This window comes from Amphiura filiformis, chromosome 10 (genome assembly GCF_039555335.1).
Source record: "Amphiura filiformis chromosome 10, Afil_fr2py, whole genome shotgun sequence".
NCBI lineage: Eukaryota > Metazoa > Echinodermata > Ophiuroidea > Amphilepidida > Amphiuridae > Amphiura > Amphiura filiformis.
Genome location: NC_092637.1, coordinates 18,681,051 through 18,749,619, shown reverse-complemented (window position 1 = coordinate 18,749,619; position 68,569 = coordinate 18,681,051). Strand labels below are relative to the sequence as shown.

The 68,569-nt window shown below is 37.4% G+C and overlaps 1 protein-coding gene across 2 annotated transcripts; it reads right to left on the bottom strand.

Annotated features, from left to right (window-relative positions):
- Positions 1–7,957: 7,957 nt before the first annotated feature.
- On the bottom strand, positions 7,958–39,981 carry LOC140162605 (inositol hexakisphosphate kinase 3-like). 2 transcript variants are annotated; one of them, XM_072185872.1, is made up of 6 exons: positions 39,775–39,981; positions 20,636–21,196; positions 12,644–12,872; positions 11,549–11,718; positions 8,818–8,993; positions 7,958–8,598 (listed from the first exon to the last, which is right to left on the bottom strand). In XM_072185872.1, the coding sequence occupies exons 2-6, from the start codon at positions 20,814–20,816 to the stop codon at positions 8,080–8,082; spliced, it is 1,275 nt and encodes a 424-aa protein (XP_072041973.1). In that variant the 5' UTR covers positions 20,817–21,196; positions 39,775–39,981; the 3' UTR covers positions 7,958–8,079. The 2 variants fall into 2 exon arrangements, with proteins under 2 accessions (XP_072041973.1, XP_072041974.1); XM_072185873.1 differs by lacking the exon at positions 39,775–39,981 and adding an exon at positions 25,145–25,209.
- Positions 39,982–68,569: the final 28,588 nt, after the last annotated feature.

The following is a 68,569-nucleotide window of genomic DNA, read 5'->3' as shown; positions in this document are numbered from 1 at the left end:
TTGGCAGTTACACACTAGTAGCTCCACTCACTTTCCATATAAGGAATCTGGCATTCAGTGTCATGTGATCAAAGCCAGTAATTGGAAGTTACACACTAGTAGTTCCACTCACTTTCCATAAGGAAATCTGTCATTCAGTGTCATGTGATCAAAGCCAGTGATTGGCAGTTACACACTAGTAGCTCCACTCACTTTCCATATAAGGGAATCTGGCATTCAGTATCATGTGGTCAAAGCCAGTGATTGGCAGTTACACACTAGTAGCTCCACTCACTTTCCATATAAGGGAATCTGGCATTCAGTATCATGTGATCAAAGCCAGTGATTGGCAGTTACACACTAGTAGCTCCACTCACTTTCCATATAAGGGAATCTGGCATTCAGTATCATGTGGTCAAAGCCAGTAATTGGAAGTTACACACTAGTAGCTCCACTCACTTTCCATATAAGGGAATCTGGCATTCAGTGTCATGTGATCAAAGCCAGTGATTGGCAGTTACACACTAGTAGCTCCACTCACTTTCCATATAAGGGAATCTGTCATTCAGTGTCATGTGATCAAAGCCAGTGATTGGCAGTTACACACTAGTAGCTCCACTCACTTTCCATATAAGGGAATCTGGCATTCAGTGTCATGTGATCAAAGCCAGTAATTGGAAGTTACACACTAGTAGCTCCACTCACTTTCCATATAAGGGAATCTGGCATTCAGTGTCATGTGATCAAAGCCAGTGATTGGCAGTTACACACTAGTAGCTCCACTCACTTTCCATAAGGGAATCTGGCATTCAGTATCATGTGATCAAAGCCAGTGATTGGCAGTTACACACTAGTAGTTCCACTCACTTTCCATATAAGGGAATCTGGCATTCAGTGTCATGTGATCAAAGCCAGTAATTGGAAGTTACACACTAGTAGTTCCACTCACTTTCCATATAAGGGAATCTGGCATTCAGTGTCATGTGATCAAAGCCAGTGATTGGCAGTTACACACTAGTAGCTCCACTCACTTTCCATATAAGGAAATCTGGCATTCAGTGTCATGTGATCAAAGCCAGTGATTGGCAGTTACACACTAGTAGCTCCACTCACTTTCCATATAAGGTAATCTGACATTCAGTGTCATGTGATCAAAGCCAGTAATTGGAAGTTACACACTAGTAGTTCCACTCACTTTCCATAAGGAAATCTGTCATTCAGTGTCATGTGGTCAAAGCCAGTGATTGGCAGTTACACACTAGTAGCTCCACTCACTTTCCATATAAGGAAATCTGGCATTCAGTGTCATGTGATCAAAGCCAGTGATTGGCAGTTACACACTAGTAGCTCCACTCACTTTCCATATAAGGCAATCTGGCATTCAGTGTCATGTGATCAAAGCCAGTAATTGGAAGTTACACACTAGTAGTTCCACTCACTTTCCATATAAGGGAATCTGGCATTCAGTGTCATGTGATCAAAGCCAGTAATTGGAAGTTACACACTAGTAGCTCCACTCACTTTCCATATAAGGGAATCTGGCATTCAGTATCATGTGATCAAAGCCAGTGATTGGCAGTTACACACTAGTAGCTCCACTCACTTTCCATATAAGGGAATCTGGCATTCAGTATCATGTGGTCAAAGCCAGTGATTGGCAGTTACACACTAGTAGCTCCACTCACTTTCCATATAAGGGAATCTGACATTCAGTCAGAAGCCTGTGATCAAGGCTACTACCCAACTTGCATTATTTATTTACATTTCATAATAATAAGAAAAACCGTAGAAACAAACTATATTACATTGTGGGTATTATTTGATGTAAATAAAGTGTGACTTTTATTTGGTAAATGAAGGTCCTCTAATCATGCTATTATTACTATCATACTTGACCTATAGCACCCTGGCACTTGCAATTTAGTGTCGTCTGAAGGGGGGCACTTAATAATTACTGTATTTTTGAAATGCAATGTTTGTATGTAGTTCAAGAAACTAGTAACAATAATCATAAAATGTCACTTCTATTGAAACACTAGGGATTAGTGCAAGGAGGTCCTAAATCTACAATAGCTGCCCTAATGACATTTCACAATTTTTGCATTCTATATTGTACAAATCTAAATTTATGACAGCTACTGCGATGATGCCGCCTTTATTGCACTAACCCCTTGACAATATACACAATGAATTTGCTGGGATTCGACTAGCAAATTTGAGGTAACAGGCAAAAGGTTCCAATAATCATTTCAAGAGTACTACTACTAGTACCACTATCAGTTTTACAAGTATAGATTAAAGAGATACAGACCATTTTTTATTGCCTTACTACACTATGGACCACAATCGCCTCATCCTAATGGCATAGTTCAAGAACCTCAATTAACAATCATAGTGCAAAATTTGACCTCAAGTTGCAGAGTATGAGTTTTTGTACCTAAATGATCAAAGTTCATTCAATGAATGTGCAAAATGTATTGGGGTTAAAGAACTGTGCCTGATAGATGAGCATGTTGTGGATCCTAGAGCTAGTGCAACATTCTTAATTCTTACGGTATTGTACCCTTCAACTTCATATCAAAGTTCTGGACACCGGCTTGGTAAGTAACCAAAGGTCAAGGATAAAGACCCGGCTATTACTACTGGTGTTTGGACAAGGACAATGGTCAATTCCCGGGGGGTCACTCCCATTGTGGCCTGTACACCATCCGCGATAATAAAAACGCGTAAAAAGGGCAGTTTTTAGTGGGTAGGCACGCTACGCGCATATCGTGTTTAGGGTGTCAAAACATGAAAAATCAGAAAAAGGGTAGCAAAATTGCAATGGCTAATATGCGGAAATGAAATTTAGGGTATGAAATTTGATGCAAAGAATAAAATCCTTGTTTAGGGTGCTTTTCAAAAGTTGATTATCGCGGATGGTGTACAGGCCAATGGGAGCAATGCCCAAAGATCTATTTGATGTTGCTTGTACACACCATCCCCATAATGTAAATTGACCAAAGGTCCGTGTCACAGACGTCTGAAAATGTCCAATTTATTAGAACCCAAGATCCACTTAGGGTGTGTATCAAAACAGTGGCGTAGCGTCATAGGGGCACAGGGGCAGGTGCCCCTCCCCAATTGGTCTGAAAATTTTAAAATCCCATAGGAAAATTGCCAAAAAACAGCTTGTGCCCCCTCAATCAGGTCCGGTTACCCCCAATCATGGTCGGTGCCCCCCCAATGTGATGACCCACCCTACGCCACTGTATCAAAACGAACAACCCAAGTCTCGACTTACACTGAAGTACAATTACAGTGTTCTAATTTGAATGACACTTTGTGCATATTGTCCCAGGCCTGGATGTTCACTGGAAGGGCATGAAAACTAGCACAGCCCTGGTATATGTTGATTTATATTGAGAAAAATGCTTATACCCGTTTCAATACATCCAAAGGTCCAGGAGATTAATGATGTGTCACTCACTATTGAATATTTTGGCTGGAATGTGTAAATTAGCACATTAATATATATGCGAAAATTATAGCACAGAAACCGTACAAAACTTTTTATTTGAACCTTATGGGAACTGCTACCTTCAGCCCAACTGACTATTCTTACCATATCTCTGATTGGCTCAATACATGATACAGCCCTCATTGTAACCAATCAAAACAGTTTTTAGAGGCTGATATAGTGTCCATTGGAATAGTCAACCTATTAACAAGTAAAAGTTGAAGCACTTTCAATTGACTACACATGCTTGACAGACTACTGATAGTAGCCTTCCAGACTTTACCCACCTCTTGCGGACAGACAATATTTGCTAAGTCGGGTTTTATCGGTAAAAAGTTGAGATAAAAAAATCAACACAGCACATCAATTGCTGCTTATCACTTCTTATCTTTCCCTGATATACACTAGTCATGTCCAAACGGTAGATGATAAGTTCTTGATTACGTCGTAGTTATAGCTTGAAGTAAAGTGCCTGTGTGGATGCAGTCATGGTCAAGTTATCAACGAGTTAACTTCAAGGTTTTAACCATCAGACGTAAACTACCAGTTATTGTCGTTGATAACAGTGCCTGTGTGAACAAGCTTATCTTCGAAGTTGTAGTTTAAACAGCCTTAATATATATATGTGTGACATGATCTGGTCCATGGGGACCAAAGGCGGCAAATTTGAAATTGAGATAAAGGCAAAAATATGGAGTAAAAAACAACAATTTATACATAAGAAAGTAGACCTCACAAAATGCCAGAACTTTAGAACGAAGTATGCTAGACCTTTGGTGTTTTCAGTATATGATAGCCTAATGTTTGTGTAAGGTAATAATGATTGTATATCACTTATCAAAAATGCCTCCTTTGGCCCCCATGGAGCAGATCATGTCACATATACAATATCAATGAAATTTGAATTTGGTTATCCTTTGTCAAATATCAGAGAGTAGGGAGATAAAGCAACTTTCAAGAGGGACAAATTTGGCCAAAACTGTCAAAAATGGGCTAAAAAGGCCAAAAACTGGAAAAGTCAAAAGACTCAATCAATTAAACATACCAAAATGTTCTCCTGATCACGTATACAAATTGTCCCAATCACATTAAGAAATTGTCTTGATCATGTCCAAACCAGCGTGGTATATTTCGGACCTCGGGTTACCGTTTACCTACCAAAATCGCTATAACTTACAAATTTGTGATTTTTTAATATAAAAAATTCCGGAAAATCCGAAAACTTGCATCTCTGTCCCAAGATTTGTACAGTGCTGACCCTGGCATGGTGAATTGGTGAATTTAATTTTATATTTTCAATCTTTGCTTGTGTATTTGTATATAGCTCTGCTGTCCAGTATATAGAGAACAAACAAGTTTGAGACGGAATTCCTTTACTTTTTCTTTCCACTTTTCACTGAGGATTGTTGGGAGATCCAACTTCTTTTAGAGGGCTAGTAGCTAGATAACAGGCCTCACTCATTATCCAACAACAAAGAAAACACATAAACTGAAACCTTCATTAGAACTTCATGTGACAAAATCATCATTTTTTCAATATATATATATATATGCTCTACTCTTTCTAAAAAAATTGTAACTAAAAAATCAAAACACTCTATCCTATCAACTAAAATTAACCACTCATATTATTCAATTACTATACAACATAAATCAACAAGTTAGGCTCCACAGGTACACTGGTGTAAGAATTGTGATGGAAATCGGCAAATTTAATTAATGACCATATTTGGAATCAGCATGAAAAATGCATTAAAATGAGTACAAACAAGCCTAGTATTGGTTTAGTGGTTCTTAGGATAGCTCTTGATTTTTGAGGAAATATCTCAAAACTTTTTATATTGAAGCCTAGGACTAGCATGCAGAGCACTTTAGCTATTGCACCGGTAAGGCATTAGACTCAGATGCACTGGTGTGTGGCGACAACAGTTTGAGCCTCTCAACAGTGTATTGAAATTCTGGCTCTTTATTAGTATAATTTTTTTATTGTTCCTCAAATACTTGTGGCATTCAAAAATGCATGCATTTTGCTAAACAATAAAACCTACAGCCTTTTGCAAAGATCCTTTAGTTTTTATCCCACCTTGTACGATTGCGTAAATTCACGCCTGCGTCACACGATTGATCGGCGAATGAGGTGCTGATGTGTTTATGACATGGTTTCAACTAGCCAATCAAAACCTGACTTCATGTTTACGCCATAAACTGCGCCAAAATAAAAACTGCTAAGGAATTCTGCAAACGATAGCAGATTAAAATTAGTGTACCAAAACCAACCATTTAGCACCAACAAAATTATTTTTTAATTTAACTTCAAGGACAAATTCTTTTTTAAAAATATTTACAACATGTAATGGTCAGAACCCGGGGGTCAGAAACAAAAAATTGCACCTTGATGATATAAATTGGATATTGGTTTGAATAGTTGGTCCAACGTATATCACAAATCATTAAGGTGGTACTACACCCCATGATAAATTTTGTGACTAATTTTGTATTTTTCTCAAAAAATAACTACACACTGGTAACAAAAGTTAAATGTATTATAGCAGCAATGAATGGGGAAATATCTCAAATATCTGTTAAAAGCGCTCGATAGTAAGCACATATGCTAACTATTGAGATTTTACAGTATACATCAACAGAGATAAAATAAGATTTGAAAAAGTTTGGGTGAAAAAAAAAAGAAGAAAATATTGTATTTCCTATTCTTTCACACAGAGCAGAAAAGTATGTGATATTACTTGTGATAAAACCCAATAATCTCATATTCCGATACACTGAAAAAAGTACAAGAGAGTTGTAGAAGTACCGCGAGGTGTTTGCTAAATCACATAAATAATCCTGACAAAAAAGATCTCACGATGATCACATGAATGCCACTCATCTTGACATGGACATAGAGCATGAATACCAATACTCTATCCACATGTCCACCACATGATGAAATGTACTAACAGAATTATAGCGATGTCACAAAAATTAATGGTCATGTGATCATCACATTATAATCATGTGATCATCACATTATAATAATGTGATCATTGTATAATAATCATGTGATCACTATAAACTGACCACATGATTGCCACAAGATCATTACGAGTATATACATATTTAAGGAGTACCGTAGCAGTAGTACACTGTATTTGACAAAAAAGATCAAGAGCAGACAAAATTAGCAAAGTTTGAACAATTTTAAAAACAAGCTCCACCATCTGGCTCAAAACAGGCCAACATTCAAAAAACTATTTCAGACCTGTAAATGTCTGTGTACGATTATATACACATCACTAAATATCAAACATGGATTTAGCCCCCGTGAGCACTAACCTGCTAATCTAACATTGCCTCTTATTGGTCAATTACATGATATCTTCATTTTAATCACCAATCAGAATGGTGCTGGCAAATAATTCAACCCCAATTTTCTTGGGTGGTGTAATTATTCTAACAATGTTGCTGATTGGTCCAATTGATAATGAAAACTTCTTTTTGACCAATAGGCAGGTAGTTCTCATAGGGTTAAAATTTGAAACTAGAACAATATTGGACACAAGTCCTAGGCCAAAGTAGGAAAAGGCACAAAGTTAGAAGAGATTAGCCTGTTGCCTTTGAACCTGGCTTATTTTGAGCCTTGCTTAACCCATGGGCCAACATTACCGCCTTTCTTACAGTGCCTCCAATTGGTTAATTACATGATATAATCATCTGAGTAAGCAATCAAAATAGTTCTTGGAGGTCTCTTGGATAATTTAGCCAGTAGTGCCCAAGGGGTCAGCAATGTGGTGTAAAGCTCTCTTTGGAATTTTAGAATACTGAACTGTGTTGATTACTATTTTACATAAAGGCATACCGTAAAAACTTGATAGTTAGCATAATATGTGCTTACTATTGAGCGCTTTTAAAACATGGAGAGCCCCATCCACAAAAGTGAAAAGGATTTTGAGCAAATCATCAATACACATAGTTATACGAACAAGTAAACCTGCAAATTTGTGTCTCAACCCCATTAGCTCAGTTGGTAAAGTTCCAGACTTTGGTACAATTTCATGTTTTCAAAAGCGCTCGATAGTAAGCACATTATTATGCTAACTCTCGAGGTTTTCATGGTCTGTATATTCCTAGTTGTAATAACCTGTGTAACAAAAGAAATCAATTCTCTGAACCATAAATCTGAAACAAAAGAATAAACACAAATATAAAAACAACTTGGGCTATTCCAGTTGAAATCCATACACCCCTATGGAAGACATAACCTTAATCTCCCACACTGGGAGACTGAATTGCAATTGAAAGATTTTTAAATCTTTTAAAGACATGTGTCATCCATACAGGGTGTACAAAAAAAAATGTATGGATTTGAACTGGTATAGCCCATTGTGCTATGTCGACCTTCATCATAATACTGTTAAGATTCCGTCATGAAGAACCAGTAATATCTTTGAGTTCTGCCATTTTCCACATTCATTGAAACTGGTTACATAACCACTTCACTGGGTCAAGAGACAAACTCTACTCTGTTCAACAAAATTTGTTTTTCTGACCTATCGTAGGAAATCCCATACTGCTTCGTCTTGGCATGCATATGTAAACGGACTTTATACACTGTGCGCCATTGCTTGCCCTGAGCTTGAACTACCACTACTACTGCTACTACCGACGTCTTTTAATCGTTCCGATTTCACAGTCAGTTTCTCCAACATTTGAACTAAGTTCTCCAGTCCGTACATATAGCCAGTATCAGGTCCATTGTGCACTGCTGTATTACTGCTGTTTTTACATCCTTTGTGATACGTATTGGCGAAGTCGATCATTTTGATGTCCACAGACGGATCTCTTTTCAAGTCCATACTGTCCCCGTTATTATCTCCGCTCAATCCTGTGTGACCTTCGTACATGATCAGCAACGAGCTGCTGTAAAATCGCAGACAGTTCTGCTGTGACACAAGATGAATAAGTTCCTGAAGTTTATGTATGATGTGTGGAATAAGTTCGGTGCGTACCCTGTGTCCGTTGTGCAAGAAATCCCGCAGGCCTTTCATGAGGCCGTCTTTGCTGAGACGACGACCGTAGTACTTGTTGCGACACATAAATTTCCCTGTTTCCGAATTATAAACCTGCACGGGAGAGTCAAAATAATAAAACATATTACATGAAGATATATGTATATTGCAAAATTTTAATAATACAATATATTATCAACAAGGTTCATCAATCATCCAAAGCTTTCCCAATCGGTGACATAGCTAGGACTTTTGTCAGGAGGACCAACATTTAAACATTTTCTGGTTGACCACAGTCAAAGTTACGTAATGAATCCTGCTCCATATACCTACCTGCATACCACATATTCGCATGCCTAATGTGGCCGAAGTTGTGGCCTCCGCCTTAGCAATGTGTGCTTTACGTTTTTCTACTGAAAAGTCATCGCTGTATGTACGACTCCCCATTTTCAGGTCCATGATACATGGATATTGTAATTGTGACGTCACATTCTCGAGCAGGATGAATTCTGTACATTGGGTTAAGGCTATAACTTGTCAATATATATATCAAGAGTTCAAGCACAACACACAATATATGCCATTGCTCACAATAATTAGTGGCACCTAATTAGCAAATAAAATTTGAGGCATTTTGGAAGTTCTCTTTATTAATTGAGCAGAACAAAGCTCACTTATCAATATGCCTTTTGTTTGAAGCAAATCGGACACACGGTTCATTACTGTCAATCAAACTCCATCATTAACCAGAGCTGCCAACATTAACATCTAAAAAATAAGGAGGATTCAAACAAAAAATTGGGAGGTATTCAAAATTACATGCAACTTCAATGGCACATAACTTGTTAGAAATAGGGAGGTTGCCAAATTTGGGTGTCAAAATGGACAAAAATGTTTCCAAAAAAAGGGAGCCTCCCTCTAAAATAGAGAGGGTTGGCATCTCTGCATTAAACCATTGTTGCTATAAACAAATTTTGTAGTATTACCAAAAAATCAAAAGAATATAAAGATCCATCATGGCAGAACTGAACTGCTCACCCATAATTAATATTATGTACATTCATAAATAATCATTAAACCATTGTTGTTATATAATACTAGATTTCGCGGTTCTCGGGTCGAGCGGTTCTCGTGATAGGCCTATACTAATTACCCAACACCCGTTACCCATATACCTGGCCTGACCTTTTAAACTACTATGAAATGCATCTCAATGATCAAGACCCAACTTGACACAACAACTCTGTTTGGTCCGATGAGATGCACCTGTTAGTCACACTGTAATGCTTTCCGATGCGTGCACTGTACTCCGCGCCCGTTGATACTCCGCGATAGCACACCGCGAACACGCGATGGTGCACCGCCCGCGCGAACGCAACCGCGCGAATGCAATAGCGCGCGGACAGAGGGACGGACGGACACGCCATAATTAGTATTATGATATTTAAACACATTTTGTAATATTACCAAAAATCAAAAGAATATAAAGAGCCATTGAACTGCTCACCCGTAAATATTGTGATCTTTGATAGTTTAATTATTACCAGGAATTGGAGACTAATGACCGAATATGATTGTTGTACATGTAGCGCAAGTGAAAAAAATCAATGCATGCGACCTTTAATTTTTTCACCAGGACAATGCGTGACCCTGACCTGAAGGGAGTGCTTTGTGATGGGATAAAATTAAAGAGCAAGTGCATTGGTTTTTGTCATTTGCACGTCAACAAAATTATTTCAGTCATTAACCTCATTCATAAATCATCATTAAACAGAGCTGCTAACGTAAACATCCAGAAAATAAGGAGGATTCAAACAAAAAATTGGGAGGTATTCAAAATTACATGCAACTTCAATGGCACATAACTTGTTAGAAATAGGAAGGTTGCCAAATTTGGGTGTCAAAATGGACAAAAATGTTTCCAAAAAAAAGGGAGCCTCCCTCTAAAATAGAGAGGGTTGGCATCTCTGCATTAAACCATTGTTGCTATTAACAAATTTTGTAGTATTACCAAAAAATCGGAAGAATATAAAGATCCATCATGGCAGAACTGAACTGCTCACCCATAATTAATATTATGTAAATTCATAAATCATCATTAAACCATTGTTGTTATATAATATAAACAAATTTTGTAATATTACCAAAAATCAAAAGAATATAAAGAGCCATTGAACTGCTCACCCGTAAATATTGTGATCTTTGATAGTTTAATTATTACCAGGAATTGGAGGCTAAAGACCGAATATGATTTTGTTGTACAAGTAGCGCAAATGAAAAAAATCAATGCATGCGACCTTTAATTTTGTCACCAGAATAATGCACAACCCAGAAGGGAGTGCTGCTTTGTGATGGGATAAATTAAAAAGTAAGTGCACTGGTTTTTGTCATTTGCATCATCAACAAAATTATATCAGTCATTAAATTAACCTCATTCATAAGCATCATAAAACCACTCTTGTTATAAACAAATTTTGTGATAAATTTATTAAGATATTACCAAAATCAAAACAACATAAAGATCCATCATGGCAGCCTAGAACTGGTCACTCATAATTAAACTGACCACTGTTTTCCATGCAGTAATACACAATTAAAATTTTATGTCCACTCATTGACAAAAATCAATACATAAAACACACTTTATCATAGGTCGGCTACTATTGGTTCATTCCCTAATGAATATTTTAATATTAACAAATGGTATTAAAATACTGTTAGGTCCTGCGCTATGAGTTGGGACACCTTTCGGTAACACATGGAAATTTTGAAAATTACAATGACTTTCATCTTGCAGCTAAGTAACATCTTACTTGATGAGGCTTGTTTTCCTGAGCATTTTGACACCTTTTTAGTGAAAATCGGCCAAGAAATGCTATATTTGTAATAAAATGATGTTAATTTTTTATTTTAAAGCTTTTTATTTCATTTTGGTGTCTATTTATATGTATTTGGGGTCTGTTAATCCAGAAAAAGTGTTACTCCACAGCCAAATTAGGTATCCCAACTCGTGGCGCAGGACCGTTTATGAATATTAATGAAATAGCAATTGGTAAAAGGATACTGTGATTCTTCTGGTCTCGTCTCATCTTTGTGACCTGTCTGTGATGACAATGCAACCCCCAGGGATTGCACGACATTGATAGTCCGCTTCCAGTGGAATGATCTTCAAACAAACCATCTGATTCTGTGCTCTCATTCAGGCACACACTGCCATTACGAGACACTAGTACCCTAGTAATAAAGATACAAAAAGCAATGGTAAAATCAGATCAATTAAAACCAAAGAGTTGTTAAACTAGAACACCCTAAAACTCATTCCATTTAGAGCAAACTTAAAGCACACACACACTCCCACCCTGTGTGCACTACTAATATTTATGAGGACCTTTATTTATGACGAAATTTTTGCATATCCAAATGTCCTTGATATGTTGTCATATCAAGTCCTCAAAAAGCTGGTAATACTAAACAAGTGTTAAAATAGTTAATGCTTCGAGGATGTGAGCTATAGGGAGGGTATGTAGTACACATACATACATGTACATACATACATTGTACACGTACAGCTGCTTTTAAGAAAACTTACACTACTACTAAAGACTACAAGAAAACAAAAAACATGCGAAAGAAACAATATCAGTGATGGTATCATCAGATGGGTTTTCAGACTACGTTTGAAAGTAGTAACTTTGGTAGTAGTAAGTAGTAGGGTATGAGACCTCATTTTTCCATATTTTTGCAGAGGGTGTACATACATTGTAGCAGTAACACATGAAGAACCACTACTACATCGTACATTGTTAAGGTGATATCTTGGGTTCGCTTGGTGGCCATCAGGAAATTAATACAGAACATCAACAATTTACAATGAAGAGGTTGTGCTGCAAACATGGTGTTTTACATAAGGCAGCTATACTGTGTCTCGTCTCAAGTTAAGAGTATTGTGTGCGTTACGACTTAATCCCACAGGGCGTATACAAACACGTAGAAGGGCAATTTGTTCGTACCCTAGTGAAACAACCGCATTTAAACGCACTGATTCAAGTCTGCCTCTACAAAATCCAACATAGCGTTACTCTCAACTTGAGACGAGACACAGTGTATTACACTGTACTGCACTTCCTAGTGTTGCCCTGCTCCCACACACATTACTTACATGCAGGAGCTTTTCCTCTTGCTATGATATAGAGACTTGTGATGATGTTTTCTCGATGTCTGTGGACTATTGCTACAACAAGACGCATCTTCCGCCGATTCATCTGAATCTACCCCTTCGCCGCTACTGTTTGGGGAGCAGCTCCCTCGTGTGACCATTTGGAAACATGGATAAGCCCTGAGATAAAGTGACCCATCATGCTGCTCTTCCACACACACGTCTATGGTGCCTGGAATTGAGGAGCAAAATTCAAGAATTAAAATTTAATTTTAAATAAAGTCTTACATGTAGAAACACAAAGTGAAAAACTGCATGACCTAGAATTAAGAAATCTCATTTGTATGTATTCCTTTATTAAACTTCACAATGGATAAATGTAGTAGTTCCATCGTTTTATATATAATGTTTTGTTATTTGTATGTTTTAATTTTGATGGAAATAAATTTGATTGATTGATTGATTGATTGATTAGTAGTGGCATAACAGCATATGATACTGGTTCAAAATGTGTGTGTACCGGGTATCACGTCGACACGCACATGCTGAACTGTATTATCATGTCAAATATGCAATATGCAAATAAACTCATTAATATTCATAAATATGCAAATAACATGACAGAAAACTATACAGCACATCAGGCCAGCATATCCAATCACCAAACCAAGTTTGTTATAATATTGGATGGCTGAGCATGATACCATAACATATCGGATGAGTCATAAAAATATCGGACGAGCCAACGGCGAGTTCGATATTTGTATGACTTAATCCGATATGTTATGGTATCATCATGAAAATAAGCCATCAATATTATCATTATTAGGTTTTCTTAACTCCTAATAACCCTGAAAACATAATAATGAAGTTGATCGCTTATTGCGTTTAACCTGCAGAGTGAATTAAAGAATTTGCTTCCGCCCGGACAGCCAAACAAATAAAGAAAGAAAGAAAGAAAGAACCAGGCAACCATTAATGACAATGTAGGCAAAATATGCAAATAAGCTCATTAATATTCATAAATATGCAAATAACATGTCACAAAACTATACGGCACATCAGGCTACCATATCCTATGACCGTACCAAGTTTGAAGTTGATCCGTTATTGCGTTCGGGCTGCACAGTGGTTAAAAAGAATTTGCTTCCGCCCGGACAGCCAAACAAACAACAACAACAAAAAGTCTAAAGAAGAAACAAAGAACCAGGCAACCATCTGGATGATAACATACATGTAAGCCCCACACATGTGTGGGGGCCAAAAAGGACTATAAAGTAGAATAGGGTTGCTAAAAAGTTTCAGCCTAAATTACAGGGTGAAATTATCAACTTTTTCTCTATACTAAAACGTGCAGGCCAAGGTAAAAACAATCGGCCCAATTTTGGTTCTTAGCCAATGAAAGTAAAGTTTTCAAGGAGACCGAGCTTCACTGTGGTAGAGCCTTTACTTGGAAAGACAAATTGATTTGTGTGATGATCAAGCAAATAAAGACAAACAAGAAAACTATAAAAACTGGGTCGGGTAAGTGGAAGCCTGTCAGTTGCGTGACTCCAGATTAATGACATTTTATATCCACAACTAATGAGCACATGAATGAATGAATGCAACATGACGCTGCATGTTGCTACGTAAAGAATGTGAAACATGTGACAACATTGAGATATAGATTGGATGTTTTGATCAGTGCTGCCTGTATACATTTGTACATTGTAGGATTCAGTGGCGTAGCATGGGTCATCACACTGGGGGGCACGGGTCTGATGGGGGGGCATTATTTGGCACTTTTCCTATGGGATTTTTTTAATTTTCAGATTGATTGGGGGGCACGTGCACCCCATCTCCCCGTGCCACTATGACGCCACGCCACTGATAGGATTCTATGCTATGATACAACTGCTTTCGTCACAAGTTGAAGCATTTTGCTGGGTACACATGACCTTTCTTGTAGGTAAAACATGGTTTATCTCTTAATTGTTCTCTATATAGGGAAGCGCCAAGTCTAAAATATCTAGATAGTATTCTGCAAAGTCCTTCAGCGGTGTCCAACTGCTCTTTCTTGGGATCTTGGGATGATAACATGATTTAATTAGTCAATCAGAACCCCACTGCGACCGTGTTTATGTCATAAACAGCTAAATCGGCAGACAATTTTGATTTATCATTAAGTACAGCTTTGTGTATGAATTTGAATTGAAATTGTAAAGGAAGATTGCACACACACCCCCACATAAAAAATTACAAATTGCCAGATGGGAAGAACCCCAGCCCCCAATGACAAAAGACATCCTAGTTAGGCTGGTTTGATGACATGTAACCAGCTTGCGTGTCTTCTAAGAAGTGCATACTTGTTTTACATCATGAACTGTCGGCCACAGGAATGTATATAAATATTCATGAATGAATGGATGAAGTCCAAGTTGGTGACATAGACTTTATACTACTACATGTAGATATAGCTAGATATATTTGCGGTTCAATTTTTTGTTTTTTGCAAATATAATTGATGAATAGTTTGCTGTTTCTTTCATATTTGAGGTTCAATTTTTTGTTTTTTTTGCAAATATAATTGATGAATAGTTTGCTGTTTCTTTAAAAACCAGCTGTCGCATTTATATGCCTACATTGTAAACAGCCTTTGGATAAAAATATTTTCATTGGCTTTTTAAATTCGCTGACATACATTGTACCGGTATTGAAATTCATACTGCAAATCAGTGTTATTTTAAGTACCGTAAAAACTTGATAGTTAGCATACATGTACTTACTAATTACTATCGAGCGCTTTTGAAAACATGAAATTGTACCAAAGTCCGGCACTTTACCAACTGAGCTAATGGGGTTGAGACACACATTTGCAGGTTTACTTGTTCGTATTTAACTATGTGTATCGATGATTTGCTCAAAACCATTTACACTTTTGTGGATGGGGCTATTCATGTTTGCATGTTTTAAAAGCGCTCAATAGTAAGGCCTAAAAAAATTGTTTGATTGGCGTAACCCGACCGAGCCTAAATATAGATCCGACCCTAGACTTTTTTTTCTTATTTTTTGCAATTAAAAAAAAAAGCCTTTATCATACGATTTACAGCTTAAAATGTGTGTAAGAAAAAAAAGAAAAAAAAAAAAGAAAATTGTTACGCCAATCAATGTTTTTTTCTAGGCCTAAGCACATATGCTAACTAGCAAGTTTTTATGGTACATGTACATGTATGTTTACTCTGTTGAATGGGATGATATAGGCCTACAGGTAACGTTCCATACAATAAATTATATCTGCTTGCAAGTTCCATCAGATGGACTTGCGTAGTATTTGCTGTGCATACATTGTAGCATATGATTTAAATGTTGTCTGGGCTAAAGACTGAAAATAGATACACTGACTACTGTCTCACACGTAAATGATGCAATGAACGTGACAGTGTGTGCTATGCATAATGACACCTAATAAACTCTCCTGTTATAGTACATTTGTATATGGTCATTTTCACGGTAAAGGGTGTAACTTTGGATTTTTAACATTTTGATCCGTAGTGTTCTAATAAAGCCACAGAATTCCATGATTTTTGGCCACATAAGTCATCTAGTTAGCAGCTACCTTGGGTAGCATAATCATCTTCGGGAGTTACTGCGTTCAGTTTTAGCAGGCTTAAATGTACCTAATATTGCCATTTTGAAAAACTATAAAAAACAGTAACATTTTTGTAAAACCCTGTGTTTTCTTCAGTTAGTTCATGGATAATTTTTCTTATCCTGAAAGTACGGTCATATGTTCAGTAAACACTGCCACATTAGATTTAATTGTGAACAGCCCTGTATTTTTGAGAACCGGACTTGAGATTTGTCGTTCGAGGCTTCATTTTCCGTTAACAATTGTTAACAAACTTTGTGGGTATAGCTTTGGTTCATAATTCTTGGTTATTTCTTCACTTCTTCTTGATTCATAACAGTTGATATCTTAACTTGAAATGGGTAACAAAAATTAGTCGATTTGCAAGCTTTTAAAATTTTTATAAAATCTTGACTTCAAAGAGCCATTTTTCCGTTAACTTTTTTGAAGCCTCCGAAACAAACTGTTCAGCAAGCTTGGGCAAATATAAATAAAAGAGCTCATCCAATCTATTTATCAAAATGTAGCAAAGTAGATCCTCAAGTCACTTGTTTTTAAATCATGGAGATATATATCACCGTTTGAAAATGGGACCCAATACAAACTTTCCGTTAACAATTGAAGCCTCCGAAACAAATGAAGCCTCTGAAACAACAATTAGGTTAATTATCATCTATGCATATCTAAATTGGTGTGTTCCATATTGATATCTGCATTGTAATTGTTACATGATATGTGCAGAATGTCATAAATTTAAAAAAAAATTGATATTATGGCTAATGTTTGAAAAATATACTGATACCCAAGAAAGTCCGTTTCGGAGGCTTCACATGCAAATAACACCATACTTAACAAATGGGTGAAAAAATTACCATGTTATAAATCTACAATATCTGCCGCATAGAATCATTGATTCAATACACACAAGAAAATAACAGCTTAGATGATCCCAACAGTGTTGTTTTCAAAAAAACTACTTCTGCAATGTTTACCCATTGTTAACATGAAGCCTCCGAAACAAAAAAAATGACTTGCTGTGATAATTTAAGTTTTGTCACAACTGAAACTCAATACTTAGAAGCAATGCATGAAAATTGGTAATTGTGATATTTTTTACCTATTTTTTCATGTCAACTTGTAGTAGTTAGCCAAATATTTTACTTTTATGATCACCTGTGTTGTTAACTGAAGCCTCCGAAACACAGATCGCTTGAATTGCCAATTCTAGAAAATAACTCCAATTTCTGTGAAACTTGGCTGGGAGGTTCCTTTCATCAAGTAGTATTTGTACATGAAGTTAGACATTCAAATTATTTTAGGAACCCAATTAAAACTTAAAAATATGTTTAAGGTTGGGAAATTTCCATTGCAAATGACCATTGATGTTAAAAATTTTCAAAATTGCAATTACAAACATAGCAAAACATGGTATAAAATTTAACTTATATCTGTTGACTTACTTTGGAATGGGATTTCACATGTATTCCAGCTTTCATGTCATAATTTTCTGAGCTTATGTAAAATACATTTTTTCTTAGATTTTAACCAAAATGTTATGGAAATGTCAAATTTTTTATCACAAATCAAAAGGTTTAAGCCTTGAAACATTATTTTACTGGAATTTAAGTTGCTTCTATGCATGATTACAGTAAACAGAAACATATATAAGTGGTTTGAAATTTTTTGACTGTGAAAATGACCATATGTAGACAATAATCATTCAGGCTTTGTTTACATATTCAGGTCTACCAATTAACCTACCGAAGTCAGAATGAGGGACATTGAGACCAAAACCGTATACATGTACACAAACCAGGTACCGACAAATTCAAAGACTTGAGGTGTGCAATACTTTCAGAATTCAGAGAAGGTTTTACAGGTCTGAATTTATCACAATAGACTAAAGAAAATGCTATATCAAATTTTAAAGTGACATTTTCATCATTTTCTGCTGTTTATTTGCCATCACTGAAATTTTCAGAAAACAGGGCTGTCCTCATTTTCACTTTAGTAAACCCCAAATGAATGAGGGACAGTCCCTCAAAATGAGGGACAGTTGGCAGGTCTGCATATTCCCCAAACTCAATCTTTATCTTTGCATTTCAGAATGTCAACTTCAACATTAAAGGAAGTCTCCGGCAATCACAACATTATGCCTATGTAAGAAAAATAATTATCAAGCACGAACCACATGGTTTTATTTAAACTCATAGTGACCATAAAAATCCTTCTTTCAACATGCGATATTCAAATTCCCAGGTGCCAAAATTGTCAAGTGCAATGACGTCCCAGTAATACAATGAAGGCTGACAACAATTGAGCACAAATAACCATTACGTCATTGCACTTGAATTTTGAATATCGTGTGTTGAAAGCTGACTGTTTTTATTAGTTTTTATGGTCAAGATGAATTTGTTTTAAAAATAAAACCATGTGATTTGTGCTCGATAATTATTTTTCTAACATATAAGGCATAATGTTGTGATTGCCAGACAGCATTTAATTCATAATGATAAGATGATGTGGTGTGTGTTCCCAATAATATTGATCAAATTTCTACTTTCTTTCAGCCCTTCAATGTAGGCCTAATTCTTCTAACAAAAATCTAATCAAAAAATCAAAAACAAATTTCCATCTTAAAATTTTATTTTTATGAATTGTTCGCTCAAAAGGCTGCATCAAAATGATTGTTAATTTTTTGTACCCACTGGTTGAGTGGTTGTGCTGTTTATTGACAAACCTGCCTCTCCTGTGTGCAACATTATAACCAGATTGTACTGTTTATTAGTCGTGTTCACATTTTGAGTTACACCCGGCGTAAACTTACGCTAACATTGATAAAAATTCCACAAATATTTTCGCTACTCCTACCGCATGTCCACACCTAGCCTACTCCTAGCACTACGCCGACCAGTTCCACCAAGCATTCACTTCTGGTCGGCGTAAACATCGGCTACCACTTCCGGTGTTTCCGTGACCTTTTTCATGCGATATGTAATGTCTTAGTTCCAACCAATAAAAGGTCAAACTTACACCTGGTGCCAGGAGTAGCAGCGTTCACATTGCAACTTACGCCTGGCGGAGGTTACACCCAGCTCGCTACTCCTCAGGAGTAAATCGTCGGACGTACGCCTTGTGGAACTTACGCTGACCATCGTTCACACTGCCACTACTCCTGGCAGCGCCTACAGCTACTCCTAGCAACTTGCGCCGATCAAGTTCCGCCAGGCGTACGTCCGACAATGTGAACACAACTTATGACATGTCAATTTGTCAAAGCATTTACCTGAAATTAAGCATGTTGGACCTTGTGTTGTATTTGGATGGATGAAATTACTGTAGGCTATACCATGCATTTAATTACAAGCACATACAATAAATGCACTGTATAAATTTGGATGAATGAAATTACTGTAGGCTATACCATGCCTTTAATTACAAGCACATACAATAAACTTGCTCTGTATAAATACAATGTAGGTGTAAAAGTGGTAAACATATGGATGAAACACTGTGTACAACCAGCTAAAATACTCTTAGAAACAGGCTGTTGAAAATAAATAGGCTACAGGCCTTGTACTTGCCTACTATAGCCCATTGAGAAAAAAAACCAATCACATTACCTTGTCCTGAACCAGAGTCAGTCACATACTCAGGAAACAGGAAATGGTGAACCAAAATGGGGTTTCTCTGATACAATACTAAATTGAATGAGACCACCAGTATGACTAAAAATACTTACGGTACTTAAAAAATTAATTCTGGTCCCAACTAAATTCAGGAGAACCAGGAATCGCACATTTCCCAAACTGAGTCATGGTAGAAAAACCCTTTTTTTAACCATTGAATCAATATATCAGCTCTTATTTTCACCCTTGAATCATTTCAATGTTATTTGAACTATGACTTTTGGTATATTCCAGGGATATAATTTTGCTGCAGAGTGCAACTATCAACTCAGATGTGCAAATTGTTGGACAAGAACCTTTGCATAAACCCAGTTGCAGATTTTGCCAAATTTGTAACTCTGGACAGGATAAGAGTATATTGTATGCGGACCAGGGACTGCCTTTTGAGGAGAGCGAGAGCATGCGGTCTCTACTGCTCACCTTCAATCTGATATGTAGGAGAGTGATTTTTAGCTCTCCTTAGCCATTCTATTGTAAATGCTCTAAACAGCTCTCCTTGAAGGCTCCCAAGAGCTATTTAATGCTCTCCTGCAAATTCCAAAAACAGTTCCTGGTGGACACGGTACATTATGTATCATCAAATTGATGTCACTTCAACCACAATGACCAGAAGGAACTCTTAAATCACATCAAATTGACGTTCCATGCGTCCCCGATACAAAATTTCAATCCTGTCTCTTCGTTCTGTTCCCTTACCTCTGTACTCGGGCATAAAATGCACCATGTCTTCAGGCAACGACTGATAGAACAACAACTCTCTCGGATTCAATGGTTTGCAGACGGTGGCGTCGTTGTATTTCAGCATCCCCGCATGACCACCCACCTGGTGCGAAAATGGCATGAGTATGACGCCATCTTTGCAGCTCCTACAGGCCATAACCTTTGACCCCAGCCTCCTGCAGCGTTGAGATTTCTGTTCAGGAGCCACTAGAGCATCTGAGTGTATGTTCTGTAAAGCTCAGCTGTGCAGTCTATCAATTATTAGGCCTGTTGGCTGGTTTAAAGTAATTACAAACAAAAATCAATAAATTATCTTTGCGCATTAAGATTTCATTTATTAAATGAGCTGCTTATTTTTCGTCTTCCAATTTAGAGCATAATCCCTTGGCTTCCTGGTTATTAGTAGTATTGTTTGTCCATTGTTATTAAACTGGTATCCACTGAATTTATACTGTATGGTAGAAATTGTGACTGGTATGCCTATTGTATTCTATATCCATGATGATGGAATAATCCCAAATTCACATGCGCACACACCTGAAAAAATAAAACAGGGAAAAAAAAAAGGTTAAAATGATGGGGAAAGAATAACCACGGATCACACACTAGCACAATTTTAACATGAAATTACAATGGAAACATAGCATGCATCTAGGCAGATAAACCAGAGACAAAAACTCCGGACATACCTGCCTGTGCGGGGACTTGAACCCCAGAAGTTCCGCTTGTCGGGCGGAATATCAATCAGCAAATTGATTCATCAATTACGTGTACACCAAAATTCAATGTAGGTATGCATGATCTGTTTCAACAAATTTGGCAGGTGTTTTAACAATTTCAGGACAAGCTATTAATACCCTCTTGGCAAGTCAATTAAGGCGATATAACACCCTGATTTTCATCAATACCCATCTTCTTTTTTTTGTTGCAAATTTATGAAGTATATAAATATGTTCATCATCTCATGTCCTGAAATATCTCTACATACAAAGTGGTTTTAAACCATTTTAGAAAATCATTTTAGCCCTATATATTTTTTTTTGTTTACTGTATCCTGGTAACTGAGATGTGTGTTTCATAACAAACCATAATTTATTCTATTGAACATGTCCAAGTAGAATACATGAATAGAATACATTAAATCCTTTGTTATACTATCTATAGAAATGTACTCACTGATTATAACACTGAATAAATTAAATAGGCCTAATCTCTTCCACATAGACAATTTAATACTATACCATGCATGTATCTTATATAATGTGTTGTTAGGAAAAGAGATTAAAATAGGCTATAAGGTCATCAAAGGTCAGGTTATAGGTCAATTGATTCAGGTCAAATTCAGGCATAAATTTGGAATACATGTGATAGTCGATATCATACAGATTCAGATTCAGATTCAACTTTATTTAGCCACGGTGGGCCCACTTCAACCCTACATGTAGGTTGTTCTTCCTTGGGGCCGTGGATACAAATTACAGTACTAACAAATATTTAACAAAACATGTTTACAAGAGATATGTTATACAAAATATCAAAAGAATTGTTAAGAGATACAAAAGATCATATAAACTTATATTAGGTTACCTTGTAAAACTGTTTACAAGCAATACTTCATAAAAATATCAAATGAATTGTTAAGAGATACAAAACATCATAAAACTTATAACATACAAGGGGAAATGAAAGAATTTATAAACTTATAAACAAAAACTGAAAAGAATTAAAATGAAACATCTTTCAGCATATTTTTGAAAGTAAATAAATTAGGTGAATCTGTGACCCTATCATCAAGACTATTCCATAAGATTGCACCTCTATATGATAAGCTACGTTTTTTGAAATCAGTTTTAGGCTGTGGGATGAAAACATTATTTTTACTTTGCCGAAAATTGTATTTATAATGAGGCATCAATTTTGATATTTTGTCTGTTACTGGATATATAATGGAAATGTGTGAGGTGGATATACTAAAATACCTTGGGATGTAAATGGTGAGTACAATTTAGATTGCCTAGTTGAGATGGATTGGGCAAATAAATATAAAATAGTTACCAAAATCACAAAAATGAAGCTTACGGAAAACTACCTAATATGGTGGTATAGGTGACAAAAATACAATCTTTTTTCAACATTGCTGTAGTGTGGTTGTGGTAACCTGTTACCTATGGCTTAATTAAGTTTCAGTGACATAGTGTCGCAAGTTCAAAATACAAAATATAGCTCAACATTGAAAATAGAAGCATTTTAACCGGTTCGCTTTTTTTGATAGTTGTGGAGCACCAAGTTCATAAAGTCATAAAAGAAATCATGGACCACTTATTCCCATTTTACATATCAACATTATTTCCCTAAAGCTTTCCAAAATGAAGTGAATTTAAATCATCAGTGATGTACCTCCTTTTGGCTTCTATCTTCAAAAGCATGTAAGCTACATTGATACCGATGCCACCAATAAAACGAGAAGATTTGCCCCTTCATTTTGCATACCACTTTGCCCAATTTTTTTTTTGTAATTTCTTCACAAAATGCAAAAAAAATGCAAAAAAAAATAAAATCAATGGGTGTAGTACCCCCTTAAGTCATAGAACTGGTTTAGTTCTGATCATGATGGCCTTGAATAGGGGAAGCAGCCACTGAACCCACCAAGGTGAGAGGAGTGCAATTGATTATTGCCAGTAGGGTTGTAGAGAAGTGGGCGGTGGTGGGTGGCAGAGCCCACCACTCGGTTTTGGAGGCCACCACTCAGTTGCAAATTTAGTACTGGAGCCCACCACTTGAGAGTCCAAAATCGCATAATTTGATGGAATTAGTCAAGAATATGGTAAATTTTGACAACAAATATCACAATTTTCATCAAATGCCACCTGGCACTAAAACTATCCTAGCTACAACCCTGATTGCCAGAGAAGGTTGGTCACATCCAGCCCTACATGTAAACCCCGGTGGGTTCAGTTAGTATTTAAAGGTAGGACGTATGACCGTTCCAGGATTTGAAAATGACCCCCTATTTCACGGGGAATCGAGGACATTTGGCGCATAATTTCCCTATTTTGCACTAAATCAAGGAAAATTTCCCCCAAATACGCTCCCTATTTTTATCAATTTGAGGACGCATTTTCATTTCACCCCCTTATCACAGAGAATCGAGGAGATTTTTTCCGAAAAAATACCCCTATTTTTACCATTTCAAGGACGCTTTTGAATTTTGCCCCCTATTTCACGGGGAAATGAGGACAATTTTTTTCAGAAAAATACCCTATTAATTTTTGTGTGGAACTACTAAAAAAATGGGACAGAAAAAACACAAAAAACTAAAACTGTAGCGGTAAAACGCGGACGAAAGTCTTAGAAATACACCCTATTTTTCATTTCAAGGACAATTTTGCCCCAAAACACCCCTAATTTGGACAATCGCAAACAATTTTGTCCTCGAAAATTCCGCGGATATTTCTTGAAAAGTACCCCTAATTGGAACCATCATGCGTACCCATCGTCCGTGAAGACTGAACCCACCGGACATGTAAACCAGTGCTATATAACATCAATGAGTTAACTTCCGTTTCGGTGTATGGGTACCCTGCGGTTGGAGCAAACCACCATAATTTGCAGAGCTCTGCACCCAATGAAATGCGCACTGATGTAACCGACTCGTTGAGGTAAAAATGGTATCGGCAGCTTATAGTACGTACTCCAAACAGGGTTGTAGCTACGGTGGTTGGTGTTCCAGTGTGTGGGTACCCTGCGGTTGGAGCAAACCACCATAATTTGCAGAGCTCTGCACCCAATGAAATGCGAACTGATGTAACCGACTTGTTGAGGTAAAAATGGTATCGGCAGCTTATACGTACTCCAAACAGGGTTGTAGCTACGGTGAGTTGTGGACCGAACCCACCCACCACTATGGTTTTTTTTTTAATTTCTAAATTTAAAAAGAGCATGAGTATTTTACTGAATTTGTGTCCCTGGAAGAGCTTGGAAGTGTCCAATTCAAGAAAGAGTTCATTTAAACTGAGTATTACATAGCTAAAAAAAAGGGTAAACTTTCTGCTCATTATAAAAAGTGGAGATTTGACCTTTAATTTTGTTTTTGTGTATGTACATGTACTGGGCTGTGTTGAAGACAATGTTAAATTACATGTATTTGGTAAAGTAGACTTTTATATGATGTAACATTTTTATATTGATGCTGCATTTGTGATTTTTCTTGTGTGATTTTTATTGATTCTTGTGATTTTGAAAATATATAATGAAAATAAAAGCACAGGGCACTTTGTGTCTTGTGGGAAAGATAAAAAAGAAAGAGTTCATTTTCATTGATAAAATCTTGCTAAAACACTTAGTTTCTGTAAATTGCTACCCACCCAGCACTCAAACCTCCTCAATTGTGACCAATTTTCGATCTGATGACATACTATTCCCCTGGGATCTATTCGCGGAATTTACGAAAATAACCACATACTAAATTTTAAGCTCATACTGTACCTTAGCATCTTGGAAAGAAAAATTCTACACTCAGTTTAAGCAGATGCATATATACACACTGTCAGAAGGACTATTAAAAACCTTGATTGATCTTCATACATCACAAGCACAATATATAATATGTTCACATGTATAATGTTCCAACTTATTCCTAACAAAAACAAACTGGGTATGGTTGACTTACTTTTTTGAATCATGTTCTCTATAAATCATTAATCAATTCAAGATATATACTATTATTCTCTGTGTACTGAAAAGATCAACAATGCACAAATCTATGCACATGCAGGGTTGCTAGTTTTTCAGTCCAAAGTTTTTCAGGCTGTGCATGAATTCCAAGTCAAAGGAAAAAGTATTAAAACTGGTTTAGAGTCCAGAAAATTATTGATACTTGACTGGCTTTTTAAGGATAAAATGCCACTCGCTTGATATAACAAGGCGGTTCTCGAACCACGAGTCTCGCCTGCTTTTGCGACCGCCTGCTTTTTCAATTACTTTTGGTAGCGGTAAATGAATTTGGCGGTTATCGGCTGGGCACGATTATCTGGCTGATGGTGACTGTTCGCATCATGTTGCATGCTCGTGTAGGTTTTCACTATTTCGACCTCAGATGACCCCTGCTGATCTTAAAATGACCTTCCAGAAATTTGGCTTCAAATATTGAATGTACCCACCAAGTTTCATGCCCATACGACAGTTTTTACTAATTTGACCTCAGATGACCTCTGGTGACCCCAAAATGACCTTCCAAAAATTTGGCTTCAAATGTTGACTGCACCCACCAAGTTTCATGCCCATCGACAGTTGTTACTAATTTGACCTCAGATGACCTCGAAATGACCTTCCAAAAATTTGGCTTTAAATGTTGACTGTATCCACCAAGTTTCATGCCCACCTGACAGTTTTTACTAATTTGATCTCAGATGACCCCTGGTGACCTCGAAATGACCTTCCAAAAATTTGGCTTAAAATGTTGACTGTACCCACCAAGTTTCATGCCCATACGACTGTTTTTACTAATTCGACCTCAAATGACCCCTGGTGACCTCGAAATGACCTTCCAAAAATTTGGCTTTAAATGTTGACTGGACCCACCAAGTTTCATGCCCATCCGACAGTTTTTACTAATTTGACCTCAGATGACCCCTGGTGACCTCGAAATGACCTTCCAAAAATTTGGCTTCAAATGTTGACTGTACCCACCAAGTTTCATGCCCATCCGACACTTTTTACTAATTTGACCTCAGATGACCCCTGGTGACCTCGAAATGACCTTCCAAAAATTTGGCTTTAAATGTTGACTGTACCCACCAAGTTTCATGCCCATACGACAGTTTTTACTAATTTGACCTCAGATGACCTCTGGTGACCTTGAAATGACCTTCCAAAAATTTGGCTTTAAATGTTGACTGGACCCACCAAGTTTCATGGCCATACGACAGTTTTTACTAATTTGACCTCAGATGACCCCTAGATGACCTCAGTGACCTTGACCCACTAACCAATAAGAACCGGTTCTGTCTCGGGTCAAGATGCACTCACCCACCAAGTTTGAGGAACGTATGCGACTCATAGTCTCCGAATAAATAGGCGGAAAGCAAACTTTAACCAAAACTTTAACCAAATTTGTCACATACACACATACACACAAAACACATACACACATACATACGGAAAAGTGATTATATAGTCTCCTGCCTTATCAGGCGAGACAAAAATGACACTTGCCATAACTGGGGGTTCAAATTGTTGGTGACTTTTTCTGAGGGGGAGACAGTCAGACACTGGCAAGTTATCTGAAAGTAGCCCAATTGTGCGTATGACACCTTTTGGCAACTCTGTTTATGTGAATCAGCTGATGCCACCACTCACCAAGTGCTCATTGTAATCAAGGAAGCTCATGGCCAAAATCACATGATCACTGCAAAGGTGTCACATGATCACCTACCAAGTCTGATTGGGTGGATGGGTGGATTGTTCATGGGATTCATTTTATTCGACACCTGTGACTCATACGGAACGGAAAAAGGAAGTACTATGGACCACAATAGCCTCATCTCAATGGCATAGTCCAATAACCTTAATTACATACTCATAGTGCAAAATTTGACCTAAAGTTGCAGAGTATGAGTTTTTGTACCAAATTTTTCAAAGGTCATTCAATGAATGTGCAAATGTATTGGGGATTAAGAACTGTGTCCCTGATAGATGAGCATGTTGTGGATCCTAGTGTACAAACCAAGTCCGTGGCATCAGGGGTCTGATGCTTTGCATCACACGTACTGCGTGTTAAGGCCAGAGTAATGGGAGAGAACATGGACCTTTTCGAGCATCATTATTTCTGAATTGTATGTCCAAAGTATTTAAAACTATACATTTTTGGAAAGGAAATGAGTCAAGAAATCCCATGGTGATGTCAGATTTTTTCAAAAATCTCGAGTTTTTGAAAAAAATCACAAAAATCACTTTTTATCTCAATTTTTGTGACAACTTAAAAACAATCCGCTCGGAGTAAAAAAAAATTCAGTTAGCTTAATATGAAGAAGAGACATGAACTTAGGGAAGGTTTTTTATTTTTTGAAATTTGTCTGTTTTGAAATATTGAAAAAAACATGTGAAAAAAGCAATTTTGTCACTCGATTCAGTTAAAAATTGCACATAATGGTGTATATTTTTGGTTGAAACAAATATTTTGAAAAAATGAGAAAACCTTCCCTAGACTTTGATGTACTCTAAACGATAGTGCAAAAAGTTTACCTTTTGCTTGCATATTTTTCGAGTTATCTTGTCACAAAAATCATGCAATATTGTCAAAAGTGAAATATGAGAAATCGATGTTTTAGTAAAAAAATGTCAAAATTATGCACAAAATGTCCTTATATTTTAAAACGGCAAGACTTTCACGCTTGTAAAAGCTGTATCTGGTGCATGGTCTAAATATGCATCTTTTTGCACCAATGAATTTTTAATGTATACTTTCAGTGCGCCAAAATTCAAAATAATTACAAAATCTAAGTGGCATTTTGACTGCAAATTTTTGTTTTGTTTACACCGCATCTGCCAGCGTTAATAACATACCGAATGCGCCTTGACTGCGTTGGACATACGCGCAGAGAGTTGCGCTACATCACGCTGGCGCGAATCGCACGCTTATAATCACAACATTTCGTGATTCAAGCACATTTCTGATTTTACTAAGCTGTCTTGAGCCATGTGACTTTTTAGAGTTGAAAAGAGTGAAATAGATCAAGCAAGAATACGTGTAAATATTAGAAAGTTGTATTTTATCAGTTTCAAGTGAAAGGATATATCTTAGTGTTGATAAATATCAAGAAATCTCAAATTCGGGTGTGGACGAATGTGTCTTCAATTACTCTGGCTTTAAAAAACGTGATGAATACAGAGTGTAGTACGCTCGGCAAGCTTCGCACAGCAGTTGGCACACCAGAGAAGCATACACACGCATTCCGCTGAAATAATTATTCTCATACCTCCGGTTTCCAAGGTCTATTTACTTTGTACTTCTGAGTTGACAGAATATTATGTAGCGCGATTACTACCATATTGGACAGCTGACTTGAACAGTGAAGTAAATACTCACAGGTGTAGGGGATGGGGGGATTTAAGTATTAAGGTGGATGGTCTACAGACTGTACATGTATGTACAAATGTATGTAATCCAATCATCCCCACCCCAAATGTTTACACAAAATAACACAATGTTTGTTTTTGATCAAATAAACCTCATATTAATTTAAATTTGTATTTGACAATTATAGCTTTCAAACTGGCAAGCTCATTTTTGCCAGTGGCAACACCAAAAACAAAGGGAGAGCGTGGCGCAATAGTTAGGGTACATGCCTGTAGTGCATGAGGTCCCGGGTTCAATTCCCAACAGTGGTGATTTGCTGGGATATTTGACTCGGAAAAAAGTCTGAAATTAATTGGCAACCTCTGCAGATTAAATTCAGACTTCCGCTCTCCCCATGGTTCATTTAGAATTGGGTAAATGAATCATGAAAGTACTCCATCCTTCGGAGGGGACGTTAAGCCGTCGGTCACGTGTGCAGAGAGCCATACCTGTACTTGTATCTCGCAGCCAGTTTCGAAAAGAGTAGGGCATTAACCCCTGACTGTTCCCAATCCGTCCCAGTGTTCAAATGGACCCCAATGGAAATAAGCTTCAATAGAGGCTTTCTTGGGTTATCCAGGACTGTCAAAACCCAAACAAATCAAATCAATTCATCAAATTTTAAACTTTTTTCATTTTAAGGACTTGATGAGACAAAAAATATGTTGAATAATTCATTAAAAGTTGTGTGGTACTGTTTATGAGCTTTCTGTGTTATATTTGAGTGATGTTAGTTTTTGCCAGTGTTTGCCGGTTTAAACCAGCTTTTGCCACTTTGCCGGCAAAAACCGCACCCTGTTTCTATGTGTAATCATGTTGAGCATACAGTGGTAACTTTCGGGAGGTTTATTCATGATTAACAGTGTGTCTAAATCCAAAGCTTCATATAGGCCCTACTGAGTTCTGAGACTGTGCGATCATAATGTAAACATAAGTCGTCACATGTGCAAATCTGTGGTAACATTAGTATCGGGAATTGCGATACATGTTAAAAATAAATTCTTAGTCACAATTACTGTGAACGACCATTCAGCATGCGCGGTGCACAGATGGTCAGACTTAACACAAACACAGACATGCTTGAACTTTCTAGGGTCCATGGCTTGATGTGGGAACTTACATATCATACACACATGTTGGCAATCCTTTTTGACTAAATGATAAACATGTACATTAGGGGTTAGGGCTTATGTTTACAGAATTCTTAAATGAATAACATGAAAAAAACTGATGAGTACCAATCATTTAATACAGCCTGTACATGTACCACAAAATACAGACAACCAGACAGCCAGACAGACAAAATACAGACAACCAGACAGCATTGGTGATCATTCTGGAGCAAATTTATAAATAAAACACATATCTGCCTATCAAATTGAACCCTGGAATTGATTATATTGACTCTTATTATTATCACCAATCCATGAAAATATTTTACAAAATGCCGATCAGAACCTGCCGGTATTAAAGTATCATGGAAAGCATGAACAGATTTTGTTTATATTTACATATATGTAACTACACAAAAAGGCAAACTTTGCCACTTTGTCAAGGCTTGTCATGCGTCGTGATAGCTGGTATAACAGTTTTCTACACAAACCAGCATGTGCAGCACTGTTGCGTGAATGCAATACAAATTGCTACATCGTATTGCATGTTTGCTTTGCAAAAATGTGAGTCTAAAATACTATATAATGTAGGCCTAAATTTTCTGTCCAACTAAATTTACTTGCCAGTTGCCACATAAGAAACGTAAACAACCTAAGAGTGCACACCAGTAATTTAATACTTAGTCTCCTACACCCTGGGAGGAACAAATCAGTGTTTCAAACGAGGAAACGTGCATTAAAATTAAATTAAATACCGGTACATTAGAAAAGGCTTAAAACCCAACTATTAGGCCCTGTTTCGCATTTAATCCTCATTTAGGCCTGGGAAATAGATTGTCTGTGAAAAATGAGCAGGATCCAACTTTTTATGACGATTTGGCTAAACTTTCAAAAATGTGTTACATTTCAGAAACACCAAGCTATTCGTAAGGTGGCGTAGGCTGCATGGGCTATAGGGTGATCTAGTCGGCATTTTTCTGGACAAAAATGCTGGACTCCATATAATTTCTACAATGGATGTCTTCATCTGACCTTCAACTTGCAGACAGGGTAAGTTTTGAAGTACTGAGTCGCTCTGGAGTCAAGAAAATGATGTTTTCCCGGACCCTGTTTGTACACAAAGTCAATGGAGGCTATTTACTTGTGGCATTGGCAACACTGTGCTGTTTGAAAGGCTAATTCGTTTATTTTCCCGTTGTTCCGTTACCATTGTATCTATAGGCACTGTTTTAATTTTAAATTCTGTGAAAAGAAATTATAAAAAAAAAATATATATCCACGCTCTAGCTTGTTTAATTGTCTACTTCAGTCATCAAAGAAGCTAGATGATGGAAAAATGATATTGGGATCTTGTTGGCTCATCTTGTTAGCTCACATTGTGCTGCGCGTCATTGTTCAAGGGAATTGAGGTCAAATTGACCTCCAAAATGAGGCTAAAGTCAATTTTCAAAAAAATCATCAAAATATGAAGATAAAGAGATCCCAAGCTAATTTTTTCATTAATTGACATAAAATTATGTCTTCTTTGATGAGTTGCTATCCTGAGAGTCAGATGACGTTGGCGCGCAGAAATACAGGCATGTAAAAATGTACGGAAATAAAAAATTTGACCTCGGTTAACTCGGTGCGCCAACAAAATCCCAAAAACTTTTTGCTGAAATATGAAAATTACAATTGAGGTCTTCAATTTAAAACTTGTTTGGACTTGGGATCTTGATGGCGCAGCCCGTTATGATGCTTTGAAGTTGCACGAGGGCGCTTTTCATCAAAACATTGGATTTGCTGATTTTGTGCGCCATCGATATCCCAAATTTTTTCCTTGGTTTTTGTGATGTAACCATTATTTGGTACTTCAAAAAAAAATGCAAAATGCAGGTTGGGATAATGATGGCGCAAGATGTTATGAACCTCCAAAGTTCATCAGTAGGGCTCAGAGAGGCTGAAATTTCGAGAATTTTTTCAGCCGAACGAGGGCGCTGTGCACGCTTATATTGTGCATGCGAGTTGTTGGTGCCAATATGTACCAATATAATTTTTTAGAAAATTTAATTTTTTTTTGTATCACAACCCCCTGATTTGGGTACATAATAAAGGAGACAGGCTTAAGCATCGAGAACGCTGACTGGCTTACATGTAGCAATAATATTGTCCAAGTAGTTTTGTAAACCAATCAGGTTAGACGTACTTGGCTGGCGGGGTTACCAGGGAATAAATAAAGATTGGGAAGCGTCACTGGAAGATAAATGTAATAAAACTATGGATGCCGCCATTACCCTGCCATCGCGTAGACCTGGAACACTACCGCGATTTCTACCGCTGCATCGCGCCCGTGCTCGCGTTCACGGCTTGCTGCAACCAAGGTTAGACCTTTTCAAGCCTGCAACAGCATATTTTTTCAAATGTTGAATAGCTGTTTTAATACTTTTAATAATATTTTTAGCGCATCCATTAACTTAATTTATTAAATACATCAAATCGACCAAAAATCCCACTCTCCAGACCAAGATTTATACAAGAAAAATACTGTTTCAATCACAAAAATTAACCTTAATTTCGCGCCTACACGTAAGACTTGGCGGTAGTCTATTCAGATATCGTTGTCAAGCTCGAGGTGATTGACCCTTGATGATTGATAGTCGGGAACGCGTGCTGTTACGCATAGTCATGGTGATGGGAGCTGCTGGGCGCGTTCGGGGGTGCTGGCGACCGTCGACTCGACCCCCTTTTCCCAAGATGGCGGCGCCCATGCTGGTACCAAATTTGTGATTCCCGGCAACTTCTGTATAGCATACCGTAGCGTGCAAATTTAGCCAAATTTGGAGAATCGGCGAATCACTGTCAACTCCTTGGGGTTACCCATACAGTAAAAGGCCATTGTGTTCATTGATTGGCTAATTACGATTGGGATGAATGGTATTTGCAATCAATCATAAAATGGGTTAGATGGCACCTTTAAAAAAATTTTAAAAGTTTTTTTTAATTTGTTAAGTTAGTTATAGACCCTAAATTTCTTGTTATTCAAGGTTTTTTTAAGGTTATTAACTATTTTAAATTGTTGTGATTTGGTAGTTCACAGCATTAGAGTTGGGCGACTAAGTCGCCAATAGTCGTTAGTCGCGACTATTACTGGTAGTCGCGACTACGACTATTGAAAACCAAAAGTCGTCAAATGGAACTATATTTAAATGTTACAAAATCATGTTAAAAGCGCCAGATATCTGCACTAAAACCAACCAAATACTAAACTGTGAAAATGTGATAAAAACATTAGTCATTGTCTTACCAATAGTAACACTATAGGCCTACAAACAATAATCATAAAGTCTATAAATCATCATTAGATTGGTCTTGTTGACTTTTTATTGTAAATTTGCACCAAACTTTCACCCGATTTTTTGGTCCAATTCTAACCACAGATAGTCGTGACTATAGTCGTAGTCGTGACTATTTGCTGCCGACTAGTCGACTAGGAAAAAAGTGATAGTCGCCCAACTCTACACAGCATCTTACTAATGGTAGTGAGCTTTGGCAAAAACTGCATTGCTCAATTCATGGCGAGCGTATAGAAGAATTTAAAGCATCACAGATATACTTTTATAGGTGCTGTGGTTCTTGATTTATATTGTAAAGAGGGCTGAAACAACAAAACTTTTGTACTTACGTACTTTATGTCATTAACAACAATAAATTAAGTAAGTTTGCAAAGTATACGATTTGTAGAATGAACTTTTGCAAAACATCAAGGTGTTATTTTTCAATAATATATTGATCCAGATAATAAAAATCGATTGTTAGGTTGCTTCGACCAACAATACCTATACCGCTATTCATTTTAAGGCATGTCTAACCTGTGACATCATCCTAGCATGATTGTTATGATTTGTTAAGTATAAGGTGACACATTTTAGTTACAAACACACTGTTTAATGCAGAATCAATATGGCAGCCTTTATTTTACATGTCAAAAAGTGCGTAAAACTAAATAGCTGCCCCAGTTGTAGTTCTACCGTTATACTTACAAAAAATGTTCAAACTTTGAGCTCGCGGAGGACCCATTTCCCGACCTCCATTTGAATTTAAATTTGGAGCACTTATTTAACTTGATAAGTGGCACACTTTAATCACTCAAGCAAAAAATAACATTGACATGAGGGGCGTTTGATGCACCCTAATATGTACTGTACTACTGAGAGCTACTGAGCATACATGCAACTGTTAAAATGTGTCACAGTCGTCATTCATTCTGAGTTTAGCCCTGAAGTGGATCGGATCTGGATCTGGATCGGCCGATCTGAAAATTTTTGGATCAGGGATCGGCAATTTCCGATCAAGGGTGGATCGGTTCATCACTAGTAGTAAGCTTACCAAGTTGTCCACATGGTCATAAATAGCGTCAATAATTGGCGAAAATCTGGATTGGAAACCCGGAAGTGAGCCAGAAGTCAGTGTTTCTAGTTCATAGTTCGTCATTTTAGCATGTGTTTTTAGTTTACCTAATGATTTTAATGGGAATTATCGTTCTAAAATTGACCTTGAATAAACGCCCCCCCCCCCTTGGGAAAATGTAACGCCCCGGGGGCGTTTATTTGACGAAATACGGTACTTGACCTTGTTTAAATGTGTCTCCAGGTTGAGTTTTAATTTAAAAATCTCTAAAGTATACCTCATTTTTATAAATTGAGACACAAAAAGGGCCAATTTTTGCCATTAACAGACATGGCTCACACAAAAGTGCTTGCTTCCGATCCCTTTTCAGATGTAGGTATGCCAGGTGAATTCAAATTTGCCATCAAACTGCATCATTTTATCAAATTAAAGCCCTTGAGTAAAGAAAGCCAAAACTGAAAACCTTTTTGTCATAGCACTTTCCGTAGCAAAGTTACATCTTGTCAAAGATTGACTTTCATCAAAAAGATTCTGCTATAGCCAAAATAATTAATTCTCGATCATGAGAGCCAACTTGGGTATGCACAGTTATTTGCATCGAGCGTACATGTACTACGCAAATACCGGCGCTTACGGCGCAAACACAGCTTTTGAGAATTGACCAATCACACGGTAAGGTCAAGGTTCGGTCATGCAGGTCGGGCGATCGTGTTATTCTATGAAAAGTATGCCTACACTGACGCAGAAGGTACATCCTTTCATGATCGAGAATTTGTTATTTTGGTTATAGCAAAATTCCCCCAAACAGCATTTCTGGGGTGTTTCTAGATCTTAGACTTAGTCTCATGATGATAGCAGCTTTTTTAATGGTCCAACTGCGATCAAAATCCCTCTAAAATTCCATGTGCGATTGTCTTATCACCATAAAAAATCATATATTTGGGTCAAGTGAAGTATAGAAAACATATTTATGCAGGTTTCCTTGACCAGCCTGTTCTTTTAAATTTCTAAACAGTGAATTTCAGTTAAATGTGTGGCCCGGTTCCCAATATCTTTTTATAAAATATCTAAGTTCCAGCTGTTGCTACAGGCATGTACTACAAAATCCTGTGTGCTGATTTAAAAATGCAATTTCATATAAATAAGAGTTTCAGGGTCTACATTTATGAATTTGCTCTTTTTTACACATGTATCATAATCATGTAATTTTGTCCAAATTTTGACCAATATCCGCAAATTTAAATCATGAATATCTCCGCAACCCTGAATCCGATTAAAAAAAAATAAGTGTTTTTGGAAATCATTTGGCAAGATAAAATATACATAGGTCAATAGAATGATAAATTGAATTTAAATTTTGGTTTGACATACTACTATAGAAAAATTATCGAATTCGTGGACATCGTGGAACATACTCAGTCTTTGCGTGGCTGTGCGTAGTAAGCAGTTGTTACGCAGATAGCCTTGCTAATATGGACGCCAGAGAGTAGCGTTGTACACGCGCATGTAGTTAGCATGATTAGTCGCGGAGTAACAAGCGTAGTTCACGAATTTGATAATTTTTCTATAGTATTATTATTGCGCGCCAACGTCACCTGACTCTCCAAATAGCATTTCATCAAAGAAGAGGTAATTCTCTGCAAGTACTGAAAAAATTAGCTTGGGATCTCTTGAACTTCATATTTTCCTGATGGTTAAGCTGTTAAGGTGGTATTGGATGCATTTTCTAGAAATTAGAAAATGCTTTGAGCATCTTTTAAACAGATTAATTGAGTAGGGTAAAGTACACTGATCAATATGCCTTTTGTTTGGAGCAAATCGGACATACGGTTTCCAAAATACATCAATTTATATTTTCTTTGTATCCTATTGTTTTTGTCAATAATCAATACAGTTAATGAGCTAAAAGGACTGGAAAGGCTCATTAATATGTAATTTTTGCCAATATTTTGCTAAAAATCAATGCATAAATGTTCAGGGTACTTTTATTTTGCATACTTTTGCCCTGAAACTTGGTCAAAGTGTTTCTAATATGTTCTAATGTATTATATAGTGAAGCCGCCCTCTAATTTGCATATTTGCATAATTAATGAGCTAATTTGCATAAATTAATCTGTTAAAAACATGTTTAGAGCACTTTTATAATGCCTCCATAACCACCTTAAATGAAATCTGAATTTATAGACTTTTATAGTCTTTAGCTCATGCCCAGCCTCAGTCATTAGGTATGCTAGGTGAATTCAAATTTGCCATCAAACTGCATCATTTTATATATCAAATTAAAGCCCTTGAGTAAACAAAGCCATCACTGAAAACCTTTTTTTCATAGTACTTTCCGCAGCAAAGTTACATCTTGTCAAAGATTGACTTTCATCAAAAATATTCAGCTAGCAAAATTCCCCAAAACGGCATTTCGGGGGTGTTTCTAGATCTTAGTCTCATGCATGTATGTACGTCATCCACCAGTGGAGCTCCTGCGCCCCTCCGCAGAACTTCCGGTAGTGGATGTTCTGCGCTCGGGCGCAGAACATCCACTGTCGGAGTTGATGCGCCCGGGCGCAGTCCCTTATATGTAACGGTGGATCATTGCTGCGCTCGGGCGCCGAACATCCACTGTTGGAGTAACTGCGCTCGGAAGTAAAATAATAGATTTTCTTATTATAATAACGGTGGATCATTGCTGCACTCGGGCGCAGAACATCCACTGTAGGAGTAACTTCGCTCGGAAGCAAAATAATAGATTTTCTTATTATAATAACGGTGGATCATTTCTGCGCTCGGGCGCAGAACATCCACTGTCGGAGTTGATGCGCCCGGGCGCAGTCCCTTAGGCCGTGTAAAATTAATATTTTGGTTCTCGCCCCTCCCTCCTCAATTTCTGTGATTTGTCAGATTTTTTTTTTTTTTTTTTTTAGATTTTTCAATTTTTTAGACTTTGGAATGATTTATGTATTCTTAATACATATAAATAAGTTTATTAGAGAACAAGCATCATTTCTAAGTCTTTTTGTGGTACTCTAGGGGTTTATCCTCAGAATCTCACATTTGAAAAAAAAAAAAAAAAAGGGCCTCATCGTTCCTCGAGCACTGTTGGAGAAGACCGAAAACTACTGACAATGCTAATTTTACATTGAAAAAAAAAAAAACCTCCCTCCTCATCAATTCATGAAAATCCTCTGGGACGAGAACCAAAACATTAATTTTATACGGCCTTATATGTAACGGTGGATCATTGCTGCGCTGGGGTGCAGAACATCCACTGTTGGAGTAGCTGCGCTCGGAAGCAAAATAATAGATTTTCTTATTATAATAACGGTGGATCATTTCTGCGCCGGGCGCAGAACATCCACTGTCGGAGTTGATGCGCCCGGGCGCGTGGCAGTCCCTTATATGTAACGGTGGATCATTGCTGCGCTCGGGCGCAGAACATCCACTGTTGGAGTAACTGCGTTCGGAAGCAAAATAATAGATTTTCTTATTATAATAACGGTGGATCATATTGCTGCGCTCGGGCGCAAAACATATCCACTGTTGGAGTAACTGCGCTCGGAAGCAAAATAATACATTTTCTTATTATAATAACGGTGGATCATTTCTGCGCTCGGCGCAGAACATCCACTGTCGGAGTTGATGCGCCCAGGCGCAGTCCCTTATATGTAACGGTGGATCATTGCTGCGCTGGGCGCAGAACATCCACTGTTGGAGTAACTGCGCTCGGAAGCAATATAATACATTTTCTTATTAGGCCTATATTAATAAATAATGCACGAGCGCAGAAATGATCCACCAGTATTATAATAAGAAAATCTATTATTTTGCTTCCGAGCGCAGCAACTCCGACAGTGGATGTTCTGCGCCAGCGCAGCAATGATCCACCGTTACATATAAGGGACTGCGCCCGGGCGCATCTACTCCGACAGTGGATTCAGTGCGCTCGAGCGCAGAAATGATCCACCAGTATTATAATAAGAAAATCCATTATTTTGCTTCCGAGCGCAGTTACTCCGACAGTGGATGTTCTGCGCCCGCGCGCAGCAATGATCCACCGTTACATATAAGGCACTGCGCCCGGGCGCATCTACTCCGACAGTGGATTCAGTGCGCTCGAGCGCAGAAATGATCCACCAGTATTATAATAAGAAAATCTATTATTTTGCTTCCGAGCGCAGCAACTCCGACAGTGGATTCTCTGCGCCCGGCGCAGAACATCCACTACCGGAAGTTCTGCGGAGGGGCGCAGGAGCTCCACTGGTGGATCACGTACATAACTCTCTCATGGCGATAGCAGCTTTTTTTAATGGAACTGCTATCAAAATCCCTCTAAAATTCCATGTGCGACTTGATTATCACCATAAATAATCATATATTTGGGTCAAGTGAAGTATAGAAAACATATTTACGTAGGTTTCCTTCACCGACCTATTCTCGAAAAAAATTCAAATTTCTATGTAAATATGCATTGTGTTTGGGCCCCGGTCTCGGCGAATTTCGCTGACTAGCAAATGTGTTAACTAAGGTTTGCCTGGGATACCTACAGTCATGCTGTATGAGTTGTACTAGACTCGCTGAGTCTCATGGACGCCGTTCCTATGTCCATCAGACTCGTATTTCCCATTTTGGATGTCAATCGGAAATACACACTTAACGATTTGCGCCGGTTAGAAACTTGAAAAAAAATCTTTAAAATTTTATCAATGTATATAAAAGTGGTACCAACGTTATTGTGCTTGCTAATTTAAGACTCGGTTGAAACAAAATTAAGGATCGAATGCATTTTAGTGTCCAAAAGGCAAAATTATCGTCAAAGTTCTGTTGAAATCGGCACCCTTGCGAAGGGTTCAGAATGCGAATCGGGAACGAAAATATCCGATCTTTGCGATCAAAAACACAAAATTACAACTTTAAACATACTATTGGCAAAAGACATTATTACCAAACAATATAGAATAGAAAATTTGACATCATTTTCTCAAAATATTTAAGAAATTTGCTCACTAGACATCGAAAAAGTACGCAATCCAATTCCCGTTCAAACGCGTGAGAAACTGAAAGTGCATAATCCCGACTATAATATTTACAGTAATTTCTTGGCCAAATTGGAACATGCGTGTTGCGTCCATGTAGCGTACTAAGCGTGTACGCAATGCAAGACGCGTGTATGCTTTCTTCTGTACCGCGTTATATTCGCGCGTGTTTAACGCGGAGCCACTAGCGTTTATAGTCATGATAGTGTTCCAGTTTGGCCATGAAATTACTGTAAATATTATAAGTTGTACTAGGCTTAAAGGTCCGTTCATACTACCACCGCATTTGCGATGCGTTGCTTTGCGATGCGGTGCGTTGTCGCACCGCATCTACTGCATTGCGATATCGCAATAAAGTTAAATACATTTTAACCTGGAAATGCGACGAGTTGCGTTGAGTTGCGGCAAAAGTAATCGATATATCGGCATCGCAAAGCAACGCATCGCAAATGCGGTGGTAGTATGAACGGACTTTACCTAAAATTCATGCAGTTTGCGATATGGCGACGCGACTCTGGAAAGTAGTCAGTGTTGTTCCTTTTTACTCAGCTACTGCACGAAGACAACAAAAAACAAAGCTACGTTCTATTGACACAGATGGCAATACATAAATCATGAAATATCATCATAATCAACACTCACAATGACAAAATTTGCCCATCCAAGTGACATCTCATTCTTGCTTGTCGTGTCAGAGAAAATAAAGGTTACGGAAAGCGAGAGCGGACCCCCGACCCGCCAAAAAATTAACGTGTAATTTCAATGCAAATTGCGGCTTTCGGTTTCCAATATCGGTAACTTAGCGACATGCAGAAAATAAGCCGATATATCACTTATTGCGGCCGCCTCCTCTGATTTTATACCCGAGAAAAGTAAACAGTGTCTCAAAAAAGCGGGTTTTCTTTCCACCCGACAAACTCTTAACCGCTCCCGCATCTGAAATGCCGACCCCGCAAAAAAAACACCGCTTTGCGGCCGCTGCGCTGCACTGCATGCGCCAACCGCCTAAAATGCGCCCGCCTAAATCGCGCCACCGCCTAACTTTATCCACCCGCCTAAAATGCACCACCTGCTTAAACTGATAAATTAGTGCGCCAATGGCAATGTCGCTATCCTATCCCGAAATTCAGCGATGCTGAAATCCCGCTATCCCGAAATCCCGCAAAAGCGGCCGACATCCAGCAATCCCGCAAAAGCGGCCGACATCCAGCAATCTCGCAAAAGCGGCCGACATCCAGCAATCTCGCAAAAGCGGCCGACATCCAGCAATCTCGCAAAAGCGGCCGACATCCAGCAATCTCGCAAAAGCGGCCGACATCCAGCAATCCCGCAAAAGCGGCCGACATCCAGCAATCTCGCAAAAGCGGCCGACATCCAGCAATCTCGCAAAAGCGGCCGACATCCAGCAATCTCGCAAAAGCGGCCGACATCCAGCAGTCGCGCAAAAGGCGGCCGACATCCAGCAATGAAACACGAGAAGATACTGATACTGTGCATGTGCTGGAAGCAACCTGAACCTTGGAAAGTTAGGCAGAAATAATATGGTGCCGTTAGTAATAGTAATCGCGATCATATAGTTAGTCAGATTAAATGTTATGCCATAAATGTAGTGATGACCTTGTGACAGATGCATAGTTGAATAGAAGGCTTCACTCATCAGATCATGGTTGGTCATCTGGTATCTTTAATAGTTTTAAAATGATAAATAGGCTGGATATACGGTATGGGATAAACCCAATTCCAGGACTAAAGTTAGTCTCCTTTTGTGAATACCGGCCATTGGGTTTATCCCATATATCGAATTTTTAAATGTAATTTATCGAATTTCTTAGAATTCCTAGAGAAATGGCCTTTCCTTTTCATTCTTCAATATTTGCGTATTTAAACACATGATAAAAGCCCGTTTGCTCATTAGTTTGGGGCTTGGGCAATTTGTTTGAGTCTGGTATGCAACCTGAACCTTGAAAAGTTAGGCAGAAATAATAATGGTGTCGTAATAATATAATAGTAAACGCGATCATATAGTTAGTCAGATTAAATGCTAAATGCCATAAAGGTAGTGACCTTGTGACAGATGCATTAGTTGTCTCATATAATACTAGTTGCCTGATAACACTAATAGAAGGCTTCACTTATTAGGTCATGGTCATCTGATATCTTTTAGTTTAAAAATGATAAATAGGCTGGATATATATGTAATTACTTTATCGAATTTTGATGATATTGTGCATAGTTGTATTAAAGATACATATTGATATATGGGTAAAACAACTCACCTGTTATCAGGTTAAACTTAAGACTTTTAAAGAAAGCATTTCGTTAGAAAATTACGGTATGATGATGAACCACTCCTATAGTGTCTCATTTTGTAAATAAATCATTAGGCCAAGTAAAATAAAAAACATGTTTCACGTCCAGGTTTTTGAAAAAAAGGAGGAATAGGGGGCTTTTTATTTTTTATCGCAAAATCGGTGTAAATACCCATAATTAGAGCTGCTTTATCGTATAAAATAATAACTGGAAAAAGGGGGAGGCCTCTTTTTATTTGTTGTTCTGAGAGATAGGCCCTCTAATTATCACAAAACCCTATAAAAGTGTTTCTTGTATATTAGCAAGCCTATAGAAAGCATTTCTACTTCCTAGACATATTTTTTGAAAAGTTATAATTGAATTTCAAAAAATAAAAATAAAATTGAAGAAACCTCAAAGAAGGAAACGGGAGGGGACGTGAAACTTATGTTTATTTTTTATATACCGGGTACTAATTCTTTGAAATAGAAAAGGGTCGTCATTTTTATGATGATGAGTTTCACTTTATGAAGTCTTCTTTTTACAAAGATTTATAAGATTGCTTGATAATTTTAGAAACATCTATGACAATGGCAGTCTATCTGATAGAAATATTTGTATTCTTAGGGTACAACATAGGCGTAGATCCCGAAGAGGGGGGGTAAATCCCCTATTTTTGTCTGGGGATGATCCATACAATCATCCCCCAATGTTGACGCCTATATGTGTGTTTCTCACCAAATTGACATTAAAAAGGCTCGAACTTTCCAGTGCGTCCCTTAATTAGAAGGACATTTCAAAATTATTTACTGGCTCAGTCTCGAACTTCCTCAACTTAATTCCCCTCCTCAACTTCTATCACATGCTGACAATACACATAACTGATTGGTTGAGCAGGTCACCATGGTCAGTATAATCATAGGCCTTCATGTTTTGAAGGCCTATGGTATAATTAGCTATAATTTTATTTAGAAACCTGCAATAGGCGATTGACTTCAGAATACACTGAAAACTTATATTGGTCAGCTTGACTAACGTAAAGTTAGTCCAGATGGTACCCATCTTGACTAACGTAAGGCTAGTCAAGCCTGCTTGACTAACGTGCTTGACTAACTTTGACGTTAGTCGAGCAGGCTTGACTAACTTGCCTGACTAGCTTGGACGTTAGTCAAGCCTGCTTGACTAGCTTAGGTTAGTCGCTCGACTCCCGGCTCGAGGGCTCGACTAGTTTATGACTAACTTTACGTTAGTCCAGATTGTGTCCATTTTGACTAACCTAACGTTAGTCAAGCGGTCCTAAGCTAGTCAGGCAGCTGCTTGACTAACTTTCTTGACTAGCGTGCTGCAAACCACGTTACTGGTAAAAAAAGAAAAAAAAGAGACAAATGTGGAATTTTATCTTGTCTGGTGGGATTTATTCTCATAATTTTGAAACTGATATGTTACTTGAAGAAAATCCTCTTGCCTGGTTATCATAATTACAGCAAATTTATGACCACTTACCTTCTTTGGGAATTGAACTCAGACCTGGAGATTAAGAACCCTCTACACTCACCACTAGACCACGGAGGCACATACTAACCTAAAGCTAGTCAAGCCGGTTTGTATCTTCAAGTTAGTCAAGCCATCGATATTGTAAGCTTGTCAAGCACCGCATTACACGTTAGTCAAGCAAGCTAGACTAGCTTATCAAAATTGCAAGTTAGTCCAGCAAGCTTGACTAGCTTGAGATACGGGCTTGATTAACGTTAGGTTGGTCAGGCGGTCTGGACTAACCTGCTTGACTAGCTTTAAGTTAGTCAAGCAACTGCCTGACTAGTTTAATTTTTCAGTGTATAACCACAGCGCACAAAATTAAGCCCATTCTATATAGTTAATTGAACCACTTCCCTGATTAAACACTGTTAGTTAAATTGGTTGTTTATTGACTTTTGTAATAACCAAGCAAAAACATATCCAATGTTATATTTTCTGGCACGAAATAATGATTGGTTTGCATATAAAAAGCTGGGATATGCTGACAAAAACTAGCAAGACCATGCAGTGTAATGTGTTTACTTTAGTGATATTGGCAACTAGCATCTGTATAGAAAACTCAGTATTCAACAAACATGCAGCATGTGCAGTGTTCATGAAACACATTAGGCGTTTTTCTTCCAAACGAAACTTCTTTTAAAAAGGAATGGGGTGTCGAATGGGAAATAGCATCTGATGGGCTGATACAGTGGACATTTTGATGTAAGTTTGTTTCCTAGGTGGCATAAAAACCTATATACAAAATGAGGTTTTTTGAAAATTATTTTCCAGAGTCAAGATGCAAGTATCATGTATGCCTCAAATCACTTATTTATTGTTAAATCAGTGCAGAGTAGGTTAGTATCTGTGGGTTAGTATAATAATATTGAAAGTTAGACCAAAGTAAAGAACTATACACCTTTTTAAAGACAAATTCTTGTGGAAGGGGGGTGAAGGGGGGTAGCAGAACGTCCAGCCAAACTGATGAAAGTCCAAATCGGTATTTTGCCTCTCTATCCCATAAAAGAGTGTAACGTAGGCCTACCCGTAGGTTATACATTAAAAACTCTATATTCCGGTTTATTAGTACAAAGCAGTAATATAGATGGATGTGCTTGAAGATTCGGTCATATTGTTCTCCTTTTTGTGTCGTATACATGCAGAAATTTCAAATGTTAATTTCATAGAAATTAAAGAAAAAGTGTAGTTGTCATCCTTGTTGGGTTTTGGTTATGATGCTGCATCTCTGACCATTTTGTGAGAGGTATGTGCACGTATTTCGCGTATGGTGCGTATAGACGCAATCCAGCGTGCATGCACGCTAGTGTCGGAGACGGAGATAACACGTAGTAATTAACTATGATAGTTAGCTCCGAAATAGAAGAGACGCATAGGGTTAGAAATCCCCGTCATTTGAGGTTTTTTTATAAGAGACTTCATGTTATGGGGAGATCTTCGGTTTCTGTGTCCACTTGATGATTAAGACAAGGTGGGTCGCATGTCCTGAGACATGTGACCGGAGTATAGCTGGATACTACGACTCTCAGGCTCCGTTTTGGAGTCTGAAAACTGTTACTCAGTGAAGCATGAATTATATGTAATTCACTAGGGGTTGTTACCTTGTAACATTTAACAGGGTCCAGGCTATATAGCAGCTTGCTAGACACGTGTTTCTGGACCATGTAAACGGAATACGATGGTCCTTCATCAGTAGCTTGCTGGAGGCCCTATTTCTTTGGAACCTCTTTGGAGAGCTTGTCTATTCCTGGTTTAGGTGGATGCTTGGGTGACCTTGTGTTTGGTATAGGTCCGTAGGCCTATATCTGTTGCCTCTTCCCTGTGTATATTCGAAAGATCTTCGTGAAGTTATAGGCTATCTATTTTGTTGGTGGTGGAGTCATGTTGTCACCTAACAAGGCGTTGCGTAGGCCTATATGTCTACGTGCATATTTTCTTAATGTTTACAATTAAGAAGAGTTGCTGGATACCTCGTCTCTTCAAAATCTTCAGATTGAGAGATCTATTGTATGTTGGTGGATTCAGTATCTGAATCCTCGATGGCTACAAATTTGTTGAAACCCCTACTCTCTGTTTCCAGTTCTTGAAGTTGTTGTAAGGTGGGTGAGGCGGGAGGGTGCCCTCGTACCCCATGAAGTCCTCATAAGTGTGATCATCTTCTTCTGGAGATGGAAGTTTGGCCTTTACTAGTGAGTCCCGCAGGTTCTCAGCTCTGCTGTAGGCTATCATTGGTGGTTTGGGGAATGTTATTTTCAGCTTCTGATTGTTGCTGATAATATTCCAATGTTTCTGTATAGCCTGTTTTATGCGCTTGCCCGCGAAATGCGGGGCATATTTGGTTTTGGAAAACCAAAGGTATTTCTCGAGATTTTGGTTTCTCCTCGAGGAATAAATGGCGGTCTTCAAAGTTGATTGAGGAACCCGCCTTGAGAAGTTCAGCTTCGCTGTAGCCTCTGGTGGAAAGTTTCTCCATGAAGAAATCTTTCTTTTCCAAGAATGTTTCATAGTTGTTATTATTTCTTGCGTATCGCATGACTTCAGCGCGTACGAAACCATCGAAAACTGGCTGTGGGTGGCATGATGATCTATGTAAGAATAATTTGTCCTGTCTCTGTTTTCTTTGTATGACATTTGATGTCCAGGATACCTTTCTCTTTAAAGCGTTTGCCTTTGTATATGACCAGGTCTAGGAATTGGATGGTGTCCTCGGAAGCTTCATATGTAAACTTCAGAGTGTCGTGGAAGGTGTTCACCTGCTGGACGAAAGTTTGTAGGTCTTCTAAACTTCCCGTCCAGAAAACTAACGTGTCATCCATATACCTGTATAAGGTGTGGATGTGTGTAGTCGATTGTAAGATCTTGTTTTCCAATTCATGGACTACAAGGTTACATATGCTACCTGATGATCTTTGGCCCATAGGTACCCCTGAGGTTTGTAGGAAGTATTCGTCATTGAATTCAAAAGAATTCCTGTATAACACCAGGCGTAGGAGTTCTGCCATGTATTTCATATCTGGAATGATTGGGTCGTAATCAAAGGGTCCAGATTTGCGAGTGTCTCCAAAGTAACTCGAAAAGCTTGATCTTGTGGGACCGATGTGAACATCGAAACCACATCCAGACTGGCTAAGGTAGAGTCAAGTTTTCGATCTTCCTGATGGTGTCCCCTGTATCCTTCAGGTAAGTGGGTTGGGATCTCACCACTGGTAGAAGGTAGAAGTCTATGAGTTCTGAGGCCCTCTCCAGTGAAGAGGAGCAGTTGGAGACAACTGGTCTTCCTACAAATCGTACTCCTGGTGGAGGGGTTTTGTGGACTTTAGGTAGCATGAAGAAAACCGGGGTTCTCATTTGCCCATTAAATGGGTCCAGGTAGTCTGTCAAAGCTATGTCGATTTGTTTTTCAACATACATTTCGCAGGCTAGACTGTGTAGCATGTCTGCTGTAGCCTTTGTTGGGTTATAATCTAGTTTTAGGTACTGGTCATTTCTACTTAGTTGTCGGTATCCCTCTCTAGGTAGTGTTGCTTAGATATTACTGCTATACCTCTACCTTTGTCGTAGGGTTTGAGTATTATCTGAGTGTTTTTCTTCAGAGTTTCCCATGCCCTTTTCTCATTTGGGTTATAGTTGGGTTTGACTTTCTTGGTTGGGATTTCGGACAGTTCCACTTTAAGATTCTCGAAAAAAATCTTCCAGGTCATTGCACATGGTGGGACCTGGTTGCCATTGCGATGGAATTCTGAACTTGTGTCTTTTAGGCCATTTACTGAGTGAGGCGTGGTACCTTATTCGCATAATTCTTATGAGGTCATTACAATCACGCATGACGGCGTTTTTGCTCGGTTTGTCGGGAGTAGGGATGAACCCAAGACCTTTGGATAGAGCTAGGATTTGGTCGTCCGAAAGCTCATAGTCCGATAGGTTAGTAATGAAAGCCGAGGCTCTCTCTATTTCTTGATGTTTTTCTTTAATTTCTGCGTGTTCTTGTGGTTTAGTCTTGAGCACCGTGATGTTTTCTTAATTTTCCTTTGGTGGAGGGTGCGTTTGACTCTGTTGTTCCTCGCCATGTGAGAAAAGCCGCTATCTTTCTGTATAGCATAGGCCCTGATCCTGATAATTGATTAATTTGTTAAAGAAAAAAAGTTTTTAAACTTATTTTTAAAACAAATTAGTTAATTGATTAACTTTTGAGTCCGTGGACTACAAAATCAGTATTTCTTACGTGTCTTGTTGCTCTAGTAATTTAATATAGTGAGGGAAGGGTGATGGTGATATGTACGCTTCCGTTAGAAACCTCCGTTCTAGATTTCTTTAAAAGTCCGTGGACCCTTATGTAGTTTCTTTCTTTACCACACTGTGAGGTATATACTTTTGGAAGGGGGTGTTCAAACATCCGGTTAAAACTCCGTGTGTATCTTGGACTCTTTCATAAGATGAAGAGACAAGTGGTGGCTCTGAAAAGAGCCGTTCAAAAATGGGTACAAACCTTGTAGGTCCCAATGTTGAATAACTGAGTTTAGCTGTTTATTTAGAGCATGTTTTAGCTCTTGATGACTACTCGTGAGTAGAGGTGCAAACCTATAAGGTTGCAAACTAACATAAAAACCCTTTCGTATGATATACCAAGATTCGATTGAAGAGTTGTGTGTGGTATACGACGTTGTGGTTAAGCATATCATGTATGGATATCGTTAACCATGGATGATGCGTGAAGCGTGTAGGCAACTGGACATGTATAGCGCTGCTCTGGCCGGTGCCTCTAACATTTTGTCGGGCTGCGCTGTGATTGGTTAGTTTTTAGGATCCTTCGGCGGGCTTTTGCCTGATTGGACATCTTTAGCTTTGCTCTGATTGGTCCGTTTTTAGGATCCTTGGGCGGGATTTTGTCTGATTGGCTGTTGATCCTTGACGTATAATGGTTTACTGTTGGAAATCTGTCCCTGCTTGTACTTAGCCAAAAATCTTGTTATTTCTTTATGTTTTCTTATCTTGGGTAAAGAAGAAAAATGGGCTATTCCAGAAATTAATGGCACCCCCCCTAAAGAAGACAAGTGAATTTGTACCATAAATTTTTGGGAATTCCCAGACCAAAATTTTATCCAAAAAATTGGGAATTCCATTTTGATAAAAAATGCTTAAAAATATTGGGAATTCCCAGTGACCCTAAAGAAGACATGCAAATTTTTGCCAAAATGTTTGGGAATTCCCATACCAAAATTTTATGCAAAAAAATTGGGAATTCCCATTTTGATAAAAAAATGCTTTAAAAACTTGGGAATTCCCAGTGACCCTAAAGAAGACATGCAAATTTTGTCCAATTTTTGGGAATTCCCAAGCCTAAAAAAGGGTATTTTTCTTGGGAATTCCCATGTCTTCTTTAGGGTTTCGTCAATATGCTGCCCTTTTTTTTTTTTTTTTCCACAGCCAGAAAAAAATGCTTAAAAATAATTGAGGATTCCTAGTGTCCCTAAAGAAGACAGGCACATTTTTGCCAATATTTTTGGGAATTCCCAAGTCTAGACAACAAATTTGTTCAGAGATGTAACGACCGGGCAGTGTTTCATTTTGTTAACATATGTGACATGATCTGGTCCATAGGGGCCAAAGGCGGCAAATTTGAAACTGAGATAACGGCAAAAATATGGAGTAAAAAACAAGAGAATACATAAGAAATAGACATCAAAAACTTAATAACTTTATAACCAAGTATGCTAGAGCTTTGGTGTTTTGATAGCGTATTAATGTATGTGTAATGTAATAATATTAATTACAGTAACTCTATTTTCAAAAATGCCGGAGGCTCCTTTGGTCCCCATGGACCAGATCGTGTCACATATTTCCACTTTTATTTTTTCTAAATGTGTTGCGATTTTAGATTTTTTCCAGTGATTTTACTGTAAATATTGTTAAGGCGATTTTTGAATATTTCCTGCGATGTCACTCTTTTAAAAAAAAAATGTTGAAGCGATTTTTGAAGATTTCCTGTGATTTTACTAACTTTTGTGTTTTCACAATTTTTGGGACATTTTAAAAATTCTACAAATATTTGGGGATGTTATTTAATTATTTCCTGTGATTTTGCAATTGTTTGCAATTTTTTAATATTTCATGCGATTTAACAACTTTTTGGCTTTTTTTGTTGTAAATTTCTTTATATTGTATAGCTATTTGGGAAGTTTTAAAATATTCCTTGGTATTTTACCATTTTTATAAATACTATCATGCGATTTAACCACACCTTTTTTTGAATTAAAAAAAATCTTACAATTGTTTAATTTTGGGGGCAGTTTCAATTATTGCCTGCTCTTTAAGGCATGGGTTCATTAAAGTAGCGTTCTCCGAAAAGTTTTTCGATAAATTCATTAAAAAAAAAAAAGTAAAAATCTCAGTTTAATAAATAACGGTTAAAATGAAAGCCATTATTGGGGCCTAATTATCGTATCATTATAATAGGTCTGGCACCAATGCAAGCATTTGTTTCGGTGTCCCAAATTCATAGTAAAATATGCTGACGCTATTTTTTACAAATCGCCTGGAATTGCATATTTAGGTTTTAGCGATTGCTGAAAAAAGACGGGTATATTTCTGAAAAGCGTTTCCGCTTGGAATGTAGATGCCTATTGTGGAGCTTAATGTCCGTGATTTTAATTTATAAGCTCTTTCATTGACAATTTGCAACGTCTTTTGCACACCATGCGGGTCGCCTGCTTGAATCCCGATATTTTAAAAATTATGTTTTTTTTAACCAAACAACCAGAAAAAAGAGTTCTCTAAACTGTCCTCTAACCGCAGATAACATTAGATCGACTGTGCTATCGGTAGAATTTAAACTAGAATCAAAAGTGTTCGCCAAAGTCATGTAAATATGGACTATCGCGGAATATGGCGTTTTAGTAAAAAGTTGCATTTTTGCCAGTGATTATTCTGTCCTTGCTATGAAGAACATTATGAACTTACCTCAAACGTAGAACATAGTTGGCAAATATATTCCGGTTCGACTATGACTTATTCCAGATCCTTGATCTTTGCTATTGGCAAACTTATGAGCATATTTGTATTTTGTAAAATGGCGAAAATATTGCAAAACTGTCTACTCCACCAGCCATACTTTAACATCATGCTGTCCTTTCCGATTTTGACAGAATGCCGTAAGCGTATTGGAATTCATATTCTGTCCTATTGATTTGAAACAATTGATTCGAACCAACGTCCTTGATTCTACATGTACTGTAATGTGTTCAGAAGTTTATGGATCTTGATCAATTGTGCAACAGCTGTGCTCAGTCTGTCGTATAATAAGCGTCTCTTTGTTATTTACATTAGATAAATGATTGGGAAATAAAGAGAGTTTATTATCGTGAGTTCTATATATGTTTTTTGGTTTAGTTCATCACTATGCACAGCTCCAAGATATAATATATAGTGCGTTTTATTTTTTTTAATTCATCCCATTATTTTGGCTTCAAATGGACATAAACCATTTTTTACAGTTATTACTGATATTATTTCTTGACTTTTGGTAAACCGAAATAATAAACTATAAAACCATTAACTTATGGAATATATTTCCTATAAGGCGCGTGAAAGTCGATTCCGAGTTTATCGTCCCCCGCCCGCGTCACTTTTTGGAAACCAAAAATACCCGTGTCAAATTTTCAAAATGCCAAAATAATTCATTATTTCCAAAGTATCAGTGTTTTCACCAGTTTTAGCAATTGGAAACATATATTTTGTTTGTAAAACATATATTCATAACTTGGAAGCAAAACCAGGCTCTTTTCTAACTTTCCTAGTCCTTACCCATATAAAAACATGTTTATAAATCACATGTATGAGTTTGGCTTTAAATCAACACGCATTTTATAGGTCAATAATGAAATCTGATGAAATAGTGCAAAAGGAAAAAGTCACCTCACCAACCTGGAAAAAAGGACGATAAACTCGGAATTGACTTTCATGGGCCTAATCTATACTGTCATGTTGGTGCAAAGTAGAGCATTTGAGATTGTTCATCAGGTGGTAAAAGTTGTTCCTGAGAGCATCTTAAGTCCCGCTGCCTTCAAATTTCAAGCCGTAACAGTATCAGAAATGTTGAATGATACCAGGCAGCTGTTAATTGCCTAACCCACCCCTCCCCCATAAACCCCGGGCCATAAACACAACACATGCCCCTCACAATCACATCCACATACCTCGCTCTGCTTTCACTTTGCAATGGAGCTTATAACTCCCCATTAAGAACTCAGGAAATCATTTTGTATTCTTACATGTCAAAACTAAGCATAAGCCTGTCATTATCTTGCTATTCGGGGGAGCACTTCAATTATATGAGATCTACTAATGACGGCTACTAATTTCAAAAGACTATTCGGCAATATAATCAGTGATAAATATAATAAAAGTTGAAAATGAAACAATAAAAGCGTCTGAATCAGGATGACGATAGATCCAATGGGAAACAAGTGTGTGTGTGTGGGGGGGGGGGGGTGGATGACAAACCATGTGATCTGGGTGATAGCGAAAGGGGGGTCTTAATTCAGTGATCCCAGCGAAAGTATAAAATTGTAAAACAAATTTAAATTGTATATAAAATGCCTAAAAGTGAAGGATAAATCATTAAAATTGTCATTAGATATTTTAAAACGTTTTGGCAAGAACCGAGGAAAGCAGCAGTATTGATAAAGTTAAGCCCCGTTCAAATGCCGAGCCCTGTCCTATATTTTGTTAATCTTTTAAATCAGTTATCTCCTCTTGGGATTGTTCTTCATTGCCAATGCCATGATTACTTTTTATAGTCTGGTACAACAGTACTGTTATAATATGTTTGACATATTTTGGATTTTAGTATAGTTTGATGTTTTTCATAGTGCAATAGCAGTTAGCAGCCTGGACAACCGATTCTTTTGTTTAGCAAGGCTCACTCAGTCATTTAATGTGGCAATACAAACGATCGAATTTGGTGTTGAAACGAGCTAAATTTTGAGTTACACCTTTTCAATGTAAAATTAATTTTCTCGGCCAAATGAAATGCAATCATTTTCATTTTTTCAGTAAATGTCAGGTCAAATTGTAGTGCTTGATACTTTTTTTTTCTTTTCAAATCCTAGTGTTAAACTTAGGCGTGAAATTCAGTCATTTCGTGTAAGGTTTTCGATTTTGATAGGCTTAAACTCTGCCCGCGAGCCTTTTCTTGGATCAACCTTTTAGCTTTTCAAAGTAATATAGTACGCTAATGAAGGATTTTTCCCAACTTTCTAACGCACATCACCGTGAGCGATATATCATAGTTTTGTCAGAATTTACGTTTTGATTTCACCATTTTTTCACCGGCTGAAATTTTTTCAAAATCAACGCGTGAAATATAAGGCTAATAATACTAGCATTGTGGATCGATATCCCTGGGTTTAATGTACGGAAAGCGAGAGCGGACCCCCGACCCGACGAAGTTTCACCCGACTGCGCCAAATAATATGCCGACCCGACAAAAAAAAAGCCGACCATTTGAAGAGTGCTTTTACTTTTTGTTTCTAGCACCGACCCGCTTAAATTTGTGCCGCCTGCGCCCAAATTATGCCGACCCCGACAAAATTATTTAATAAATATGCCGACCCCGACAACTAAAACACCCGCCCGCCTAGTGTATGCAGCCGTCTGCAAGTTTAAATACCCGCCCGCCTAAATATCCGCCCCGCCCCGCCTAGATATCCGCCCGCCTAAATACCCGCCCCGCCTAAATATAAATCCCGCAATGCTGAAATCCCGCTATCCCGAAATCCCGCAAAAGCGGCCGCTATCTGGCAATGCCTGAAAAGCGGCCGACATCCAGCAATTGCGCAAAAGCGGCCGATATCCAGCAAGCAATCCGTGAAAAGCGGCCGACATCCAGCAATTGCTCAAAAGCGGCCGACATCCAGCAATTGCTCAAAAGCGGCCGCTATCCAGCAATGCCGACTGCGCCGAAATAGAGAAGATAAGGCGGCCGACATCCAGCAACTGCTCAAAAGCGGCCGCTATCCAGCAATGCCGACTGCGCCGAGATAAACATGAGAAGATACTGTATGCAACCTGAACCTTCTTGATATAAAACTGCATGCACTATAGACCACAATAGCCTCATCCCCCCAAATAACATAGTTCAATAAGCTCAATTAAACATCCATAGTGCAAAATTTAACCTCAAGTTGCAGCGTATGAGTTTTGTACCCCAATTTTTAAAGGTCATTCAATGAGTGTACATATGTATTGGGATTAAAGAACTGTGCCCCAGATAGATGAGCATGTCGTGGATCATACCATGCTAGTGATGGTGTTTACTCACAGAATTATCGTAATAGATTGGATATTAACCCACCATATTCTGAACCGGATTCTGAATATCGAAGCCAGGGATCGAAGCTCTCGAACATCTATAAATATTTATTTTCTTTATTACTAATTCCAGTTCTTCGTTAATGGTTTGGTATTCATGTTCTTGTCGTGTGTTCGTCATGGTCATTATCATGCATTTTATACTTATAATTGTTATTAATTATATTTATTTATTTATTTATTTATTTGTTTATTACTGTTCTTAGCGTCCTGCTACCGTATGGCTGTCGTGATTGCATGGGTTAATACATTTGCATATAACGGAACATTTTCTACAGTCCATGGTTTAAGGTGATCATCCGTGTGCCCTGAGATGATTTTCTCTGTCAATGTTTATTGTAGTTCTTATGAAAAATAACTATCTGCGAAAGCTAGCTTGAAGAGAGACAAGGGTTCTGACCGGTTGAATTTCCCCCTCCCCTGCCCCCTCCCCCGAGGGGGTTCTCCCTGGTTGAAGGTATACGGGGATGTGCCACGGTTTTGGGTTTAAAAAAAACCCAGCAAAAAGTAAGTAGGCCTACAGAGAAATTCAGCATCAAAAAGTCTGCGTGGCACATCTCCGTAAAAATTCATCCTCTGTGTCTATTGAGCATGTGAAAAATAGCATGTAGGCCTATGAAAGAACCACCCAAGTCCAGGATTTGAGAACTGGAGTTGTTCTTTCATACATATAACAGGCCTCTGTATAGCAACAATTTCCCATGCTTAACTCAATTTGGCCAAACTGTGGACTTGGGTGGGTTTTGTATTCATATATTCAATTGCTTTTCCCTCCTCCCTGCCTGCCATCAAACCCTTCCCCTCCCCTTTTGAACTGGCCCCAAAAGGTGGAGGGCAAACATATTTATTGACTCCTCCAATTTTATTAGGGCTTATAATAATTGGACAGGCTCTTTCCTCAGCCTAAATATCCTCTAAAGATTCCTGGTCCCGGGGGCCGGGGGCATTCGAATATGAAAATGACATATCTGTGCCTACCGGATCCGGAGTACGGACACTGGGTCATTTTAAACAAAAATTGCTACAAAAATGTAAAAAATGTCCTATTTCTGAAACAAAAAGGGGGTCATTGGGTGTATTCTGCTGCAAAAAGGGGTCATCGGGTGGCAGATTTGCCTCAAAAATGGGGATCTATTGACAGGCACATGTACATGATGCGTACCAATATATGGGAGTTCCCCGCCCCTCCCCGGCTTAGGGCTGTGCAATAATTATCAGCCCCCGGGGGTAAAATTTCGAACGGCTCGCCAAAATCGCTTGCCCCCCCCCCTCTCGGCCCGCCGCCAAAATTCTTTGCCCCCCCCCTTGAACATGCCAATTTTTTGGGATCCCAAATTCCAAACTTTAAATGGTCTAGATGTATGTTGCGAGCGCAGCGAGCAGGAAAATTTGCATATTTAAGCGTTTCCGTACCGTTTTCCTAAGCCTTTTAAAGCATTTTATTAAAAGGTGCCCCGTGAATGCGTGCCAAAAATCGCTTGCCCCCCCCCCTCTCGGCTTGCCAAAATTGCTTGCCCCCCCCTTTCGTCTCGCCAAAATTTCTTGCCCCCCCCAATTTTACCCTCCCCAGGGCTCATAATTATTGCACAGCCCTTACTGGTTTATGTTTATCCGTGTAGCACGATGATTTTATCCCAATGATCTAATTTTTATTCTCTTGCATATCTGTATCACCTTAACCTATGCGTTTTTGAAATAATTGTTTTTGCCCAAAGACCGGTCAAGGTCTTTTGTTTGCGTAAAAGCCAATGGACAAATTTCTGTGGAAATTCCGCCATTTCAATGAATGATACGGGTCGATTTCCGGCTTGGCCAACCAGTCAAGAGGTGCCGATGCGCCAGAACAATTATACCGTATTTCTAATGTAAATTGCGGTAGCAATTTTCTCGTTGTCGGGGAATTTGCGCCAACCAGGGGAACCACGGGTTTCATTTATTCGATGCGAAGAGACACAATATACCACGTCCGTCTAGCCATGTATCAGTAGGCCTATGCAAATAAAAATTTAGAATCATAATTTAAACAAATTTTAAAATCAGTGTGTAACACCCAAGATGATGATGTCCCTGAGGATGATGACCCTGATGTTGCCGATGTCTCGGATGAGGAGGATTACTCAAAATGATGATGATGATGATAATGATAATGATTCAGATAATGATGATGACTCAGATTATGATGATGATGATTACTCATGACTCTGATGATGACTCTGATGATGATTCTGATGACTCTGATGATGATGATGATGATGGTGATAATGTAGATAAGAATGATGATGATGCCTATAGGATAATGAGGACTTGGATGATCATGGTGACAATGAGGATGACAAGATGCCGATGCATCAGATTCATGACTTGGATATAATGATGATGCTTCGGATGATTTGATGATTTGATGATGATGATGATGATCACCCTGATGACCCCTTTGTTTAGGCGCGGCTACCCAATGACCTTTTTCTCTAGAAATGTATCATCAAAATACCACAAAATCATGCGTTAACAATCAAATGATCTTATTTTAACAAATTTGTACTGCAAATGTGGGAAATTTGGAACAAAAAAAATTTTTCTACCCGATGACCCCTTTGTAAAATTTCATACCCAATGACTCCATTTTTTCAAAATGTTATACCAATGACCCTCCTTTTCATTATAAGCCCTACCCAATGACCCCTTTTTTAAAACACACGTTTTGTACCGATAGGCCCTACTCCGGGGGGCACTCAACTTTGGAGGTGACGGGGATGTGTGGACAGTAGTTCGAAACGAGGGGTCTCAGTAAGCCTAGACACTGAAAAAGGGGGGTCTTTCAGTGAGAGGGCCCAAAAAAGGGGATCTTTCCATGAGACTGGGGAAAATCTTACCAAAAAAGGGGGTCATTCAGTGAGACTGGAAAAATGTTGGGTTTCAATAGGGTTCTTTGTAGAACCAAAAAAAGTTCTGTAGCCAAGAAACAGGTTCTTTGTAGAACCTTAAGCTTGAAGAACCTTTAAGGAAACTTAAAACCCTCAAAAGGTTCTTAGTAGAACAGAAAAAAAAGGTTTTTATCCAAGAAAATGATTTTTTAGTAAAAGGGTTAACACTACGTTTTCTTAACTTTGTGATGAGTCCCTGAATGAATGAATTAGAATGTCCCCAGGCCTATTTAAATCTTTGTAAGGTTCTTTTTAGAACCTTATACAGGACAAAAAAAGGTTCTAAGTTGAACCTTTTTTCTGAGAGTGTAGGCCTACTGACACAAATTAGGCCTAATACAAATCAGAGTTTTAATAGCAAGCACAGAGTAGGGCTATAATACTAATATACCCGACAACTTGCGACAAGTGACCACTACAAAACAAAATGTATATCACCAAGACTCTAGTAGACTTACGTTTCACAAAACCGGGTTCGTTATTTTATTTAGGAGTCTTTAAGGCGTCCCATTTTACCCCACTGTGAAATTGTTGCTATAAAGAAGCTGGGGTAAAATGGGACAGCTGGGTAAAATGGGACGCCTTTGATTTACTATGGGATTTTTTTGTTGGAGCAAGATGGGACAGTGCAAGTTAGCACACAGTAAATCAATGGCGTCCCATTTTACCCCAATTTGGCATGTTTCAAGTATTAGAAAACTTTTCTAATAATTTTCGAAGAAAAAAGTGACAATTTTTGTGTTAATTAATTGATAAGGTGCCTTAGAAGTTATTTTTTAATTTGAGAAATACTAATCCGGGCCATTGATTCAGATATTTAGCCTCAAGTCGTGACCTCTGCTTTAACATGAAAACAAAATGGAATATTTATTTTGATGTGTTAAGGGATCTAAAATGAGCGTTTATTGCGTTTCGACAGTATTTTTTGTGGGACATGAGAGCACCTCAGACCTATCGAATTGCATTCTGAATACGAAGCATGTCTTTTCTGATATCAAATAATTTTCATTTTTTGAAAATCACAATATAATACAAATTTTACGTCAAATTATAAAAATTTGATATTTTTCAAATTTTGATATATAACAGTCCTCGAAGTAATTATATAAATCTAATGATATATTCTTAAAGTGTATGTAGCAGGGAGGAAAAGCCGACGGTCAATTGAAATTTTTTTCCTTTCATATTGAAGATATGGATTTTTTCCCAAAAAGACCTAATTGTTTTTGGTGTTTTGGGAAAAAAAATCCATATCTTCAATTTGAAAGGTCAAAATTTTCAATTGATCGTCGGCATTTCATCCCACCTACATACACGTTAAGTATAAATCATCAGATTTATAAAGTTTACTTCGAGTACTGTTAAATATCAAAAATATCAATTTTAATGATTTGCCATAAAATGTGTATTAAATTGCGAATTTCAAAAAACAAAATTATTTGATATCAGAATGACATTCTTCGTATTCAGAATGCAATTCGATATGTCTGATGTGCTCTAATGTCCCAAAATAAATACTGTCCAAACGTTCATACCCCAGCCCTTAAGCTTTCGGCCCTCAGAGGTTCCTGTTTTAATTAAGAATGGTACTTTTAATTGGTTGGAAATATAAATAGACATTATATCAAATTTCTTTTGTTGCCAAAATTGGTAAAATGTGACTATTTTAAGGTACAAAGGTATTTCCGAAATCTCTGTCCCAAATTACCCCGTGTCCCAATTTACCCCTAGCCTAGGCCTATGCACAATGGGCAATTGGACTATACGGAGAAGTGAATCTAGACCTTGTAAACACCATCGAGAGGGGCTAGAAGAACTCTGCATTTGTTGGTACGCCATTTGGAAACTTCATCTCTCGGGGGTTCAGGATTATTGCACAGCCCCTTCAGGGCCGGGCTTCAAGGATATAGGGAGCCCCTTATATTAATGATCAGTCAAGTCACCTTAGGGGGTCATACCTTCTTGGCATTTATAGGTATGAAAAGGACCTAAATATGAATGCTAACCCAGGGTCTTATGAGGAGTATCACTCCCGGTATTAAAGGAAATAATTTTTAATACAGGCCTATTCATTTAAGGGAAGGCCCATTTTTACACAGATTTGCGGACATGATTTATTAGGGGCGAGAATTTTAATTAATCGTTCGTTCGTTCGTTCGTAAGATCATGATTACAAACTTGTTGTATACAATATCAGAAATACTAATTTTCTGGTACAAGGCCATGTAATTAAGTATCAGCAGCTGATTCCACCACAGTTGTCATTTGTTGTGTAAGATTTATGGGTATACTGTAAAAATGGACCATAACTTTAAAAGTATTAAGAGTAGAACCCCTGTGTCTCGGGGGGTCAAACCTTCGTGGCCTTTTGAGATGTGTCCATTTCAGACCAAATGGTTAGTCAGTTAGTAAGTAAGCTAGTAACATACACTAATATAGGCTGGTCCATTTCAAAACTTGTCAATTTGCACCATATTTTACTAGTTTAGCTCCAATGCCCAATGCTCTCACTGCAATGAATATGCTTTACATTTCCTAATCTAAAATAAATCTTTCTTTGCTTACTATGCTAGTGTTACATTATTGTTTTATATTGTATCCAAACGGTTACGTTTCAGCACATCACATCAAACTCCCATTGGGCGCCCCATTCCTTTTTTGAAGGAATTTTTGTTGAGATAATACACTTGTTTGCCCAAAGATCGTCACCGTTCAAGGTCAAGGTTTGTTTAAAAGTTGCACCCTGAAAATTGCATATTAGAGTACAGTGACAAAGTTCTGTGGAAAATCCGCGTTTTAAACATCTATACGGGTCGATTTCCGGCTAACAAGTCAAGAGGTGCCGATGCGCTAGCATTATTATCACGCATTTCTAATGTAAATTGCGGGAACATTTTTCTAGTTGTCGGGCAATTTGCGCCAGCCAGAGGAACCATGGGATTCACCATTCGGTGTGAAGCGGCAGAATATGCCGTGCCCGCGTTTTCTGTAAGAAAAATTAAATTTGTGTGTATAAATTGGATAAAGGAAATGAGATTATCGATTAATTCTGTTTCATATGAAAATCAGTTGGCAAGCTCTTATTCACCTAAATTAAGCTCTTAAGACGTAACACCTAAATATTAAGATTTATAACAGTCAAAAAGGGAGGGTTATATAAAGGGGTCCTGTTTAGTGGCAAAAGTCCAATGTTTTTTTTTAAACTTGATTGTTCTTATTTTGGTTTCACAAAATCAACCGAAATAAAATTGCCATATAAAAAAGTCCAAAAAACAAAAACAAAGTTTTCCCCCTGAAGGAAAAAATTCTAATCAAGTGAAACTTTCCAAGCTATCATCATTGATGCAATTGACCCTCAACAAATGTTGAAAAACTGACCTAAAGGCTTAAGCTAAATTTGCCTTACAGTATCCCTTCAGCTATCATTTGATACAAAATTAGGGATAACCCCTAGACAGAGAATGAACTTGGACTAATATTTGCAACTGTGTATTTCATCTCGATCCATTCTGATGCAACCTCTCTGGATATACCGGGTGTCCCAAAAAAGGTTACATGTAGATATTTGAAAAACATATAAGTTAATGTTAACAAATATAAATGTCGTTTTCATGACCTAATCTACGTACCCTCTACTAGCACCCCTGTGAATGTCAAGTTCACAACTTGCGTACTAAGCCCGCATTCTACACATTCCTGAGCAACCTGTTTACGTGACATAATGCAAAAGGAGGTTCATTACCACCGTCACAGCCACTGTGCTTTTGGTGGGAAATTTGAGTAGGTCCAGCCATAGCATGGCTGATGCAGAATTTCAGTCTGATGAACAGATAATAAAACTCATTCAGTTTTATTTCAAGATGTCAGTCAGAAATGTACAATATTCTTACAGTAGGCCTATATAAGACAGCAGCGATTTCAACGCAATAAAACCCAAAAGCCTAAATGCAAAAGATTGATTATTAATTTCACTACGTTGATGACAGGAAGTACATATACAGCGTGCAGAAACGCATTCTCTTCTCTATCTTCCTTTACTTGTTACCACCAAGAATCTAAAAGCTATGAAACTGATTTATTTTCAGTGTTCAATATTTTGTTTATTTTGTGCAATAAGTTCAACCATTAAAATTGAGAGAAAAGAACAATGATAAGAACAAAGGTGTGTTTGTGTTCAAGTTTCGTTGTGCAATATTTTAATGGTTAGCCACTCTTGACACCCCTGTGATCTTTCGCTCATAAGTTAAATTTCGTTTAAGACAATGAGTTGAAACTTGGCAGTGAATTAAAAAAAAGGATGGATAAATAATATCTGAAAAAATGACATTGTTATGTTGTACCATCACAAAATGCGGTTCAATTTCTACATGTAACCTTTTTATGGTAAGGGAGTGTTCATAAATACTTTGGTGGGGGCTGGAAAATATGTAGGGGGGGTCATAAAATGTTTGGAGTTCTGAATAGGGGGGGGGGTTAAAAAAGTTTTGGTGTATGAACAGGGGGGTTAAAAAGTTTTTGGGCACGTAGGGGGGGGGGGGGGGGTAAAACTTTAGCAACATTAGTCCTGAAGCAAAAAATATAAAATAGCCTGAAATTTTTTTTTCGCGCGCTACGCGCGCAAATGTTCCAGTAAAAAATGAAAAAAATGTTCCAGCTTCAAAAAAAATCGAAATTATTTGATATCAGAAGGACATTCTTCGTATTCAGAATGCAATTCGATATGTCTGATGTGCTCTAATGTCCCACAATAAATACTGTCCAAACGTTCATACCCCATCCCTTAACATTGGTCCCGATTTGATATCAATTTCTAAGCGCTCTTTTAATAGCAAACTCATTGTTCATTGAATTGACAACTGACTAGGCGAATTTGCACGAGATTTGCGATTCAAAGAGATTTGGCCATTGCTCCTTGAAATGAATCTCGTATATGGACAATATAAGTGTGCTCTTTCATTTAATTTAAATCATTGCTTAAGGGATCTAGAATGAGCGTTTATTGCGTTTCGACAGTATTTTTTGTGGAACATGAGAGCACCTCAGACCTATCGAATTGCATTCTGAATACGAAGCATCTCTTTCTGATATCAAGTAATTTTCATTTTTGAAAATCACAATATAATACAAATTTTATGACAAATTATAAAAATTTGATATTTTTCAAATGTTTGATATATAACAGTCCTCGAAGTAAATTATATAAATCTAATGATATATTCTTAAAGTGTATGTAGCTGGGAGGAAAAGTTGACAGTCAATTGAAAATTTTGACCTTTCATATTGAAGATATGGATTTTTTCCCAAAAGACCTTTTTTGTGTGTGTGTTTTTGGAAAAAAAATCATCAATACGAAAGGTCAAAATTTTCAATTGATCGTCGGCTTTTCATCCCACCTACATACACTTTAAGTATAAATCATCAGATTTATAAAGTTTACTTCGAGTACTGTTAAATATCAAAATATCAATTTTAATGATTTGCCATAAAATGTGTATTACATTGCGAATTTCAAAAAATCAAAATTATTTGATATCATCAGGACATTCTTCGTATTCAGAATGCAATTCGAGATGTCTGATGTGCTCTAATGTCCCCAAATAAATACTGTCCAAACGTTCATACCCCAGCCCTTAAACAGAAGGGTCCGAACTCAATTAGCAAAATTTTAAATGTTACACATGTCCACTGATATGTTAGGCCTATAAGACCTTACCCCCTGAATCGACCACTTGTTTATAGGCCAATACACACAAAGGGGGGGGGGGGTGTCTGAGGGGGATGTTCGCCTTCAGACGTTGGAAATTTTTTACAAAATGAAGGTCCAATTGAAGTCATTTTGTCAAAATTTTACTTGAGATTTGAGAAGCATGCATGGATTGATGTTGAAATCAGCATTGAGTCCATCTTAATACTGACTTTTTTTTGGTGATAAAATGTGACAGGCCCTGCATATAGGCGGGTCCGCAGGAATTTTCACATGCTTATGGGCCGTGGACCCGCCTTCACGCAACGCCTAAAATAACCACAGGCCTATATATAACCGACTGTGCGTTTTTTGTAGGCATGGGCAGTGATGGGCATACTCAATTACATGCAATTTAACCTTTCTCTTCTTTTTTCTCCCTTTTCTTCTCTTTTTCTCCTTTCTCTTCTCTCTTTTCCTTTTTTTATAGGGGTGGGGACCACAAATGGGGGGGGGCATTTGATATTGTGCCCCCACACACTTTAAAAAGTGAGGGGACGTGTCCCCTGTCTCCCACCGATTTACGCCCTTGAAGCAGACTAAAAGGAAAACATTGGCACTAAAAACAGCAAAATCTGATTTTGGATATTTTCTTGTAATATTTACCCCTTTGTGGTTTTAATTTTGGAATACAACTGGCATATTCTATTTTTGAGACATTTTTCAAAGTAATTCCTACTCTCAACACTGTCAATAATATTTTTAAAGGCCGATATCTCAATTGGGTTTTTTGTTTGTTTTTTTGTTTTGTATTTGTACCGGCCAGCCATTGTACCGGCCAGCCACAGCTGGCCGGTACTTATTAATTGGCTCAAGTTTGTTGTTGTTTCTAACTTTCTATTAGATACCGGTAGTGTATGAACAAAACAGAAAATATTGTCAAAATATTATCAAGTTGTCAAGGCAAATAGAAATACCAAAATTGGTGTGTGAAGACAACAGAAGTTTTGTGTTGATTTTGCATTACTAAGGTAAAATCAGTATATATTTTTCTTTCTAAATTGAAAATTTGGCAAATTCGCTGGTCCTCTTACCATGCACGTTTATGGCAAGCCAAGGGGTCCAAAAGCGTGGAACTGCTACGCGTAGCTTCTTTCTCGTTACGTGCAGCTTATTAACCAATCAGATTCGCGGTTTTAAACACGTGGAGCTGATGTAAACATCCTCTCTCACAAATATTACGTTGTTAATTTTTGTAAATGAAAATATCTGTAGTATATCAGCAAAAAATGGTATAGGTGCTATTAAAGTAATATCTGAACAGAATGATGATTGTTCTATATTTAGGGGGCTATCATTTTCTTCGGAAGGGGACCCAAATATAGGGGTAATACTTTTTTGGAAAGAAAAATAAGGGGAGGGGGTCATAAGTTGATAATGACAAAATGTAGGGAGTCACAAGATGACTACAGATAGTGTGTTTATTGTATTCAAAAAGACTGATTTCAATACAATTTTAGCCTGTCTAGGGGGTAAGGTGTATCGGTGGTGGGAGTCGGGGTCATAACATTTTCATGCCGAAATAGTGAGGGCCGCAATTTTATTGACGCCGACTTTTTGTAAATTTAGGATCCTTCCCCCGCCTCCCCCCAGAACCGAAAAAATGATGACCCATTTTACTCTCTCCATATTTACACAGTGGCATGTGATATCGCTTTCCCTGTAATATCTTTACACAGCGCTTTACATCAGTAGTACCGGTAGTTGTTGTTTGACCTTCATATCCCCTGCACCGCTAATACAGCCCGAGTATAAAGTTACTTGCTATTAAACACGGTGTAGACTTGAAAACACTAAATAAATATGCTTTGTGTCATTTTAGCCAGGCATTAGCAACATGTTCTCTTGACACGTGCTGTGATTTGGCCTCCTTTACCCGTTCGTTATCTATGCTAATTCCGTAAATTAATTACAAGATAATAATTGTGAAAGAGGATACCTATAACGATACTACTCGCAGCTAACGACCTAACCACGTGATTAAATTTGACTATTTTGATTGGTCAAACAGCTGCTCGTAACGAGAAAGAAGTTACGCGTAGCTGTTCCACGCTTTTGGACCCCTTGGCTTGCCATACACGTTGACCTTATTAGAGTATAAAGCACAGGGGACAATATAATACTAAGTACAAGTTCCAATATCTGTGTGTCAGTCTGTGGTCATAGTGCTTTTCAAGCACGGTCAAGGTTATCTAGCAGCCATCTTGCTATAAGTTTATGAAACTGTTTTGATGTCATTACACATCTATTCCAGAAAACTTACACATGAAAATTACTTGGTAATTGGTGGGAGAGAATAATTGGCAGGACAATTGGTTCTACATTTTAATAGGAGTTTCACAGGTTAATAATTAGATGTTAAGGCCGTATAAAATTAATGTTTTGGTTCTCGTCCAGAGGATTTTCATGAATTGATGAGGGAGGGAGGTGTTTTTTTTTTTTTATTTTAAATTAGCATTGTCAGTAGTTTTCGGTCTTCTCCAACATTGCTCGAGGAAACGATGAGGCCCTTTTTTTTTTTTTCAAATGTGAGATTCTGAGGGATAAACCCCTAGAGCACCACAAAAAGACTTGGAAGTGATGCTTGTTCTCTAATAAACTTATTTATATGTATGAAGATTTCATAAATCATTCCAAAGTCTAAAAAATTGAAAAATCTAAAAAAAAAAAAATCTGACAAATCCCAGAAATTGAGGAGGAGGGACGAGAACCAAAATATTAATTTTACACGGCCTAAGATAGAAGAGGGAGTAATGTTATGCCCTTAATCAAAAGTCTGCTATCAAAACCTATTTGCATGCACACATGATAAACAATTACCTTCTTTTGGATAAGTTGATTAACTTCATATATTTTGGTCTATAATAATGATGATATAAATCAGAATAAAAATTCCCTTTAAAAGGGAAGGCCAGCCTCAATGCAGAAGAGGTCTTGTAAATAGTTTGGGTCACCGTGAAAGGCATTTTTTAGGATCACGCTTACATCCATGTTACATGGCAGTTCACCAAACCATCAATGGTGAGAACATGCACAAAAAAAAAAAAAAAAACATTAACTCCTATAACTCCTGTCAACTCTTTAATTCATTACTCCAAATTGTTCTGTATTTTTGTCTTTACTGCTTTTTACCCATGCTTATTATTAAAATCAAGAAATACACTGCAGTTGTTAGTTAATTCGCTATGTTAACTCAACTTACATGCACATTTTATTTTAAAATAATTTTATATTATTTCGCAATGTATAGTTTACTATAAAGTAGATAGTGGCAAGCACATGATAAAGGACTGATCATTCACTACAATCTTCACTTTTAAACTGTATTTTTTGAATGTGTTGATTGTTAGTCCGAAACTCCTGCAAAGCTATGGACATGGCATCTTACCTACTCCATTCTGTAATAGTCTGCATTGTGTGTTTTCTCAGTCTTCAATCATTTTGTTGAATGTAATTTTATGAATCAAATAAAAAAGATCGAAGTTGGCCTCACTTTAGTTATGTGTCATTTTACAGTATTTATAATTTATAAAGTAAGACAATAATTTATTTATTTTCTATAAGTGCATGTCAAAATATGGGATATATTGTTCAATATTATAGCTAGCCCCTAAAAACTTTATTTTCAATCGGATTTTTCCCGTTGAAAAGACAAAACTGATGTTAAAGATAGCAATAATATCATCAATAACATTTTGAGTCAATTTTATCCATAAAACGATACAGGATAGGATAGATAATTACTTTGACTTCAATGTGGTCCATATAATGAAGATTTTGATTCTACAACATTATTAGATCTGTTATCAACATATCAATTATGCACTCACAGGCAACCAAACATCATGCTATGCTCAGTAGTCCACTGATATGACCTCGTGATCATTCCCCCGTTTTGACCATGTCATTTTTTTGATATGCTGATTGCTGAACAAGTTTATGTTTATATGTGTAGGCCTAACCTATGATAACTTTTTAAGTCATAATTAATTCAAACATAACTTTGGCAATACTCAATCGTTTTCGTTCGTTGAAACGGCAAAACATACTTTCTTTTCCTTGCAAATCGGATTAGCAGACATCAAAAACATTTCCACCACGAGAAGTAAAAAAAATAATTCATACCAATAGAAGAAGGCTATAATCTTAGCTAATCTTTAGTGTACACAAACCCCATCTCAGAATTAGGTACCAGCCCTATGGGCTGGCGAAAATGGAGCTTTAATGCAGATGTAACAAATTATGTTCCTATACGTATATCACTAGTCTTTAACCATGCTAACAAAATTAATACAATAGCTTTGGGTTTCAGTATGTGTAGGCCTATAATATATTTGTTGTTTATATATATATTCCAAAAATAGTTATTCTTGATATAGTGTTTTTAAAATATTATGTGTGTTTAAATTTTCAAAACTAGATTGTTATGAATTAATCTATACTAAAAGATGCGAATGTTGTTTGCTTTGACAAGTTTCATTTGTGCAATCACAATTATACTATATAGACAGTTTTGACGTAAGTGAGAGAAGAATACATAAACTATTGGTCAAAATCGCTAATGAATTAGCTTCCAAAATTCTTAAGGATGTAGAAGGGATCACATCAAATGATCACATTTGGTACCAAATGATCACATTTGGTGCTAAATGTTATTAAATGTTTGGAATTTATTTCATCTTATTTCAAATTTATGTAACAACGTAAAGACTGATGTTGAAAAAATAGCAACAAATGGAATTTGGCTCAAAATACAACCATAATCTTTACACTTAAAAATTATTTTTACTGAATATTTATATTTTAAAAACGAAATCTAATGTTACTCATTGTAATTCATCCTTTTGCCGGTACATCCCTTTTAAAGGGTTTTTTTTATTTTGTCATGTTATGGTGTTGTCTGCATTCTGGTATAATTATCAGTGATTTTCAATTTGATATCATAACCCACCTGTATGACCAGAATAGGACAATTGCAGTCGGGCACATTCAATCAGGCACCTGATATTATCAGGAAAACTCGGCAACCAAAGACCTGGCCATCTGCTGGTTTGGTAATAACTTTTTTATAAATTTTAGAAAGATAGTTTTGTTCAAGTTCTTAACACATTTTTATATAATTTCTTATCAATTAATTTCAATACATTTTAGATCTAGAAAATGCCACTCGTCCAAACAGAAATTTATATTTCTTTAATCTGTGAGTGACGTGTGTCCGTGACAAGAAGTTAAAGTCAAAAGTCAAAAGAGTAAAAGTCAAAATATTATTTCACTGTAATACCAAATAAAAACATTACCCTTCCCATCTAACTTTACTGCTTTTTTCCTGCCTAGGTGTAATTGGGTGAGTGAAAATTTAGTGTAAGATTTTTAAATGTCCAAAGTGAAATATAATATGATATACAATTTTTCTTGAATGTTGCAACATATGCTAATAAGATGCATTTAGGCCCAAAAAAAAGATGTTTGCTTGCCCTCAACCGACCGACCCTAATTTTTGAGATCAGAAAAAAAGGGTTTTTTTTTCTATTTACTGTACAAAAGAATACCGACCCTATTTTTGAAAATTCCTGAGAAAGTTTTTTTTTCTTTTCAAATTTTTGCATTCTGAAGATGTAAAAAAATGTAATTTAGAGCTTGTGTTCAACATTTTAGTTGTTTTGTAATGTTAGTTGATTAATTTTGACACCAAAATTGTCCGATTTTTCATATTTTGAGCCTTGATTAATACAAACAGTAGAGTTTGGTAGTAATTAAAAAAATATAAGATATCCCGACCGACCGACCCAATTGTTCCACGCAAAACCAGGTCTACATTTCCGAAAATCCAAAGGCCTTTATGATTTTCCCCCTAATTTGAGGGTAAAAATAAATTTAATTGCCCACCCAGTAAATTATCCTTATTTACCTCACTGATTTGGACAGAATTAATTTGTTTAACTGTTATTTCTTAAGTTTTAAATGTAAGAGAATAAAATATAGCTGTTTTTATTCAAATTTTCTGGAAAATAACGGAGATTTTCCGGAAATCAATAATTTGAATACCTCAGCAACGGAAAAAGATATGAATGTTAAGGGGGAATAATACCCTGATTTTCATCAGTACCCCTCTTCTTTTTTTTTCTTGCAAATTTACGAAGTACATAAATATGTTCATCACCTCATGTCCTGAACTTATAAAATAAATCTACATACAAAGTGCTTTTAAATCATTTTAGTAAGTCATTTTAGCCCTATATATTTTTTGTTTACTGTATCCTAGTAACTCAGATGCGTGTTTCATAACAAACCATAATTTATTCTATTCAACATGTTCAAGTAGGGTACATGAATAGAATACATTAAATCCTTTGTTATACTCTCTATAGAAAATCTAGTGGTGCATGTAAAATATATAACACTGAATAAATTAAAT

Coding starts and splice junctions, on each gene's coding strand:
- LOC140162605 (XM_072185872.1), bottom strand. CDS start 20,816: ATGGCCTGTAGGAGCTGCAAAGATGGCGTCATACTCATGCCATTTTCG. Junction 12,873..20,635: donor TTTTATGCCCGAGTACAGAG/GTAAGGGAACAG, acceptor CCTCAATTCCAG/GCACCATAGACGTGTGTGTG. Junction 11,719..12,643: donor AAGAGGAAAAGCTCCTGCAT/GTAAGTAATGTG, acceptor CTTTATTACTAG/GGTACTAGTGTCTCGTAATG.